Source organism: Spinacia oleracea, chromosome 6 (assembly GCF_020520425.1).
Source record: "Spinacia oleracea cultivar Varoflay chromosome 6, BTI_SOV_V1, whole genome shotgun sequence".
NCBI classification, from domain to species: Eukaryota; Viridiplantae; Streptophyta; class Magnoliopsida; order Caryophyllales; family Amaranthaceae; genus Spinacia; species Spinacia oleracea.
The window spans coordinates 57,229,492-57,301,580 of record NC_079492.1 but is presented as its reverse complement, the minus strand read 5'-3'; the positions used below and the strand labels follow the sequence as shown (position 1 = coordinate 57,301,580).

The 72,089-nt window shown below is 40.2% G+C and overlaps 1 long non-coding RNA gene across 1 annotated transcript in view; it reads left to right on the top strand.

Moving 5' to 3' along the window:
• The first annotated feature begins 71,549 nt into the window (after window positions 1-71,549).
• Window positions 71,550-72,089, top strand: part of LOC110781019 (uncharacterized) — a 660-nt gene continuing 120 nt past the window's right edge. Inside the window, exons 1-3 of the long non-coding RNA XR_008924637.1 lie at window positions 71,550-71,845; window positions 71,940-71,976; window positions 72,061-72,089. The exon at window positions 72,061-72,089 is cut by the window's right edge and continues 120 nt beyond it. This is a non-coding gene — a long non-coding RNA (uncharacterized lncRNA). The remainder of the gene's footprint in view (window positions 71,846-71,939; window positions 71,977-72,060) is intronic.

Here is a 72,089-nt window from a genome sequence, read left to right as displayed (position 1 = left end):
TTAGCTTGCTTGGTTTTGGTGCCGAGCATCGCCGTCATAGGAGGCCTAATGACGACATAAAGAGTTGTTTATTTTATAAGTCGTTCTTAGAATCGAGTGCTTTTTCATACGCCCTCGTAGCAAAATTGTTAAGAATTTTTTATTGCTACGTATATTTTGTGCGCGGGCACCGAGGCTGCGGTGCCTGGCCAAAAGGCCAAGCAGCAACTTCAGCTCCCAGCGCAGGGCGTGAAAATATTTGGCGCCCAGCCAGGGGCGCTGAAAATGCGTCCCTGACTGGTACTCGTATTCTGTTCGCGTATTATTTTTTGTACATGCGACTTAATTTTGCGTGCTTGCCTAATAACGTCCTTTACACGTTGTGCAGCGTTGTAGGATCCGTCACAGGCCATCCTAGGCTTCGCTTATTTTTGTGGCGATAGCCCGGGGTTGCGGAACACGTATCTTGGTATAACTCTTTGGCCAATCGGTGTTTTATGAATGTTTGGGCAATTTTTAGGGTCGTCGGTTTTCTAGCGTTATTTGTCACACAAAATCACAATATAATCATGTAATTCGCTACACATAACTAACATTACAACATGAAGCAGAAATAATATGTCACGTAGTTTATGATAGGCTTCTATGGGTAATATTTGCGCCTGGCTTGGTACCGCATCTATCGTAGATCCAACACATGCCCCGGTCGAGGTAGTGCATTCAACAGACGAATTTGGTCCCAAGAGGCCAATCACGATGTAAGCCAACGGGGCATGCACCAATGAGAGGGACCTTAGTGGGCGAGCGATTGGGTTTGGGACGGGTGTACTACTAGCGACAAGTGCCGAGTGGACAACATTCGAAGAGTATGCACCCCCCGGTAGGCGATGGGTATCCTTAGTCCCAACTCCCGAGATGAAACATGCCAAGGGAGCCGAGATTCGTTATGCGGTTCTGTCCGTTCACATTAATATGCTGATTTTCAGGTCGTCCGAACTTGATAAGGAAATAAACACGGAGTAGGATCGTTTCACCCTTCGGCTATTTTGATTACCTACGAGCACGAGTATTTCATTAACGTTCCCCAGTGGAGTCGCCACTGTGAGGGGGTCGAAAAAGCACGAGGCTAATGCATGACCTCGTCCCTCATGGGCTTGACGTCGTCAGATCAAGTGTAGTTAGATTTCCTGTGAGTTTACACCCAATCGACTAGTAATATAGGATTCGCCATTCAGTTTTAAACGACAATGAGAAAAACTGACAAAACCCGGTTATCGTGACATAAAGGGAGTGCAATTATGTTCGACCACGACGGCCATAGGTTCCCTTGGGATCCCTGGTGTGGAGATCGCTCAACGTACACCCGCAGGGCAGAGATTGAGAGTTCGGGGGACTGTAACTACCGAGAGGAGTGCTCATCGATAACTCCAGAGGCAGGTTATCCTTACTAGCTCAGCATAAATAATTGAAGGGACATGCGTTTAAATTCTTAAACTATTCTGAATTGATTTTAGCAATATGCAACACATAATAATAAATCGATCGTGATTATCTTATTTAGATTGATTTAAGGTACCTAGCATGATAGTTCAATTGTCCAAGATATTATCTTTATTAGGCGTGATAGATCAATCAAATTAATAGTTTAACAATTTTATAAAAGGGTGATGAAAGCGATTAAATCATGCGAAGGGACACATTAAGACGCACCCTTGAGAGGTGCGTCACGGTCTCAGAAAACTAACCACTTGGCTTTGCTATTTCTCCTTTTATTTAACGAATCTCGGGTTTCTGAGCAGTGTTCTAGTATTTAGGCTTAATTCTTCGGCTACAAGGGACAAGATACGTTCTGTTCGACTTTTGGATCGATTGCGACAGAACGCGGGATCAATTTCGCAGCGTGAGGCTTAGGCTTAGGCTTAGGGTTGGAGTCAATACTCAGATTATGAATTGGGTGTTCTGTTCACGTCGGTTTTGAGGCTGTATTTATAGGGAAAGAGTTCGTGGAAAGACAGATCTTTAGAATACGAACCCAAAGAGAATTCGGAGACAACACGTCCCAGGTATTTTCAGCGCCCAGGGCTGGGCGCCGAAGATTTCGACGCCCAGACCCAGGCGTTGAAAATAGGGTCTGAGCCGAGCCTTTTGTCAGTTTTGAACTCTTAATCACGGAGCTTTTGAGACTTATCCGAGTTTCTTAGTGCGTATCAACTTATGACGGAATGCGTCTGGGCCCGTTACGAACTCTAGGTTCGTTAGGAATTTAATCAATACGTAACTCTTATTTTCGAATTATAATAGGAATAGAATTACTTTTGCCAATTCTATCTCTTTTAGGACTTATGTTGGAGTGCAACACCTAATTTTGACAGATTTCTATCTTTTATACCTTGCCACTTTTAACAACTACTTCTTACGGCAGTTACCATGTTTAGCAGGTTTCTATAAATAGCAGGTTTGGCTGAAATGAAAAAGGGTGATCGAGATTCGTTATTTTATAGGAGATGCGTTGCCAAGTGGAGTTTTATGTTCTCATCATCGAACCTTCCCTTTCGGGAATGGGGACAAAAGTAGGTGTCTACAGCAAGGACGAGCTATAGGGCATCGTGTTTTGCAATGGCAACATGGATTAGAGACCATGAGTTGTTGCGTGGGAAATTAAACATTAATTTCTATGTTCTGAGATACAGATGGAAAGCCTTCCACATATCTATGAACTGCTTGGATAATTAAATCCAAACAAAGCAACACTAGCAACCTAAACAATTGAAGTAAAAGTAATTATTGCCTAAGAAGCAATGAAACAGAGTTGTTTACGTAAAGAGTTCTTCACTGAACTTGGCTAGATCACATGTTTGTTAACTTAATGGTTCTTCATTGCAAAATGCGTAGAACCACTATTTAAGTAAGAAAGACTAGATCACATAATAAACAAACTCAAAAGATCTTACCATCCTATCTCGAAACACATTCGATGAAAGGGATATTAAGATTGGCAAAGCATGATAACTAAACCTATGCAACAAGTGAGAAGCAACACTCACATTATAGCACTGGAAATCAAGCATAGCTTTGAAATCCATTAATTGTTTTAAAGATGGGTTTGAGGCCCATGGTTGTAAAACATTGGTGTTGAACATTTATCATATATGAAATGTATTTTCATATTCCATTTAATCTTGGTTTAGTATTATGTGATGAGTCCCTTCAATTTGGCGATATATTCAAGATGGACTGTTAGAACCAGTCCTGTGACTAAGAAATGTCTATCAAGTGAACTTGAATGTCAAAAGTTGAAAAAGGTCCCTGGTTGGAGTTTTCTATAAAGATGGACGCAGAGAAAACGCTATATGACTAGAATGCAAGATGACTAGTAGTTTTGTTTCTTGAACTATGTGGACATGGCAATGTTGCACTCATTTGCATAGATACTTACTTTGAGAAGAATAGTATCTGACGGACCTATGAAAGTTTACTGTAAGAGATGAAAATCTGTCATAAGTAAATTTCATTAAAATTATTAGACACTAATCCTCAATACCTGAGTGATTTGAGATTACTTGTTTGAGAACTGGTTACTTTGACGTTGTCAACCGACGCACCGTAAAAGGAGGACATAACGGCAACGCTCGGGTAATCACCTATCAAACGAAGTCTAATCTCAAGATCGCAAGATTGGGATTTTCCTCCCATAAATCGGGATGAGATGCTGAAAGTTGTACAAGGCCACTCGGAGAGCTAGAAACTGTAAAATGCATGGCCGTGCTCAGATGAATCATAGGCTATGATTATCTGTTTATTTGATTAGTTGAACTCTGAAACTGAGAAACACCTCTGAACATAATGATAAGGTGTTTTTCCGTCGTTGAAAGATCAACACCTCACCAAACAAAATTTATAAAACCGCTAGACTAACCGGCTATATGAACTATAGCGGCAAGTATAGGGATCGTCCCATAGAAACGGTGGTTATCGAGTTTAGATGTTAAGCTATTTCGAATAAGAATTTGGTTTGAATTATCACTAAGAAACTAAAACTAAAAATTATGCGAAGTTGAATCAAGAAAAGGAAACGTTAGGGAGTTGGGGATAGGCTAGGGAAACCGGGGGAAATGAACTAAACTATCTAGCAAGGACGATCATGCAACGACTCGGCAAATAGGCAAATAACATCAAATGACGAACCCTCCACCTCTCGGATGGGGTACGCTAAGCGTCTAGTCTACGGAAGAGCTTTCTCCTAATCCTAGACTAAACTAACTTGCATATAATAGGCACAACTATTTGCTAACACAAGATAGGCTCACAATCTCTTACCAAACCTAACCTATGCTTCCAATTGAATCTAATCGAATAGCATTTGCAACTACCACTCAATTAAGCATGGATATCCTATCACCAAATCATATTTAATCACATTAATCAATCAACAATCAATCATCAATTTCCCCTAATTAAGCCCCTAGATTCTCCCCTTTCCCTAACCTAATTCTACTCACTAATCATTCTAAAAATCAAGAAATCCATTAATTTTAGGCTAGCAAGCATGAAATTGAAAGATTAGAAAGAGAGAATCAAAGAGTAGAGCAACTAATTGAACAATCAACTAGAGAATTAAGAATCAAAGTAACTAAAGTCACGGCAAAGAAAAATTCAAGAATTTAAGGAATTAAAGAACAATCAACAATCATAAAAAGAGCAAGAAGTAAGAAGTTGAATTGAATTGCAAGAAATTAGAAGAAGAGTTAAGGAAATTACAACTTTGATGCTTCAATGGAGGAGAGTTTCTCTCTCTAGAAATGCTGAAAATCTACTTTGAGATTCTAAAAATGTAAACTAAAATTCTACACAAAATAAAATAAATGAAAATTCTATTTATAAGTTTCCCCAAATAGAAGCCGAAATTCGAAAATAAGCAGTCCGCGCAGCCATTCGGTCGCACATACCCTCTGTGCGACCGAACATAACAAACCCATTCCAGCAAACATTAAGCCCTGTGCGAGCAAACGCAGGGAAGAACAATTCCTTCGTCATGTGCGACCGACCGAGAAATCTTGTTCGGTCGAATGGTGTTTCTTTGGCTCATGACTCCTTTGCAGTTTGATTCGGTCGAATAAGAAGACCTGTGTGGGCGCAAAACTTTTGTGCGGTCGAACAGAAAAACCTGTGTGGGCGCACAACTCTTGTGAGGTCGAACACAATAACCTGTGCAGTCGTTTACCAATTTTGAGGCATTCTATCTCCAAAATCCAATCTGTGCGACCGAACAAAAAGAGACGTTCGGTCGCACAAAACTGGATATTCCTTGATGTCCATTTGCACTTCTCTGTTTGGGCGCACAAGTAACCACTCGATCGCACAAGCCCTGTTTTGGCTCAATTCTACTTGTTTTCCACTACTTTTCATCATAATCACCTATAAAGCACAAGATGGAACGAAACCTTATAAAAATCACACAAAAAGCTGTAAAAACTATAAAAAAGCATAACAAACTAACATAAAATCCTAAGCTAAGAGCGACATAAATGTCGCTCATCAAACTCCCCCAAGCTAAGCGTTTGCTAGTCTCTAGCAAACTAAACTCAATTAGGGAAGAATGAGCAACTATTCGAATTCTAAAAACCGATAAATACAAAAAAAAAATCTAACAAACCTAATCAAGGCAAGACCTAAAAAATGAAAAAAAAACCAAGAAAAGAATGAAAGAAAAGAAAAAGAAAAGAAAAGAAAAGAAAAGAAAGCAAAATTAAACTACAAAATCCAAGATAGGGCCTTTATTATGGAACGAGTATAAAAGAACACTAATATTACCAATCATATAAACGAGTACACGCTAACTAATGTCCTAAGTCGAGTGAAAGATTCAAGTGCCAAGCAAAGCGAACTAAGGGTGAATACTAATCAATTCCCCTTCAACCGAGCATACCACGTCAAATCTTTAGATCCTTTCAACCCTTGAGAGTAGCGTCTCGAGACACCGCAAAGGCGCCGGAGAAAACAAGATTAGGCTACCCGACATCTTAGCATGACAATCTGTAGACACCTACTTTTGTCCCCATTCCCGAAAGGGAAGGTTCGATGATGAGAACATAAATCTCCATTTGGCAACGCATCTCCTATAAAATAACGAATCTCAATCACCCTTTCATTTCAGCCAAAACTGCTATTTATAGAAACCTGCTAAGAATAGTATTTGTCGTAAGAAGTAATTGCTAAAAGTAGTAAGAATAAAAAGATAGAAACCTGTCAGAATTAGGTGTTGCACTCCAACATAAATCCTAAAAGAGATAGAAATTGTAAAAGGAATTCTATTCCTATCGCAATTCGATAAAAGAGTTACGTATTAATTAAACTCATAACGAACCTAGAGTTCGTAAAGGGCCCAGATGCATTCCGTCGAAAATTGATACGCACCAAATAACTCGGATTAAGTCTCTTAATGGACTCCGTACTCTAGAGTCCAATCTGACAAAGAATTCTGCCCAAATCCTATCTTCAACGCCCAGCCCTGGGCGCTGAAATCTTTGACGCCCAGTGCTGGGCGCCGAAAATACCTGGGACGGATTCTTTTCCTATTCCGTTTCGTATTCATATTCCTGAAAATCTATCTTTCTACGCCACTTTTTCCTATAAATATAGCCTAAAAATCGACGTGAACACAACACAACACGACACACAACAAAAAAACACAATTCATAATTTGAGTATGGACTCCAACCCTAAGCCTAAGCCTCACGCTGCGAAATTGATCCCGCGTTCTGTCGTAATCGACCCAAAAGTCGAACAGAACGTATCCTGTCCCTTGTAGCTGATGAATTAAGCATAAATACTGGAACACTGCTCAGAAACCCGAGATTCGTTAAATAAAAGGAGAAATAGCAAAGCCAAGTGGTTATTTTTCTGAGAACCGTGACGCACCTCTCAAGGGTGCGTCGTAATGTGTCCCTTCGTATGATTTAATCGCTTCCATCACCCTTTTATAAAATTGTTAAACTATTAATTTGATTGATCTATCACGCCTAATAAAGATAATATCTTGGACAATTGAAATATCATGCTAGGTACCTTAAATCAATCTAAACAAGATAATCACGATCGATCTAGTATTATGTGTTGCATATTGCTAAAATCTATTCAGAGTAGTTTAATAGTTAACGCATGTCCCTTCAATTATTTATGCTGAGCTAGTAAGGATAACCTGCCTCTTGAGTTATCGATGAGCACTCCTCTCGGTAGTTACAGTCCCCCGAACTCTCAATCTCTGCCCTCCGGGTGTACGTTGAGCGATCCCCACACCAGGGATCACAAGGGAACCTATATATGGCCGTCGTGGTCGAACATAATTGAACTCCCTTTATGTCACGATAATCGGGTTTTGTCAGTTTTTCTCATTGTCGTTAAAAACTGAATGTCGACTCCTATATTACTAGTCGATTGGGTGTAAACTCACAGGGAATCTAACTACACTTGATCTGACAACGTCATGCCCACGAGGGACGAGGTCATGCATTATCCTCGTGCTTTTTCGACCCCCTCACAGTGGCGACTCCACTGGGGACGTTAATGAAATACTCGTGCTCGTAGGTAATCAAAATAGCCGAAGGGTGAAACGATCCTACTCCGCGTTTATTTCCTTATCAAGTTGGGACGACCTGAAAATCAGCATATTAATGTGAACGGACAGAACCGCATAACGAATCTCGGCTCCCTTGGCATGTTTCATCTCGGGAGTTGGGACTAAGGATACCCATCGCCTACCGCGGGGTGCATACGCTTCGAATGTTGTCCACTCGGCACTTGTCGCTGTAGTACACCTGTCCCAAACCCAATCGCTCGCCCACTAAGGTCCCTCTCATTGGTGCATGCCCCCTTGGCTTACATCGTGATTGGCCTCTTGGGACGAACGTCTGTTGAATGCACTACCTCGACCGGGGCATGTGTTAGATCTATGATAGAGCGGTACCAAGCCAGGCGCAAATATTACCCATAGAAGCCTATCATAAACTACGTTGTGAGGGGGTCGAAAAAGCACGAGGCTAATGCGTGACCTTTTCCCTCGTGGGTGTGACGATTCTTTTTATTCAATCAAGTGTAATTGGATTTCCTGTGAGTATACACCCAATTGAATAGTAATATAGGAGTCGCCATTCAGTTTTTAACGACAATGAGAAAAACTGACAAAACCCGGTTATCGTGACATAAAGGGAGTGCAATTATGTTTGACCACGACGGCCGTAGGTTCCCTTGTGATCCCTGGTGTGGGGATCTCTCAATATACACCCGCAAGGTAGAGATTGAGGATTCGGGGGACTGTAACTACCGAGAGGAGTAATTCGCTCGTCGATAACTCCAGAGGTAGGATATCCTTACTAGCTCAGCATAAATAATTGAAGGGACATGCGTTAACTATTAAACTAATCTGAGTTGATTTTAGCAATATGCAACATATAATACTAATTCGATCGTGATTATCTGATTTAAATAACATTAAGGGACCTAGCATGATAATCCGATTTCCCAAAAATACTATATTTGTTAGGCGTGATAGAACAATCAAATTAGGTTAGTTTAACAGTTCATAAAAAGGGCGAGGAAAGAAGTTAAATCATCGAAAAGGGACACATTACGACGCACCCTTGAGAGGTGCGTCACGGTTCTTAGAAAACTAACCACTTTGACTTTGCTATTTCTCCTTTTTATTTAACGAATCTCGATTATGGGACAGGATACGTTCTGTTCGATTTATGGATCGATTGCGACAGAACGCGTGAACAGTTTCGCAGCGAGAGGCTTAGGCTAAGGGTTGGAGTCAATACTCAGAATATAATTATGTGTTGTTCTGTGTTGTTTCACGTCGAAACTAGGGGCCTATTTATAGGGAAGAGTTCGTGGAAAGATAGGATTGCAGAGTTCTAATCGACAAAGAATTAGGAAAAGAGACGTACCCAGGTATTTTCAGCGCCCAGGCCTGGGCGCCGAAGATTTCGGCGCCCAGAGCCAGGCGTTGAAAATAGGGTCTGGGCAGTTTTGTTTAGTCAGATTCGAATTCCTAAAATCCATAGAGTTTGAGATTAATTCGAGTCTTTTAGCGCGTATCAATTTTATGACGGAATGCGTCTGGGCCCGTTACGAACTCTAGGTTCGTTAGGATTTTAATTAATACGTGACTCCTATTTCCAAATCCTATTAGGAATAGGATTCTCGCGGGTTTCTATCTCATTTAGGATTTATGTTGGAGTGCAACACCTAATTCTGACAGGTTTCTATCTTTTATGATTTGCCACTTTTAGACGCTACCTTTTACGGCAGTTACTATTTTTAGCAGGTTTCCATAAATAGCAGGTTTCTGGTGAAATGAAATGGGGAATCGAGATTCGGTTATTTTGTAGAAGATGCGTTGTCAAGTGGAGTTTTTATGCTTTCATTATCGAACCTTTCCTTTGCGGGAACGGGGACAAAAGTAGGTGTCTACAATTAGCCCCCACTTTGACTGAGTCTTGGAGTAAGACGATGGTCAAAGTATTAGACGGAGTGCGTCACACAAGCCATGGTGTATGTGACCTGTTTTGCGAGGGTCTCACGAGCCCCCGAGTGATAACATTTGACTTAAGGGTCATCACTTGAAGTGTCGACATATCCCTCACGTGTCATTGGGATTTGTCAACTGATAATATAGAAACTTCCTCACTTTGTCATTGGAAGGATCTAAAGGTGCGTAGAAACTCCCTCACTTTGTCATTGGGAGTAGCTATAGATGTTTTTCGAAATTAAAGCTGTAAAGTGTAATTGGCCCTGGCCAAGCCCAATCACGAGGTAAAACGTTTTTAAAGATTCTCATTTTCAGGACTAGCTAAACGAGAAAACCCCCTTGTTTTTATAGGACGTAAAACGAAGGAAAATCCAGCACATCGTTCTTTTTTGGAAAAACGGAAAACCAATCCTTTAATTTTTGGAAAAAAGGGAAAACCAATCCTTTAATTTTTGGAAAAAGGGGAAACGAATCCTTTAATTTTTGGAAAAAGGGAAAACCAATCCTTTAATTTTTGGAAAAAGGGAAAACCGAAAAAAGTTATCGCTGCAGCGACTAAGGACCTGCGCGGTTAGTGACGCAGACCCTGCCCGCTGAAGGTGGGCGAGCCTGTCCGCTGAGGGTGGACGCCGCGTCCGATAGAAGTGGACGAATCTGTTTTAATGTTTTGGAAATAAGGACCTACGCGGTTTGTGACGTAGACCCCGCCGGCTGAAGATGGCGAACCTGTCCGCTGAGGGTGGACGCCCCGTCCGATAGAAGTGGACGAATCTGTTTTGAAATTTTATTTTGTTTTGGTTTTTTTTTTTTTTTTTTTTTGAAAATAAGGACCTACGTGGTTTGCGCCGTAGACCCCGCCGGCTGAAGATGGCGAGCCTATTTTAAATTTGCAGATTTTATTTCTTTCGAAAACTGAGGACCTGTGCGGCTAGTGATGCAGACCCCGCCCGCTTAGGGTGGGCGAGCCCATTTTGAATTTCTTATCTTGCCTATGTAGAAGGGCTTTTGTGATTACAACCTGTTGGTGGGTCGTAATATTTCCTGATTAGATGTGTTCTATAAGGGGGTCCACACGGTGTATATTTTTGTTTTAACAATTTTTTTTTTTTGAGATATCCAAACATGATATGGTGTGTGGCGCAGTCTGGGAATGTGATTTTTATTGCGCGCTCCTCGTTGGAGTTTATTTTTTCGCGAGCCCCCAAGCGTTGGGGCTCGTCGGTTGTTTTTTGCATCTTGTAATCATGTTTGGGGTCACGCTCGTATGTGCGAGCGACCTCCTATAGTAGTGTGCTATTTTAGCGAAGCCGTGGAGTGCGACTTCAGTTTTTAGGCGACATCCGGTTTTGGCTTGGCCCGGATTAATCCTTTGACAGACAAACATTTTTTATTTGGAAAACCAACGACTTAGGGATACATATTTTTGGTGTTTCGAAGAATGACCATGATATTTAACTTGTTTTTTGAAAAGTATACATGAGCTTGTTCTGAGACGAGTCTAAGTTTCGACTAAGTTTTTAATGTTTATTGCTTTTTTTTTTATTAGGGAGTTAAAGGTGCTTTGGGCTTGATCTTACTTGCAATAAGGCCTCGTGTTTTAGTAACACGGTCTTAAGTCCTTTCCTGTTCCGTGTTTTGTGAAATCTGGGCCTTGGGCTGCATTTTCAGCGCCCAAGCTCAGGCATTAAACATTTCGGCACCCAGGGGTGGGCGCTGAAAGTTCTTTCCTGGTAATATTTGATTTTCGGATTTCTAAACAAGTTTCCGAATGGGATCAGGATGTTATTGGGTGCGTTTAGCTATATATAGGGGCTAGGTACGTCCTTATTTTCCACCACTCTCAAATTCTTTCTCTCTTTTTGCTGTGCTCTAATTATTTACTGCTTTTGCCATGTCGATCCCTACTTTCTCACTCCAACGGACTGTTAGGCGTTGGTTACGAGCCCTTACTCCCACAGAAAAAGCTTTGTTAAAAGAATACCACTTAGAGGCACTTTTAGGTTTACAACAAATTAATATTGATTATAATTTTCTGCATGCTGCCCTAAACTTTTGGGACTCCGATCATCATGTTTTTTCCTTTCGGGGCAATGAAATATGTCCTTTGCCTGATGAATTTGCTGCGATCCTTGGTTATCCTACTAATGCTACTCCTGCTACCCCTAGCACTATTGAAGAGGGTAAAACAACCATAATGCCTTTCCTAGGTCTAGATGATAACATGTTTGCTGAAATTATTGTAGATGATAATGTTAACTTGGCGAAACTTGTAAAACATCACTTTAGGCCTAGTAAAAATATGACCGAACAAAAATTGAACATTCGAGCCCTTGTATTTTTCTTGTTGAATCATTACTTGCTGTCGAATAATAATGGTGAGTTCGGTGACATAAGCTTGATCCCCTTGATTAGCCAGATGGAAAGTTGCTATTCTATTATGCCGTTGGTTGTTGCTGAGACTTTGCTGAGTGCGGATGAACTGAAGAAAGGCGCCAAATCTGAATATTTTAAGGGGAGCCCCCTATTGCTGCAGGTAATCGATCTTTTCTTTGCGCACATGTATTTTTCTTGCACATATTTCTTTCTGCCTGGGGCTGAGTTTCAGCGCCCAGGGCTGGGCGCTGGAATATTCGGCGCCTGGTCCTGGGCGTTGAAACTGCGCCCCAGGAACCTTTTTTTCATTCTTTTGATTCGATCGTACCTGTTTTTGCAAATTTGGCTTGCGGAACGACTTAGACTTTTGGAAGCTCCTGTCGATCCTAAACATTATCGCCCTATAGCTTTGGGTAACCGAAAATACTTGCACCAAGGCCAGGACGAGGCCGAATGGACCTCCTTTTTTACTTAGGGCATTTGTTCTATTAAGTGGGTGGTACCATGGTGGGGTTTGACTACTATGACAGGGGGGGTCTGATGTATCGGTTTATGTTTCTTTGTTGGGGCTATCTCGTCCCATTTATATTTTCCCTTACCGAGTCATGCGTCAATATGGTTTAAGGCAGACTATCCCCTTTTCTGATACGGTGCCACCTAAGGTAGCGGCCTTTTCACAAACACGGGTCTTAGCGTGGGCTAGGTATTATGATGGTCTCCCGCGTTGGGCCGTAGCTACAAATGGGTTTGTGGGTCTTTCTGAAAACTTTAAGTTGTGGATGAGTTCCGATGACAAAGATGTGAGAACCGAGGCTCGTAATGGGGAGCCGGCTGAGTTTTTGATACCTCGTATTCGTGTTAAGTATGAGGGTCCTGATTCTGCCAGACCTCGTACCTATAGTTTTAAGACTGTGAAAGCTCGTCCTGATCGAAAGCGAAAGGAAGTTCTTCCCCGTTCCAGTGTCAGGCCTAAAAAGATGCCTAACATGAAGGGGCCTGCTTTTGTTAAAAGAAATGCAAGCTCTCACGGAGATCGTCGCCGGAACAATGTATGGGTTAGGAAGGCTCAGCCGCCTGTAGAAACAGTGGCTAGTCCAGTTGATAATAGTAATCCTTCTCCCACCATTGCCTGTGCCTTCGAGGCTGAGCGGGCAATAATTGAGAATGTTTCTGAAGCCTTGACATCTTTAGAAGTTAGTGTCCAGGAGCCGACTCTTATGGAGATTGATATTGGGGCAACGCAGAAGACTATGGGGGTGGATCCTGCGAACATTGCTCTCTACAAGACTTTATTTGACGATCCGGAAGAACTAGAGTAGTGTAGTTCTTTGCTGGGGTGTAGGTGCCCTTTATTTATTTCAGTTGTGTTTGTTTTTTATTCCTAGCACTTTGTTTTCCTTCTTATTATATTTTAATAAAGGCGTATTTTTAGTTTTCATTTCGTTTCTCCTCTTTTACATGTCTAACACTTTTTTACACAAAGAATATTTTTTTATTTGGACCGAATCCTTGGTAAGGATTGCCTACGTATCTTGTCAGAATCAGGTCGCGCGTAGTTCTTGTTTTAGAATAGGTTCTAGTATGCCGGATTTCAGTAGATATGTCCTGAAGTGGAAACATATTACTTAATTGGTCAAATGAAATGAGTGAAGTATTTGCCATTATTTTCATCTGCCGTTTTCCATAGGTTGCGTAAAATTCGACCAATTTGTATAGCTGTATTCTTGGTAAACCTATTTGGATACGTACTGTACCCCCCAAGTGTTCGTTATTTTTCCGTTGTGTGCGGATAAAATGACGAGCACTTTTCGAAAAAGAAAACTTTTGGCAGGCAGAGAGTTTCAACGCCCAGGCTGGGGCGTCAGAAATTTCGGCGCCCAGCCCTGGGCGCTGAAAATAACTTGGGCGGTCAATTTTGACGCTTTGCTTCACATGTTCTTGCGTTTATTTCTATTTCGTTTTTTTTTGTGCCTTGATTTTTTTGCTTTGCAGTTAAAGTTAATTTTGAGGCAATTTTGGAGGCTTTTTTGGCTGTTAGCGTGAAACGCATTTTTGTCCAGATTAATTTTTTCTATTGGTGACTCATAACAGTTTTGAAAATGGAGTTAGGGTGCGGAATTTATGAAGATCTTTGTGTAGGCTTCGGAGGTAGGTTGGTAGTGAAGGGTATGATGGAATCTATGTTTTATGAATCTGTTTTTTCGGTAACATTTGCATTGTTTTAAATTTTTGATTTCCTTTGATTTTAGGTTGCATGGATTGGTTCTGACACTGGTTGGCTTTTTAGGTTTTGGGGATATGAATGGGATAGTGTGGTTTATTTTGTGGGTTTCGGGAATTGATTCTCATGGCATTATTTCAAAACCGAGTGGGATTTGTTTGTTGGGCCTATAGTGGGCCGCCTCTTTATTTTTTTTTATTTTGCAAGTACATTTGGTGTTTATTTAGTGTTAGAATAAAATTTTCAGGAGAAATATTACGCCTTTATTGATTCGGAAAGTAAGGAAAACACACTGAAATAAAACTGACCCATATTCTAAAGGGCTTTAGGACCATCTAAAGTCTCTATTATTTTTTCTATCAATCTAAAGAACTACTAGGCGCTTTTTACTAATGGTGCTCTATGTGGCTCAAGACTGGGGTTTAGTCTCTTAAAACTTCGGTCCTTCACCGGTACTCATCTTGAATTCCATTCCTTTTGCGTTGACCCACTGATATGTCTTCACCCATCCGTTCTCGACCTCTTCTAGTGTTGATGCAGGAGAGATTAACCGGGTTGGATCGAAACCTTCATCTTGTAAAGCTAGGGTAGTCATCACAGTCTCGTCCTCCATAGGCCTCGATTCGTTAAACAATGTCCACAGAGCCTGGTTGTCCAATATTTCAGCTGTTTTAGTCTTGGTGAGGTGGGGTGCCTCATCCAAGGTGTGGCAGTCATGGAAAATTTCAAATCCGAGTTTTAGCAAGCCATCCTGAACGAAGGGTTCAGGGAAATCACAGCATGGGTGTTCTTCTCCTTCCCGAACGAACATCCCGTTAAGGGTCCTTTGATATGGGGGAAGGAGAGTGGTTTGTTTGGTTTTGTTAAGGCGTAGCCTAGATAGGCGGTCAGCAATATCTTCCTCCGTTGGTTCATAACCTGAGCCAAAGGGAGTAGATTTGTCGGGAAAAGGATGGAATGTGCATTCCTTCTTCCTTATGCCCAATGGGGTTCCTGGAAAATAGCCTTGAGCTAACAGCATTCTAGGGATGACTCGGGATGCATGCGGGTCTAGGAATGCTGGATCATAATCTTCGATGAACTGGATTGTTTCTTCCATTTGAAACCCATAAAGGTCGTCTGCAGTTTCGGCCGTTCCAACCATAGTACAACTGACGTCGAGAGGAGGGGCGCGGATTTCTAGTATTACCCCGTTATGGTTAAGTTTAACCATTTGGTGCAAGGTAGAAGCCACACCTCCTAAGTCATGGAGCCAAGGTCGCCCCAGGAGGAGATTGAAAGTGGGCTTGATGTCGATAATTTGAAACTCCGTGGTGCGTGCCACAGGCCCGGTTTGTATGGTAAGGTTGATTTTTCCCAATACAGGCCTTCGGGAGTTATCATAAGCTCGTACCCCTTGTGTGGAGGTTTGGAAATCATCGTTTCCTAGCCCCAAGCAATGGGCGGTTCGCAATGGGCAGACATTAACCGCCGAACCATTATCTACGAGCGCTAGGGGGATGTTTTGTCCTTTGCATCCAACCACTAGGTAAAGGGCTTTATTGTGAGCACCCCCCTCTTTGGGTAAGTCTTTATCAGTGAAAACTATGGCCTTTTCTCCGGCATCTCTCGTGACATGGCTAACCAATGAGTCAGGTGTGATATCTGTGGGTACTGAGATGAGGTCAAGTGAGCGAATACGCTTTTCGCGATGTTCCTTTGAAATACACATAAGATCCCAGATGGTAATCTCAGCCTTGGTTCTTTTCAGTTGTTTCAGGAGAGGATTTTCAATGACTTCCGCGACGGTGGCGTGCCGCCCGTTCTCAGGAGTTTGCCTAACCGGGATGTCGTCCATAGGAGGCGGGTGAATATCCGGTTGGTATATCCTTCCGGATCGGGTGAGGTTGCCGACCTCGGGCTCCTGATAGGTGGTATCAATGAGAGCATACCCGGGCCAAGTTTCAGTGAAGAGGTCCTGGCCCGAGACTTGAGATAGGTAAATATCTTCAGCATCATCATTCCACACACCGCACACTTCCCTCTCGATTCGATCCATAGGGACCACATCGAGTGGTGCACCTTGATGTGTAATATACACCGTGGGGTCGAAATTCTCTGGTTGGTCGAGAGAGATGTGACAAGAGCCGAGTGGGCTCTTGTTGTTGTTGGGTTTGCCAACGTTAGGGAGAGGTATTACTTCATCCTCTATCATGTCCTGAATTGTATGTTTTAGAGTCCAGCAGTTTTCAGTGTCATGCCCATTTCCTTGATGGAATTTGCAGTAAGTACCTTCGACCCAATATTTGTTTTTGAAAGGAGGGTCACGGGTGGGGCCAATAGGTCTCAACTTTCCTTGATTGGTTAGTCTTTCAAAGGCTTGTACCAAAGTTGACCCGAGTGGGGCAAACTTTCGGTCTCGGACCCATCTTACAGGGTATCTTCGGGCGGGAGCCTCTTCTACAGCATGGACTTCTTGGGCTTGGTATGTGTTACCCCGATTATAGGTGTTGGTCTTATATGTAGGTTTGCTCTGTATGGTTTTGGCAAGGTTGTCCTCGATTTTTATTCCCACATCATAAACCCTTTTGAAAGTGTCGAATCCCAGGTACCTAAGGTGTTGTCTGTAAGCCGGGTCCAAGTTGTCAATGAATTTTTGGACCAATTCTGTTTCGGGAGGCCTATTAATTAGTTGGGCCGCCTGGTCCCTCCATCTAGCAAAGTAGGTTGTGAAACCCTTATTTTTCTTTTGGAAGAGAACTTCCAGCTCGCGCATGGTGACTTGGAAATCCATGTTCGACGAGTATTGCTTGATGAAGACATTGACAAAGTCTTCCCAAGTGGGGAAGAGCTTAGGGTCCTGGTGATAGTACCATTTGAGCGGCACAGGTTCCAAGGACAAATGAAAGGCAGGTAAGTACATGGACTTGTCAACGCCTTTCAAGTTCATGGTATTCACAAAGCTTAGTAGATGATCACGGGGGTTGTCCGTGGCCTTGAACTTTGGTAAGTCAGATGAACTGAACTTTTCTGGTAATTTGCCAGAAAAAGGTTCAGCCTCGAGGGAGAAGTATTTGCTCCCCATGGTTTGCTGTAGGACCATTTTTTCAATCCTCTTCTCGTTTTCGAGGTCATTTTTGGCTTGCGCAGCCGCTAAGGCTTCGTTTTCCATTTTCAGTTGGCCCATAAGTTGGGTCATTTGGACCATCTGGTCTCGCAAATCTTCGATGGACATGTTTGGAGGTGCGAATCGAGGTTGGGGAAGCGGAGATCCTTGAAATGAGGGACGACGGACGGAGCTTGGAGTTACTAAACCTGGTGTTGGCGATATATCTTCGAGACGCACTAGCCGCTGATTCCTGATTGGCACCAAGTGGCAGGACCAGCCCTAGGCATAAGATAAGCTAAAGTTTAGGCTCCCAAAGTTTCGAGCATTACTTAGTCTAGACTTCGACTCTCTAAATTGGGTTTTTTTTTTGTTCTTTCTTCTGTCGGTACACTTTTTGGTTTTTTTTTTATTTTGGTCATTCTTTGGATTTTCGAAACACCTGCCCGTGTGACATTCATAGTTGTTAGCATGTTCGGTTTTGGTGCCGAGCATTGCCGTCGTAGGAGGCCTAACAACGACACAAAGAGTTATTAATCTTTCGCGAGTCGCTTTTGAAATCGAGTGCTTTTCTTACGCCCTCGTAGCAATTCTTTTTTATGAGCATTTTTTGCTACGCATTTTCCTTTCGTGCGGGCACCGAAGCTGCTGCGCCTGACCAGAAGGCCAAGCAGCTACTTCAGCGCCCAACGAGGGGCGTGAGAATTTCTGGCGCCCAGCCTGGGGCGTTGAAAATGCGTCCCTGGCTGGTTCTCGTTTTCTGTATTCTGTTTATGCGACTTCGACTTGCGTGCTTGCCTGATAACGTCCTTTACGCGTAACAGCGTTTGTGGGATTCGTTACAGGCCACCCCGAGCGTCGCTTATTTTGTGGCGATCATTCGGGTTTGCGGAACACGTGTTTCGGTATAACTCTTTGGCAAATTAGTCTATGAATGTTAGGGAAGTTTTTAAGGTCGTTGGTTTTCTAGGATAGTTTGTCACACACAATCACATATTTCGCTACACTTAACTACAATACAACCATGGATTTGAAAATTAAATATGCCACGTAGTTTGTGATAGGCTTCTATGGGTAGTTTATTTGCGCCTGGCTTGGTACCGCTTCTATCGTAGATCCAACACATGCCCCGGTCGAGGTAGTGTCTTCAACAGACGAATTTCGCTCAAGAGGCCAACCCGCAAGTGCAAGCCAAGGGGGCATGCAGGCGAGAGGGACCTAATGGGCGAGCGATTGGGTTCGGGATAGGTGTACTACCTGCACAAGTACCGAGTGGGAAACATGCGCGGCGTATGCACCCCCCTATTGGCGAAAAAAGGTATCCTTACTCCCAACTCCCGAGGGAGCCGAGATTCGTTATGATGTTCTGCCCGTTCACATTAATATGTTGATTTTCACGTCGTCCCAACTTGATGGGGAAATAAACGCGGGGTAGGATCGTATCACCCTTCAGCTATTTTGATTACCTACAAGCACGAGTATTTCCTTCACTATCCCCAGCGGAGTCGCCACCGTGAGGGGGTCGAAAAAGCACGAGGCTAATGCGTGACCTTGTCCCTCGTGGGTGTGACGATTCTTTTTATTCAATCAAGTGTAATTGGATTTCCTGTGAGTATACACCCAATTGACTAGTAATATAGGAGTCGCCATTCAATTTTTAACGACAATGAGAAAAACTGACAAAACCCGGTTATCGTGACATAAAGGGAGTGCAATTATGTTTGACCACGACGGCCGTAGGTTCCCTTGTGATCCCTGGTGTGGGGATCTCTCAATATACACCCGCAAGGTAGAGATTGAGGGTTCGGGGGACTGTAACTACCGAGAGGAGTAATTCGCTCGTCGATAACTCCAGAGGCAGGATATCCTTACTAGCTCAACATAAATAATTGAAGGGACATGCGTTAACTATTAAACTAATCTGAGTTGATTTTAGCAATATGCAACATATAATACTAATTCGATCGTGATTATCTGATTTAAATAACATTAAGAGACCTAGCATGATAATCCGATTTCCCAAAAATACTATATTTGTTAGGCGTGATAGAACAATCAAATTAGGTTAGTTTAACAGTTCATAAAAAGGGCGAGGAAAGCACTTAAATCATCGAAAAGGGACACATTACGACGCACCCTTGAGAGGTGCGTCACGGTTCTCAGAAAACTAACCACTTTGACTTTGCTATTTCTCCTTTTTATTTAACAAATCTCGATTATGGGACAGGATACGTTCTGTTCGATTTATGGATCGATTGCGACAGAACGCGTGAACAGTTTCGCAGCGAGAGGCTTAGGCTAAGGGTTGGAGTCAATACTCAGAATATAATTATGTGTTGTTGTGTGTTGTTTTACGTCGAAACTAGGGGCCTATTTATAGGGAAGAGTTCGTGGAAAGATAGGATTGCAGAGTTCTGATCCACAAAGAATTAGGAAAAGAGACGTACCAAGGTATTTTCAGCGCCCAGGCCTGGGCGCCGAAGATTTCGGCGCCCAGAGCCAGGCGTTGAAAATAGGGTATGGGCAGTTTTGTTTAGTCAGATTCGGATTCCTAAAATCCATAGAGTTTGAGATTAATTCGAGTCTTTTAGCGCGTATCAATTTTATGACGGAATGCGTCTGGGCCCGTTACGAACTCTAGGTTCGTTAGGATTTTAATTAATACGTGACTCCTATTTCCGAATCCTATTAAGAATAGGATTCTCGCGGTTTTCTATCTCATTTAGGATTTATGTTGGAGTGCAACACCTAATTCTGACAGGTTTCTATCTTTTATGATTTGCCACTTTTAGACGCTACCTTTTACGGCAGTTACTATTTTTAGCAGGTTTCCATAAATAGCAGGTTTCGGGTGAAATGAAATGGGGAATCGAGATTCGTTTATTTTGTAGGAGATGCGTTGTCAAGTGGTGTTTTTATGCTTTCATCATCGAACCTTTCCCTTGCGGGAACGGGGACAAAAGTAGGTGTCTACATACGTGACATATTATTTCTGCTTCATGTTGTAATGTTAGTTATGTGTAGCGAATTACATGATTATATTGTGATTGTGTGTGACAAATAAACGCTAGAAAACCAACGACCCTAAAAATTGCCCAAACATTCATAAAACACCAATTGGCCAAAGAGTTATACCAAAATACGTGTTCCGTAGCCCCGGGCGATCGCCACAAAAATAAGCGACGCCTAGGACAGCCTGTAACGGATCCCACAACGCTGCACAATGCGTAAAGGACGTTATTAGGCAAGCACGCAAAATTAAGTCGTATGTACAAAAAAGGATAGAAGAACAGAATACGAGTACCAGTCAATGATGCATTTTCAGCGCCCCTGGCTGGGCGCCAATCATTTCCACGCCCAGCCTGGGCGCCGAAGTTGCTGCCTGGCCCTTTTGGTCAGGCACAGCAGCCTTGGTGCCCGCGCACAAAATATACGTAGCAATAAAAAATTCGTAACAAATTTGCTACGAGGACGTATGGAAAAGGAACTCAATTCTAAGAACGACTTATAAAATAAATAACTCCTTGCGTCGTCATTAGGTCTCCTATGACGACAATGTTCGGCATCAAAACCGAGCATGCTAATTAGAATGACCTTGAATGTCACATGGGAAAAGTATTCAAAAAATGATGTTCGAATAAAGTTTTCAAGAAAAAAATAACGTTTGAATAAAAAATTAATAAATCCGAGTCTAGACTAGGCTATCCCAAAGTACAATCTAAATCCTAAGTCTTAGTTGTCTTATACATAGAATCGGTGCTAATGCTTGGTGTCGTTCTGCGAGTTAATAGGTTAAACCATATTGAGTCTCCCTTCCTAACATTTAAATCAATAAGCACCCATATGTAATTGTCATCCCTTGCTAAGAATCTACGGCCTCAATACTCTCCCTCACCAATAAAAGAATATATTATGTAATTCAAGTATTCCCAAAATGGAAACAGTCACATTCTGAAAATCATTCTAGTCTTGCAAAAATGAAAATTCGATCTCCCCAACTAACTACCTTGCCAACATTAAGCAAAATGGCGCATGACAAATGAACACCCAAGGGTTAAAATCTAAAGTGTCAACCAACGAAAGTTATGGTCCAATTAGCCTAAGTCTGAGAGTCGCTTGGTCAAGTATTATAGGCTTATGCCACGTCATTATTTTGAGTCTAGGCCACCTCCTTGTATTCGCACACGGGTTATAATCAGAAAAATTAATGAAAGTTCGAGTCTAAATCACAACTTCCAATTAAATCCCGGAAACTGGAATTTGAAAAGAAGCAAAAAATTATTTTTCGATGTAATTCTTTCGTTAAATTTCAATAAAGTAAAAACAACATTTTGAATCTACGCTATTTGCACATTTTAAGAAACGACTAAAAACGCTTGCAAAGTAAGACAATTTAAAAGTCCACCCTAGGCCTACTAAATTTAAAGGTCCACTATAGGCCTACCAAACGAGGCTCACTCAGTCTCGCCTCGTGACCCAAAGACCACAACCATCTACCTTTTAGCCCAAATAAAAAAAATTTGAAGGATTTATGTTGGGGAGAAATCCCAAGCAAAAAGAAGAAAATTAAAGAGAAAGAGAAAAGGGAGAGCGAAGAGAGCGAACCATGAAATACTTAAAGAGAAAGAGAAAAGGGAGAGCGAAAAGAGCGAGCCATGAAATACTTAGACCGTACCTCCCAAAGTGCGAAATTTACCCAAGTAAACGAAGGAAAAGAATTGAGTCAACCAATCCAAATCATACCACAAAAACTACATAAAGTTCTACGATCTTCTACCCTTTCCAACCCTCATGCTTGACTAATACCTATACAAATTATCCTATCTCATTCAACCCATCTTTCAAGCCGTCTTGAGTCACGAATAAAAAAAAAAGACAAATCAAAAGTACACTCTACGCTTAACGTAAAAAAAATATATATAAATAATAAAAAAGAAACTTTGCAAAGCGCCTTTAAAGTTCGTCTAAATAGAGAAAGAAGTATTTAGCGCACAAAAAAGATTCGCAAATATTTGGCGCAAAACGAAAAGAAGCAACGCGCCAAGAAGTCTCCCCATAAATCACTTTCAACGCCCAGAGCTGGGCGCCGGAATCTTTAACGCCCCAGCCTGGGCGCTGAATCTCTCTGCTTGCCAAATTTTATCCAGAAGTGCTCGTCATTTTATCCGCACATACACGGAAAAATAACGAACACTTGGGGGGTACAACACGTATTCAGATATACGTACCACGTATTCAGATATATGTACCAAAAAACACATGAAAAGATTTTTGTGCAAATACATGTACTCAAAAAAATAAAACAAATTTTTGGCTTACGGCAAAGCGGCAGATTAAAATAATAATAAACTGCACTTATTTCACCCTCTTTCAAACATTACGATTCCAATCAAACGTACTTGTTTAAAATCGGCATTCTAAGAAACCATTTTCTGGCTAAGAACTACGCAAGACCTGATTCCAAATTAAATCTATTTAAGGCGGATACGTAGGCAATCCATGATTCGGTCCAACCAATTTGCAAAAAATAGAGTCCCTTATTGAAATTTAATTACTTGCAATCCAAATCGAAAGAAAAATTAAGTCAAAAAAAAAAGAATCCAAGTCATCAAGATGCCAAAATGAGCACACATCGAAAAATAATAAGGGCACGTACCCTTACCAGAAGGAGCACTCACACTCCTAGGCACTTAGCCAATACTCAAAAGATCGCTTTGCCTCAATTGAATAGGGGCTAGCGCGAGCGTCCATGACCTCTAAAGTACTCGACTTGACCCTCCCTAAAGCAAAGTAACTCACTTAAAGACCTTCTTTCACCACTAGACACAGTCATAGTCGCCAACAAGTAGTAAAGGCAGTAAGCTTGCAATAAAGAGGATTGTTCTACGGCATCGCCCCATCGTTCCTTCGAACTCAGGGCACCCGCCCATGGAAATTCAAATTCTTGCGAATCCCCTTTGAAAAATCATTGTCCATAGGACTTGGCACTTAACCAAGGCTCACCCTACTCAGACATATGACACGGGCATCTAAAATCGAAATCTGAAAGCATTATTAATGAGAAGACATAATAGCAACTGGGGGCTAAAAAATTGAAATGAAAGAGCTAGGGAAAGAACTAAGTATACCTTAACCTTTTGTACAGACATACACCAAGTAAATATAAGTCAATTTGAAAGCGGTTTATATTCCCGCAATTCTGGAAATGATGACCCTAAAAAACTAAAGCATGTGCCACACGGGCACAAGTAATATCTTGACGCCTACACCCTGGCTTCCAGTAAACCCTTAGACAGCAATCGTAACAGTATTTTGATTCACTCATGTAATCCTGTATGAACCCTTCTATAAGTAAACTTACTTAGGACACCTCGGATTGTACACAGTAGGACTCGTATTTCAAATAATTTTCAAAGACTTCTTCGAACATAATAAAGTGCCGTTGGTTTAAGCTAAGTATGCGTTTATCTCGATGTTGCAAGTGGGTCAAAAAGATTTCTAAATATGATTATGGGTAAAGAAAGGAACCTAGCTTTTGGTCAAGGCACACTTCAACATGTGACTACCTTGACTATGGCAATGTCGCACAATACAACATTTACAGGAAAAGTAGCAAATTACTACTCGAACGTACCTCGCACTAAACGAGTCTGGTTCAAACTATTCATGATCCATGTCACCATGAATGCATAAAAACGTATGCCAAGCATTATAGCACCAGGCCAATCCCGTAGCTACAATTGGGGGCTTGAGAAAAACACTCTAAAAATGCTCGAAATGACGATTTTATCGCAAATCCTCGACGCTAATGCTATACACACGTCATAGGGGCAATCCTAAGGTTTGATCGTGTAAAACGAACCTTAGAATGGCTACAACCCCTCCCAAATTCTAAGCGCTACTTAGAATATATAAAGTCACCCCACTAACAAGGGTAACTGAAAATCGCGAGTCACCAAAACTCCGATCAAACTACTTCACATAATGCTCGCCCTACAAGCGCCCGTTACACAGTCTACGTCATTCCAAAGCAAAAGCAAAAGAAAAATCAAGGATAAAAAAAACGGATTTTTCATGAAATACCCCCGAATTTTGGCGTAATTCACCAAATGCCCCTCGACTTTCAGAAATTCACCAAATGCCCCTCACAAATGACTTAATACCCAAAATACCCTTACTAATAATGCGCCGTTAGTCCTCCGTTAACCTAATTTTCAAATTCACCAAATACCCCTATTTTAATACTTATTTCACCAAATACCCTTATTCAGAAACTTAATTCACCAAATACCAATAACTTAAAATTACTCATTTTGATGCTCAACGACTAGTTTTTGTGTTTGAAAATTAGCCGTTGCTTATTGTTTGCTTATAAATACTCTTTTTCTGACGGTTTATTGTAGTTTTCCTATTATTTTGTTAATTTCATATCATTTTTGTCATGAGTTTTCTTTCAAAATCATCATCCACACCCAATGAGTCCACATATGTAAGAGTCCCAAATAAATTTTGTTATCATGGGAGAAAATTTGACATCCGAATATCTGATACAACACTCAATCTGAAGCTCCGGTACAACACTAAAACAGAAAACACTCCTAAAAACACCTCAAAACGTCGCAACTCTTCAAGAAAATAGCTACTTCTTTTGTACCTTATTCTTTATGTGACCAATTAATTATATTTACCACGCAATCGGAAGGTATTCATTTTTCAATATGGGAAATATCTTTAACATATGCAAACTCAAGATTTTCACATCATGAATCCAAGTTGAAATCGAGGTTGTGATAAAAATGTATGTGTTATTGAACTTGATTTCTTAGTTTCTTTACCATTCGGACAATAAGAAAATTAAGGTGTTAGCTTTAGATTGATTACTTCAGCTTCACTTACATAAGATCCCTTTGAAAATGGGGTTTTTTGGCCTTTTGCTCAGCTAAAGTGCATTGTCTTTACTGGATGAGGCCTGAACTTATTGGATCATAATTGAAACTTACTGAGTGTTGTATCGGAGCCTCAGATGGAAATTTCCTCCCATAATATTAGAAATTGTTTGGGACTCTTACATATGTGGATTCATGGGTGTGGATGATGATTTTGAAAGAAAACTCATGACAAAAATGATATGAAATTAACAAAACAATAGAAAAACTACAATAAATAGTCAGAAAAGGGGTTTTTATAAGCAAACAATAAGCAACGGCTAATTTTCAAACATAAAAACTAGCCGCTGAGCATCAAAATGGGTAATTTTAAGTTATGTGTATTTGGTGAATTAAGTTTCAGAATAGGGGTATTATATGAAATAAGTAATAAAATAGGGGTATTTGGTGAATTTAAAAATTAGGCTAACGGAGGACTAACGGCGCGTCATTAGTAAGGGTATTTTGGGTATTAAGTCATTTGTGAGGGGCATTTGGTGAATTTCTGAAAGTCGAGGGGCATTTGGTGAATTACGCCATAATTCGGGGGTATTTCATGAAAAATCCGTAAAAAAAACAACAAGAAAGAAACATCTATGAATCCTCGCATCAAACGAAGTAATAAGCCGTGCACACCCAAGAAGAGGATGCTACACTTGTTCGAGCACCTGAACGAGGCGTGACGAAGTACCCCAAGGCAAAAAATAAAATAATGATGATATATCCCAACACCCGGAGGAATGTTCTAAGACACGCTGTTAGGCCACACAAGCCTACGTCGCACCATAAGTTCAACCATCCCACGGTACTGTAGGAAATAATGCCCTTGGTCCAAGTATGCATTCTATGTTAAGTCTAATAAATGCGGTTCAGTATTAATTAACAAGTTAATAATTCAGTGAGATCAAGTGAGCTGAATGCCTAGCTAGAGGCCGCTTCAGTTCAAGTGGAATTAATGATATTAATCCACAGCTTACTCTTGACTGAACCCGTAGGGTCACACAAATAGTACGTAAACGGATCAAGTATTTAATGGCATTAAATACTCCATCTATGAATATTCGGAACCGACGGATCTTGGTTTCAGTGGGAGCTAAGATCGTCACAGGCAAGAAATGAATACTCCGGAAACGATGATATTGCCGGAAACGGAAATATGGATCGTATCGGAAATATGAATATTATCCAAGTCGTAGATGTTGCCGGAAACGGAAACATGGTACGTATCGGAAAATATTATTGGAAATGGAAATATTACCAGAATCGGAAATATTGCCGGAAACGGAAATATTGTCAGAATCGGAAATATTACCGGAATCGGAAAATAATTCCGGAAACGGAAAAATTAAATATTTGTTCGAAACGGAAATTAATTCCGGAATCGGAAATATTAAATATTGTTCGTATCGGAAATAAATTCCGGAACTGGAAATTTAATCGGAAGCGTATCGTACGAATTAGCATCGGACGAGGCCTGCCGGACGAAGGCCCAGCACGAAGCCGGGCCATCGCCCAGCAAGCACGCGCGCCACAAGCCCAGCCAAGGCAGCGCCCAGGCCTACCGCAAGGCAGGCCCAGCGCGCGCCAAGGCCACGGATGCGTGGGCCGCGCTGCGTGGGCTGCTACTCGCACGCGCATGGGCAGCCCTTGTGGCTGCCGTGTGTGTGTGAGTTTGTGCTCATGCGTGATTCCTAAATCTACAAGAGTTAGTGTATGATTAAATTCCTATTCCTAATTGGATAAATTAATTAAATAGAATTCATGTAGGATTCTAATTTCAATTAATTCGTATCCTACTAGGATTACGATTCCTTTTCCATAACTCTATAAATAAAGGCCTAGGGGTCATTATTTATACACAAGTTTTAAGTATTCAAAACTAAGATTTTTAAGCAGAAAAATCAGCCAATATTCTTGCCTACCTAACCGAAAATATTAGAACCTTAAGGGCGATTCTAGTTGGTCAATCTTAAGGCGGATCCGGACGTGCTGTGGACTATCTACGGAGGGACGACACTTGGAGTCCTAAAGACTTGTTCTTGTTCGGTTCGGGCGCAGCTAGGGAAGGCACGCAACAAAGAGTATGCATCTAAACTATGCTAAATGATTATGTGTAAATAATATGTTTCCTGGCTTTATGGTTTTTTCCGCATGATTTATGAACTGTCATATGAATCATAACATTACAGTGGTATCACGAGCCCCTTATTATTTTCATAATCTAAATTGCATGAACATGGTTAAATATTACAAAGTTGCAAGAATTAAAAGGGGTGATTAATTTTCGTAATTGTTAATTAATTGCAAATTGCGTTTATTTAATTATACGTACGCAGTTTTTCGGCAGTTTCTTCGTTACTCATCCAAATCGAGTGATTTTTGTGTCAATTCCGCATGTAAAAGGCATTCTAAAATTTTGACAAAAATAATATTTTTCTGCCGAACCCAGAATTCTCAAATTCGAAGCCTAACTATGACTTTTCGAAGGTTTTAGTTTTTCGAATGCAAAATTTCGTAAATTTAAGATGTTAAATTAAATATTTGCGATTCTTGTTGATAAATCTTGAATTTTTGATTGACCTACTGCATATGTTTAACAAGTTTGAATGCCTAGTCTTGTTAATTATGCAATCTAATTTGTAATTATGATTAATTTGTTGAAAATTAGAATAATTTAGAATTAATTTGATTTTCATAATTAATTGTAATTTAATTAGAAACCTATGATTAAAAACCACCATAAAAATTGTAAATTTACGATAAATTTTAAATTTTTATGACCTAGACTTGAATCCATAACAATCGGAAATCAATTGGATAATAAATTTTCGATTTTTTCGCCCTAAAATTTTGAAATTAATATTATTTATTAATTTGTCATTAATTTTAAATATAAATTTTAAATTTTTATGCGATTCATTCATAAAACTTGCACGCACGAAGCAATGGACGCTTCGTGTTACCCTTAAGGGGTGTTGTATAATGCGGGCATGCGACGACGAGCAAGGGAGCTCGTCGCCCGTGCGGCACGAATGCAATGAGCAAGGGCGTAGTGCACGAGCACAAGGCAGCAGCCCTGCCTTGTGTCGTGTGCCACGAGCAATGAACGAATGGGCATGGGCGAAGGGCGAGCCAAGGCAGTCGCGTGTGGGCAGCAAGCGAGCTGCGCCACAACGCGCGCTGCCTCGCACAAGAGCGCGCAGCCTCGCGCGCAGCGAGCGCAAGCTCGCGTGCCACGAGCGCTGCGCCCAGCATTACTCGCGCGCACAGCGAGCGATGTCGCGCCCCAGCGAGCGATGGCTCGCGCGCACAGCGAGCGATGTCGCGCGCCCAGCGAGCGATGTCGCGCGCCCAGCGAGCGATGGCTCGCGCGCCCAGCGAGCGATGTCGCGCGCCCAGCGAGCGATGTCGCGCGCCCAGCGAGCGATGTCGCGCGCGCGCACTGCGAGCGATAGCTCGCGTGCGATGAGCGCTGGCGCGCGCAGCGAGCACCAATGCGTGCGGAGGCTTGCGATAGGGAAGCAGCAGCTATGCGACGAGCGCATGGGCTGCGCGCACATGGCCAGCAATGGCTGTGTGCGTACGGCCCATGGGCGTGCAACGCGTAGGGTGTTTGCGTTACGATTAGATCGTTTTGAATGTTTAATTTGAAAATTTCAGTTCACGTAATTTTAATTAATTTTAAAATTAATAATTTGAATTATTTTCTTGGATTTTAATTTTGAATATTATAATTATAATAAATGTTATTTATTCTAATTATTTTACTAAAATTAAAATCATGAATTAATTTAAATACGACTGAAATTAAATTAAATTTTTGGATTCAATTATAAATTGATATGAGCTTTAAATTTTAATTAAATTTGTATGTTTCCGGTTAGACTAGAAATACATTTTTATGTTTAAAATTGGTAAAGCATATGAATTTATTGGTTTAAGTGGGAGCGCTTTTTAGTCATAAACTCTTGATTAGGTCTACAAATCCTTAAGGTTAAAACAACTTGATTAGAATTAATAAGGACTGAATAATTGGTAGATTATTGGTGCCCTTGATTAATTGCTGCAAATGTTTACGTGATGCATAATGTGTTTTACTAACCAGCTATGTGGGCCATTCATGATAATGAATGGGTGAATGGTATATATTGTATATGTACTGTTTTGCAGGTTATGAAGTGACTAGTATGGCCCAAATAGGATAGAAAATATGGTCTGCGTACCATTAATTTGAATGTAATTGGTCTAAAGTACCAAAGTTATTTTTCAATTCAAATATGGTCTGCGAACCATCAAATAGTTGTAATTAGTTATAGCTTATCCTATTTGAAGAAAATGGTGCCTCCCACGGAGATTTTCAAGACGGACTTTGAAGTCAAAGCTTCAAGATGAAGTCGGGCCATACTAGATCACAAATATCTTATGCATGTTTTAAGTTATTTATTGTTTTAAATATGTCTTAAAATGCATGAGATCAAAAGCTTGATTATGTTGCATGATTAAGGATTTTAGTTCACTTAAAATCTAACCAACATAGTAAGAGCCTTAAGTTCCAAACTTAAAAATTGAGTTAAAAGGTGCCATGCCAAAATATACACTTGCTTGGATATCCTTTACATCAATCTAGTAATAGTTTTCGCTCAGCGAGGTGTTACTTATTGGTCCTAAAGGGGCAAGGTACACAAATAATTGTGAGTACATGTTAGTTTTGGTGAAACTCAACGATATAAGTAAGGAGTCCTTTTATGTCGTGGCAAAATCGATAGGTTTACCTAATAAGTTCTTAGACGTACCTATCAACCAAGAGTAGTTTCTAGACTATTAGCAAAAGGCTTTTGCTTACCTAAAATGTTTTAGGATTAAGTCGACAAACTGTGCTTAGTTCTTCAATGATTTTAGGGTCTTGGAATCATTTTATTCACACCTGCCGGAACACATAATTCGAATAAAATGCTAATAACTTGTTTGAATTGCATGGTTGCTTTAATTTCAAGTTATTATTCATGATAAATGTTTAGACTTTGCATGCTTCAATGTATGTTTTAATTATTGTTTATAATTAAATATCTTGCACTGCAGTAAATCCTTTTAGAAAGGTAACAGTAAATTTCCTCGATTGGTAGTGAATCCAAGAACGATTCACGGAAATGAGAGAAAGTGAGCAATTTAAAATGTACGTTTCTTATAGCGACTTTTATGGTTGTTTTCGAACATCAAAGTCGAATGGCAAACCAATTGGTGCTTGTGAATTCAAAATACACTGTAGTTTTGAGATCATAAAGCATTGAGTTTAATACGCTCAGCTTTACCAATGGTTAACAACCTAATATCTTTGTCCATTTAATTCTCGAATGAGTCTAGTCCCTAGACATTCGAATAGGTCGATGCTTAGAGAACTTTAGAAGCTTCTGGTAAGATCATCTAGTTGAAACAGAATATTCAACATAAATTAAATGGAAAGAACCTTGTTGGGGTGACATTGGACATGTCTAACAAAGTATAAAAGTCAACACTAAAGAATTCAATTCTTAAGACTATAAGAAAGGGTACAAGAAATAGGAAAACGAGGAACAAATGAAAGGAATTTACGATTCCGTTTCTACCTATAAGTTTATGTTTAAAGAGAAGTGACCTAGCAATCAAACTTCCTTGGTATCATATACCGCTTGAGGTTCTTACTTCGGTAATAACTCAAAAAAAAATGGAAGCTAGGCTACACTAATGGCCTACAAGTGGGAAATGAAGCATGGTAATGATACATTAGTTGTAGGGTCATCTAGTTTGTTTTAAAGGCTGGAACTAAATGGCTATTTTGTTCCATAACCAGCATACCTAAATTTCTGCTTCAAACACAGAAAGACTCACATTCAGAAGAACAAAAACAATGCTTGTTTGTTTGTTTATTTAAATGAAATGGTCATTTACGGGATGAGTCAATATGCTTGATTAAAACAAACAACTCTTTAACAATAAAAATTTTACTAGGTTCAAATCAAACCCTTGATTTGAGTTCCACTAATCTTTGGCATTGTTGCTTAGACCATATCAACAAGTTAACATTCACAAGCTCTATTTTAAATGGACTTTTGAAAGTTGGTTGATTTCTAGATCAACTTAAGACAAGCTAGTCTTACTTGTTGAAAGTAACAAAGAATATGAACTATTGTTAGAACGCCTAGACGATAGAGTTCAAAGCTAAAGAAAGGTTTTATGACTTTATTATTTCACATGGATTTGAGTGAATATAGGTTTATTTACTCAAATGTGATATAAGTTGAATCTGTTTGGCTAGTTCAAAGATTCAGAAGTATAAAATCCACTTGGCAAGAAATCATAAAGATCTAGGTTAGATCATGTTGATGATTACTTGAGACCAAATATGATCATCAATGGTTGTGTGGTGTAATTTCACAATCTAGGTCCATAAGATATGGCATATCTTAGTTGGAATAATCGAAGTCAATTAGTACTTGATTCGATTAATGATGAATCATAAAGACTTTTCCTATAATTTCTAAAACAAAATGCTCAACTACCACCAAACTAAACCAAAATTCGTCAAAGCTATTGAAAAGTAAATTCAGAATAACTTTTCATAAAATATATATCTAGAGAGTTGCTAAACTCAGTGGGAGCTTAGTGTTTGTTATTCAACAAACTAAGGCCCAAGTATAGATATATGTTTCATTGTGATTTATTCAAATGAGACACAAGGGTATTGTTTCTACCACGAATTTTTGAGAACATAATGTTTGTTTGCTCGAAATAATGTCCTTTTGGAGATTCGTTTCCAAAATGACAAGTGGGAGAAAATAGACCTCGAAAGTCTTCGAGACGAACAACAAACATAAACGGACATTCCGGAGGCTTTTCGAAGTACTTCAGAAAATCCGAACTTATTCTTTAAGGACTTTAGAAGTGGCTTTAAAGAATAGACATCTCTTAGAAGACTTTACAAGTGCTTCAAGGAGAACAGAATATTCAAAGGACTTTCAAGTGGCTATTTGATATTCTATTGTTTGATGTTCTATACCCTAGTAGGCATAGAGTTCAAGTCACTGGAACTATGAGATTCTTCTATTAGATAGTGAAGAAACATGGAGTTCAGGTCATTGAAGCTATGCGATTCTTCCATTAGATAGTGAAGAAACCTACAACTTGCAGTCAAACTATTATCATGTAGATTAATGAGTTTGTGACTTGTAAGAAAGCTATGACGAAACCCAGATTCCCTAAAAAGGTTAGAGGCCATATATAGACTCAAATGTTTTAAATGGTTAGAGGCCATAAAACATACTCAATGTTTTGATGACAAAATTGAAATTTTGTTGATTTGCAAGAATAGTTTCACACCTATTGGTTGCAAGTTTGTTTTAAGGATAAAAACCATCAAACATGAATTGTGTTCACACACAAAGCTAGATTAGTTGCTAAAAGTTACAAGCAAATTCACGATGTGGATTGTGTTGAAACCTCATGCAAAATCGTAATGCTTCAAGTCTATAATTCAAGCAATGATTGCATATTGGTAAATATGGCAATTGGATGACAAAAGTATTCCTCAATCAAATGTTGGAATAAACTATGTACATGGCATGTCATAGGATTTGTGGATCCAAATAAATGCTTGAAAAGGAAAGCTAGCTTATAAAATCTAAGTACAGATTTAAGCAAGCAATTGGGAATTGGAACTGTATTTTAAGTGAAGCTAATAAGCATTTTAGTTTCATAAAATATACATGATTCTTATAGATGTATAAGAAGTTTAGTGGGAGTACATAAAAACTTATTTGGTCCTATGTGTATCACACACATATCTCTCTATTGTGAAATAACATTCAAATGCTAATGACTTAGATTTGAAATTATTCATCAATGATGGACCATGGCGAAACTTAGTACATATTGGGTATTAAGATCTATTTACAAAGATCTTATAATATTGTTTTAGATTAAGTAATGGCATTTACTAAATCAAACACGAAAGTCTCCATTGGAGATATTCGACCCATGTGAATAAATCTAAGTAAAGAATGTTTGAACTATGTATAAGCATTTACTAAGTTAAACATCAAAGAGTCTAAATGAGATTCTTAACCTATATTATATGTCAAAGAATTTAGCTGGATTCAGTATCTACTAAAATTGAATGAGCTAAAGTTACATGAATAGAATTCAATTGGGAATTATTCTGCAAAAGAATTTATCATGTATGATATAATATGAGGATCGCCAAAAACGTATCGTATGACTTTAGGCATGACGAACATATACCAATCTCTATTGATCTAAGTGAAGATCAACTAGATTGAGATCAAGAATACTTATGGTACTTGAAAAGGTACATAGGAATAGTTCTTGATTCAAGGAAATAAAGATACGCTAAATATTGATGCTACACGCATAAACACTGGCAAAGGATCAAGCAAGACCCTTTGGAGTTAACCATTGATAAGGACGAGCTATAGAGCATCGTGTTTTGAAATGGCAACATGGATTGGAGACCATGAGTTGTTGCGTGGGAAATTAAAATATTAATTTCTATGTTCTAAGATATAGTTGGAGAGTCTTCCACATATCTATGAACTGCTTGGATAGGTAAATCCAAACAAAGCATCACTAGCAACCTATACAGTTGAAGTAAAAGTAATTATTGCCTAAGAAGCAATAAAACAGGGTTGTTTAAAGTTCTTCACTGAACTTGGGTAGATCACCTCTCTGCTGGCTTGATGGTTCTTCATTGAAAAATGCGTGGAACCACTCTTGAAGCAAGAAAAACGTCTGCTAACTTGATGGTTCTTCATTGAAAAATGAGTAAAACCACCATCGAAGTAAGAAAGACTAGATCACATAATAAACAAACTCGAAAAGATCTTATCATCATATCTCGAAGAACATTCGATGAAAAGGATATTAAGATTGGCAAAGCATGATAACTAAACCTATGCAACAAGTGAGAAGCAACACTCACGTTGTAGCACTGGAAATCAAGCATAGCTTTGAATTCCATGAATTGTTTTAGAAGATGGGTTTGAGGCCCATGGTTATAAAACATTGGGGTTGAACATTTATCATATATGAAATGTATTTTCATATTCCATTTAATCTTGGTTTAGTATTAAATGATGAGTCCCTTCAAATTTGACTATATATTCAAGATAGACTGTCAGGACCAGTCCTGTGACTAAGAAATGTCTATCAAGTGAACTTGAATGTCAAAGATTGAAAATGGTCCCTAATCGGAGTTTTCTATAAAATTGGACGCATAGAAAACGTTAGACGATTAGAATGCAAGATGACTAGTAGTTCTGTTTCTTGAACTATGTGGACATGGCAATGTCATAATCATTTGCATAGATACTTACTTTGGGAAGACTAGTATCGGACAAGACCTATGAAACTTTACTGTAAGAGATGAAAGTCTGTCATAAGTAAATTTCATTAAATTATTAGACACTAAATCCTCAATACCTGAGTGATTTGAGATTACTTGTTTGAGAACTGGTTGCTTTGACGTTGACCAACCGTCGCACCGTAAAAGGAGGCTATAAAGGCAACGCTCAGGTAATCACCTATCAAACGAAGTCTAATCTCAAGATCGCAAGATTGGGATTGTCCTCCCATAAATCGGGATGAGATGCTTAAAAGTTGTACAAGGCCACTCGGAGAGCTAGAAACTGTGAAATGCATGGCCGTGCTCGGATGAATCATAGGCTATGATTATCTGTTTATTTGATCAGTTGAACTCTGAAACCGAGGAACGCCTCTGGACATAATAAGGATGACAACTCTTACCTTATGTTCAAGAGCAAGCATCGAGCGACAAAGGAATTAGGAAATGCACACTTGTCCCTAAGGACAAGTGGGAGACTGTAGGAAATAATGCCCTTGGTCCAAGTATGCATTCTATGTTAAGTCTAATAAATGCGGTTCAGTATTAATTAACAAGTTAATAATTCAGTGAGATCAAGTGAGCTGAATGCCTAGCTAGAGGCCGCTTCAGTTCAAGTGGAATTAATGATATTAATCCACAGCTTACTCTTGACTGAACCCGTAGGGTCACACAAATAGTACGTAAACGGATCAAGTATTTAATGGCATTAAATACTCCATCTATGAATATTCGGAACCGACGGATCTTGGTTTCAGTGGGAGCTAAGATCGTCACAGGCAAGAAATGAATACTCCGGAAACGATGATATTGCCGGAAACGGAAATATGGATCGTATCGGAAATATGAATATTATCCAAGTCGTAGATGTTGCCGGAAACGGAAACATGGTACGTATCGGAAAATATTATTGGAAATGGAAATATTACCAGAATCGGAAATATTGCCGGAAACGGAAATATTGTCAGAATCGGAAATATTACCGGAATCGGAAAATAATTCCGGAAACGGAAATATTAAATATTTGTTCGAAACGGAAATTAATTCCGGAATCGGAAATATTAAATATTGTTCGTATCGGAAATAAATTCCGGAACTGGAAATTTAATCGGAAGCGTATCGTACGAATTAGCATCGGACGAGGCCTGCCGGACGAAGGCCCAGCACGAAGCCGGGCCATCGCCCAGCAAGCACGCGCGCCACAAGCCCAGCCAAGGCAGCGCCCAGGCCTACCGCAAGGCAGGCCCAGCGCGCGCCAAGGCCACGGATGCGTGGGCCGCGCTGCGTGGGCTGCTACTCGCACGCGCATGGGCAGCCCTTGTGGCTGCCGTGTGTGTGTGAGTTTGTGCTCATGCGTGATTCCTAAATCTACAAGAGTTAGTGTATGATTAAATTCCTATTCCTAATTGGATAAATTAATTAAATAGAATTCATGTAGGATTCTAATTTCAATTAATTCGTATCCTACTAGGATTACGATTCCTTTTCCATAACTCTATAAATAAAGGCCTAGGGGTCATTATTTATACACAAGTTTTAAGTATTCAAAACTAAGATTTTTAAGCAGAAAAATCAGCCAATATTCTTGCCTACCTAACCGAAAATATTAGAACCTTAAGGGCGATTCTAGTTGGTCAATCTTAAGGCGGATCCGGACGTGCTGTGGACTATCTACGGAGGGACGACACTTGGAGTCCTAAAGACTTGTTCTTGTTCGGTTCGGGCGCAGCTAGGGAAGGCACGCAACAAAGAGTATGCATCTAAACTATGCTAAATGATTATGTGTAAATAATATGTTTCCTAGCTTTATGGTTTTTTCCGCATGATTTATGAACTGTCATATGAATCATAACATTACAGGTACAAGTCTAAAAAAGGAGGGTAAGGCATGTTGCACTAATGCGGGCACTACCAAGAGCATGTGTAAAAGAGGCAAAGACTACTTATCGCCCAAATTCAAAATGCAAGCCACACGACTTCTACATTAAGGATTAAACGTAGCAAAACATCACCTACCACGGAAGGGATAGCTCGCACCTACACGAGCGGAACCCCAAGGCACCTTTCTCGAAAGAACCTACAAAAATCGTACGCCAAAAGGAAGCATCCCAACATGCATACTTGGGGGCTCCAAGCTACGAAACGACCATAGCAAAATAAAAAAAATATCAAAGCAAATGTTTAAACGATCAAAAGGGCACGATGCTTAATCCCACTTCATGAATGGGCCTGAACCCTATCAAGCTTCTAAGCAAACTATTCAACATCAGTCATTGCTAAAAAAAAATGATTCAAGCGAACTGATTAATGGACCGCACGCAACGGCCATTCTATGAACGCTCGTTCGCACATACATTCTAAGTATCGAACATTCACGAACACGTTCAAAAGAAAAAACTATAAGAGCGATCAAAGTCTTACACCTCAAGGTATGTTCCTCGGGCCATATAGACTCGCCCGACTATTGCAATAACTGTACACCTTAAGAGCAACAGTTCCTTTAAATAATCGCCCCAAAGAGACAAACACCGTAGTCCACCAATCGGCTACGGCTTCTCGAGAAATCATCACGAGAAAGTCCTGCCTGCGACGCACTTTCAACGCCCAGGACCAGGCGCCAGAAATTCCGACGCCCAGCCCTGGGCGCTGAAAATCAGCTCAACTCATTGTTATCTCTAATAAAATTCTACGTTCCAAAAATGAAGAAAAACAAAAGAAAAGAGAATACGTAGAATTTCCAAGTGAAATAAACGAACGAACAAGAGGCCAACTGTGTCATCAAAAGACCAGCCCAAACAACATTTTCAACGCCCAACCTAGGGCGTGAATTATTTCAACGCCTAGGCTTGGGCGCCAAAAATGAACCCAGGCCCAAAAGAAGCCCGAATTTCTATAGGGTCCTTCCGTATCCATTCGACTTGAAAATTGCCAATTCCTTTACTGAAAGTCGCACCTCACGGCTTTGTTAAGAGTAGCACACCACTACAAAGATCGCTCGCACTTACGAGCACGATCCCAAACACGATCAAGAACATTACAAATTGCGTATCCCCAAGGAACCTCTTTGACAAGAAATGACTGTCAAGCACGAGTGCTTGGGGGTTCGAAAGAAAATATATATATTTCAAAAGAGAGTATGCAAAGTTAAAATAATATTCCCAGACTGCGCTGTACGAAGTCCCGTGTTTGGATAATCTCAAAAAAAAAAAAAAACCGGATTACGACCTCAAGACAAAGGTCGCCGTTGATACTTATACATAGTCCCCTAATCAAGGACCCAGGTAATGGAAAAATTGAGCCGTAAAGACTAGCTCAAAACCATGAAAGATGATGACCACGAGACAATGGTCCGTCTAAGCACGTTGTCAACCCACATTCAGGTTGCTACTAAATCCGAGCATCCCTCGAAAGAAAATAAAATTCTTCAAAACAAAACAAAAACAGGGTCGCCATCTTCAGCCGGCGGGGTCTGCGTCACTAAACCGCGCAGGTCCTTAGTTTTCGTAAATGAAAAGAAAATAAATTCTTCAAAAACAAAACAGGCTCGCCATCTTCAGCCGGCGGGGTCTACGTCACAAACCACGTAGGTCCTTATTTTCAAAACATCAAAACAGATTCGTCCACTTCTATCGGACGGGGCGTCCACCTTTAGCGGACAAGCTCGCCTGCCTTCAGCAGGCGGGGTCTGCGTCACTAACCACGCAGGTCCTCAGTTTTCAAAAATAGAATATTCAAAAGAAAAACAAAAAGAGGCTCGCCCACCTTCAGCGGGCGGGGTCTGCGCCACTAACCGCGCAGGTCCTTACTTGTCGCAGCAATAACTTTTCTCGGTTTATCCTTTTCCAAAAATCAAAGGATGGTTTATCTTTTTCCAAAAATCAAAAGGTGGTTTATCTTTTTCCAAAAATCAAAAGATGGTTTATCTTTTTCCAAAAATCAAAAGATGGTTTATCTTTTTCCAAAAATCAAAAGATGGTTTCCCTTTTCCAAAAATCAAAGGATTGGTTTTTCGCTTTTCCAAAACAGAGCGATGTGCTGGATTTTCCTTCGTTTTACGTCTTATAAAAACAAAGGGGGTTTTCTCGTTTAGCTAACCCTGAAAATGAGAATCTTTAAAAACATTTTTACCTCGTGATCGGGCTTGGCCAGGCCTCGTTACACTTTATAGCTTTGATTTCGAAAACTTCCATAGATACTTCCAATGACAAAGTGAGGGAGTTCCTATACTTACCAAATTCCAATGACACGTGAGGAATATGTTAACACTTCAAATGATGACCCTTAAGTAAAATGTTATCACTCGAGGGCTCGTGAGACCCTCGCAAAACAGGTCACATACACTATGGCTTGTATGACGCACTCCGTCTAATACTTTGACCATCGTCTTACTCCAAGACTCAGTCAAAGTGGGGGCTAACTGTAGACACCTACTTTTGTCCCTATTCCCGAAAGGGAAGGTTCGATGATGAGAACATAAATCTCCATTTGGCAACGCATCTCCTATAAAATAACGAATCTCAATCACCCTTTCATTTCAGCCAAAACTGCTATTTATAGAAACCTGCTAAGAATAGTAATTGCCGTAAGAAGTAATTGCTAAAAGTAGTAAGAATAAAAAGATAGAAACCTGTCAGAATTAGGTGTTGGACTCCAACATAAATCCTAAAAGAGATAGAAATTGTAAAAGGAATTCTATTCCTATCGCAATTCGATAAAAGAGTTACGTATTAATTAAACTCACAACGAACCTAGAGTTCGTAAAGGGCCCAGACGCATTCCGTCGTAAATTGATACGCACCAAATAACTCGGATTAAGTCTCTTAATGGACTCCGTACTCTAGAGTCCAATCTGACAAAGAATTCTGCCCAGATCCTATCTTCAACGCCCAGCCTTGGGCGCCGAAATCTTTGATGCCCAGTGCTGGGCGTCGAAAATACCTGGGACGGATTCTTTTCCTATTCCGTTTCGTATTCATATTCCTGAAAATCTATCTTTCTACGCCACTTTTTCCTATAAATATAGCCTAAAACCCGACGTGAACACAACATAACACGACACACAACAAAAACACACAATTCATAATTTGAGTATGGACTCCAACCTTAAGCCTAAGCCTCACGCTGCGAAATTGATCCCGCGTTCTGTCGCAATCGACCCAAAAGTCGAACAGAACGTATCCTGTCCCTTGTAGCTCATGAATTAAGCCTAAATACTAGAACACTGCTCAGAAACTCGAGATTCGTTAAATAAAAGGAGAAATAGCAAAGCCAAGTGGTTAGTTTTCTGAGAACCGCGACGCACCTCTCAAGGGTGCGTCGTAATGTGTCCCTTCGTATGATTTAATCGCTTTCATCACCCTTTTATAAAATTGTTAAACTATTAATTTGATTGATCTATCACGCCTAATAAAGATAATATCTTGGACAATTGAACTATCATGCTAGGTACCTTAAATCAATCTAAACAAGATAATCACGATCGATCTAGTATTATGTGTTGCATATTGCTAAAATCAATTCAGAGTAGTTTAATAGTTAACGCATGTCCCTTCAATTATTTATGCTGAGCTAGTAAGGATAACCTGCCTCTGGAGTTATCGATGAGCACTCCTCTCGGTAGTTACAGTCCCTCGAACTCTCAATCTCTGCCCTGCGGGTGTACGTTGAGCGATCCCCACACCAGGGATCACAAGGGAACCTATGGCCATCGTGGTCGAACATAATTGCACTCCCTTTATGTCACGATAACCGGGTTTTGTCAGTTTTTTTCATTGTCGTTAAAAACTGAATGGCGACTCCTATATTACTAGTCGATTGGGTGTAAACTCACAGGAAATCTAACTACACTTGATCTGACAACGTCATGCCCACGAGGGACGAGGTCATGCATTAGCCTCGTGCTTTTTCGACCCCCTCACACAATCCCATTCCAAAAACTTGACCAAATCCTCCCTCCACCGACAATGACTCAACTCAAAAGGGTCAAGAGAACTTTTTAGGGTGTAACGTAGGCTAGGGGTAAGGTGTGGAACAAATTTGGTAATTTGCTGCTCATACCTAAAGTGAAGCGCAATGATAGAACTCAACTCAAGAAAATCGACCCAAAAACAAACTCATACCACTTATTTGGGGTACCCCCAAGCTTATTCAACAACTACTCTAAACTACAACTCTTTTTGCACTTTTCTTGATTTGATTTTCTCTTTTTTTTTTTGTGTTTCAATTGAAACTTTTCTCATGCCTTGTTTTTCTCTATTTTTTGCTTTTTTCAAAACTTTACTTTCTCATTTTGCTTATGCATCATTTATTCACTATATACAACATATTTCCCAAACATTGCAATTAATACCAATAACAATCATTCCTCAACTTTGCATATTCATTCAAAACCTCAAACATCATAACACAAAGCTTCACTATCACTTCTAAGGGTAAAAATAAAACAAAGCTATTAGGCTTGTAATGTGCTCATAAGAAATGAAGGGGAAAGACTCAAATGGCTAGCAAGGGGGCTAATGCAAACAAAAACATATGAGATAAATAGAAAATAAAGTCCTAAACTAAAAAGAAAAATAGTCACCGAAAGAAATGCCTCTATCGTCCCCTAAAGTAGTTCGGTCGCTGTCTCGGGAAGGAATAGTCAAATTCGGGAGATAAGAAAGTCAATGCCAAGGATCCATGCCACTCAATATATGTATATGTGTTTGGGCTATTTTGAACATGAACCTCACATGGGAGCAAATACCACTCTCTCCGGTTTCAAATCACTAGAGAGATCGACACCATATTACCACAAACCAAGGGTTCAAGACTCATGCTACCCAAAGTTCAACCAACTTTCTTAACACCAAATCCTAGATTCGACCGAAGACATTAAAAACCGTGTAAACATCTACCAATTAGGAATAAAAGCATTCTAGTCTACAAGTTCCAATTTTATTTGCCCAAATCAAGAGTATTGCCTAAGAAAACCTAGAAAAACTTGCCTTGACAAAAGGAAAGGAAAAAGAAAGAAAAAGAAAGAAAATAAGAAAACACACCAAAAAGGAAAACAAAAAGAAACAAACAAAACAAACGAAAAGTGTAGGGGAATACAGTTAAACATAATAACATGTGCGGAACAATCCCCAAAGCCAGGAAACATGTATAAAGCACAGATTAAGCATACTTACATTCGAAACGTGTTTTCCACAATAATCCGTCAACGAACACGAACAAAGAACTCCAATTGTCGTTCCTCCACTTGGTTCACCGACACGATCAGATCCGTCTTGATAATCGTAGCTTAGACAATTAATCAAGATACTTTGCTTTTGGGAAGAACTCACTTTGGAGGCACAGAGAGAATTAGGGTTCTCTGTGTCTCTAGGGTTTTGAGTAATCTGAATTGTGATTGCAATAAGTTGGAAATTAGGTCATAAGGTTATTTACATAACCTTACTAACCGACCAAGCCCGGAGACAAGGCCGGCTAGCAAGCCACGCGTGAGACAAGCACAGCGCGCTGGGCCATGGGCCTCGCTGCTGTGGTTGTGTCGCTGCATAGGCCCGCGCGCACACGCGCAGCTCCGCTCGGCCATGGGCCAGCGCTGCCGTGTTGCCTTGGCCCTTGCTTGCTCGCCTAGCGCGCGCCCATGGGCCTCGAGTGCTTCGTGCACTCGGCTCGTGGGCCGCTCTTCGTATTCGCGTTTAATATATTTCCGATATATTATTTATCGTTTCGTATACGATGAATCACCGTCGTACGATACGATTTATTCGTTTCTCCTAGCTTACGAATATTCGCGATACGATATACGATTCCGATGCAAGGTCGTATCGTATAATACGTTTCCAGCTTAAATCCCGAAAAGCTATTAAATGAATTTCCGATTCATTTAATCCGTTAATCTGTTACGTGTCATTGGTGTGACCTTGTAGGTTCAGTCAAGAGTAAGTTGTGAGTTCAATATCCATTAGAACTCACTGATCGGAAGCATTTCTCCAGCTAGCTGTTCCGATCACTTGATCTCACTGAATTAATTGTTCGCAATTAATCTGAACCTTGGTATTAGACTTAATGCACCTTGGGTGAAGGACATATTTCCTTCAATCTCCCACTTATCATTCAGACAAGTGTGCATCCACATTCCTTTGTCGCTTAGTGTTACTTACTGAACATAAGGTAAGATCCAAGCCATCCTTATTAGGTCCAGAAGTGTTTCTCGGATTACAGAGTTCAACTGTCAAACTTTTGCAGAAGGTTAAGCCTAACCATTCTGAGCACGGCCATGCATTTTACAGTATCTAACTCTCCGAGAGGCCTTGTTACTCAACAACACCATATCCTATCAAAGATAGGAGGACAATCCATTCTTGCAATCTATGAACACTCACTTTGATTCATAGTACGCCCAATAACTGCTTTTATAGCTTCCTTTTACGGTGCGACGTTTAGCTAGTATCAAAGCGAACTAATTCTCAAACGAGCAGACATAATCGCTCATGTTCTGAGGAACGGTTTCTAATCACCATTAATGAGAACTACCTATGACATTACTTTAATGTCTTAAAGCGTTCTCATGGTCAATCCGATACAAGATCCAATAAGTATCTATGCAAAAGATTCTGACATCTAGTCACTCTAGTTCAAGAAACAGAACTAAGTAATCTACTTGCAATCTAATCTTCATTAGTCATTGGTCGTCCACCTTTCAATGACCTGGATTAGGGATCCTTTGTGACTTCAATATTCAAGTTCACTTATGGGTGTTTCTTCGTCAAAGAATCCATCTTGACATCCCATTTGAATGATTTGAATCACATGGACTTATCATTTAATTCTAAACCACAATTAAATGAATATGAAATAATAAATTTCATAAATATGAAATGGTTAAACCAATTGTTTTAAACATAGATCTAACAGATGTTCTAAAACAATACTTAGAAAATCAAAGCCATTCTCCAACATGCTTAATTCCCATGGTTGCTACATGTGCGTTGTGTTTCACTTGTGGCAACGGTTTAGTCAATGGATCCGCGACGTTGTCGTCAGTTCCAACCTTGCAAATCTCGATTTCCTTTCTTTCAACGATCTCTCGAAGTATATGAAATCGCCGCAGTACGTGCTTGGACTTCTGGTGGCTCCTAGGCTCCTTTGCCTGGGCAATGGCTCCGCTATTGTCACAATACAAAGCCACTGGTCCTTTAATGGAGGGGACAACACCAAGTTCTTCGATGAACTTCCGAATCCAAACAGCTTCCTTTGCTGCTTCTGAGGCAGCAATGTACTCGGCTTCAGTTGTAGAATCCGCAATAGTGCTTTGCTTAGCACTTTTCCAGCTTACTGCTCCGCCGTTGAGGTAGAACACAAACCCAGACTGTGATTTGAAATCATCTCTTTCGGTTTGAAAGCTTGCGTCCGTATAGCCCTTAACAATCAACTCATCTGTACCACCATAACCCAAAAACTGATCCTTGGTCCTTTTCAGGTACTTTAGGATATTCTTGGCAGCAGTCCAATGCGCCTCACCTGGTTCTGACTGGTACCTGCTCGTTGCACTGAGTGCGAACGAAACATCCGGCCTTGTACAAATCATAGCATACATGATGGATCCAATAGCCGAAGCGTATGGAATTCCACTCATCTTTCTACGCTCATTAGATGTTTTTGGGAAGACACTGACTCTTGCTTAGATATACGCCATGTGACATGGGTAGATGGCCTCTCTTGGCTTCCATCATATTGAACCTAGCTAGCACTTTGTCAATGTAAGTGCTTTGGATTAGTCCAATCATCCTTTTAGATCTATCCCTATAGATCTTGATGCCCAATATGTACTGTGCGTCTCTTAAGTCCTTCATTGAGAAACACTTCCCGAGCCAAGTCTTTACAGACTCCAACATAGGAATGTCGTTTCCAATAAGCAGTATGTCGTCAACATACAAGACTAGGAATGCAATTTTACTCCCACTGACCTTCTTGTATACACAAGATTCGTCCTGATTCTTGATGAAGCCAAACTTATTGACTGCTTCCTCAAATAGTTTATTCCAACTCCTTGATGCCTGCTTTAGTCCGTAGATGGACTTCTTAAGCTTGCATACCTTTCCTTGGTTCTTTTGATCGACAAAACCCTCTGGCTGTGTCATGAACACAGTCTCTTCAAGAACACCATTCAAGAAGGCAGTTTTGACATCCATTTGCCATATTTCATAGTCATGAAAAGCGGCAATCGCAAGGATTATCCGAATAGACTTAAGCATCGCGACTGGAGAAAAGGTTTCATCGTAGTCAACGCCGTGAACTTGCCTGTAACCTTTTGCTACCAATCTATCCTTGTATATGTATACAATTCCATCTTTGTCTTTCTTCAATTCGAAGACCCATTTGCATCCGATAGGTGTGAACCCATCCGGCATATCAACCAAATCCCAGACTTGATTTTCAGACATGGAGTCTATTTCAGATTGCATGGCCTCTAACCATTTTGGGGAGCTTGGGCTCGTCATAGCTTGCTTGTAAGTCAAAGGTTCATCACTATCCAATATGAGAACGTCTAAGTTTTCAGTCAAGAGGACGCCTGTCCATCTGTCCGGCTGAAAAATAGTTCTATTTGACCTACGAGGGGCAACAACGTTTTGAGGAACTACTCCCACTGGCTCTTCTAAAGACCTTGGAGGTTCATCAACTTGAACTGCTTCTAAAGAGTTCTGAGTTCGTTGTTCGTCTCGAATCTCTTCGAGGTCTATTATTCTCCCACTTGTCAATTTGGAAATATGATTTCTTTCCAAAAAGACACCGTCACGAGCAACGAATACCTTGTTGTCTGACTTGTTGTAGAAGTAATACCCCATAGTTTCCTTTGGATACCCAACGAAGAAACATTTGTCAAATTTAGGTTGTAGCTTGTCCGAAAATAATCGCTTGACATATGCTTCGCAACCCCAAATCTTCAGAAAAGACAACTTTGGAAGGTTCCCAGTCCATAATTCGTATGGGGTCTTTTAAACAGCTTTTGACGGAGCACGATTCAGTGTGAGTGCTGCAGTTTGCAACGCATGTCCCCAGAACCGTAAAGCAAGTTCGGCCTGACCCATCATTGACCTGACCATATTGAGTAAGGTCCTGTTTCTCCGTTCCGACACTCCATTCCATTGAGGTGTCCCCGGAGCAGTCAATTCAGAAAGAATACCGCATTCTTTTAGATGGTCATCAAACTCGTGGCTAAGATATTCACCTCCTCGATCCGATCTTAGAGCTTTAATTTTCTTGCCATGTTGATTCTCTACTTCATTTTGAAATTCTCGGAATTTTTCAAACGATTCAGACTTGTGCTTCATTAAGTAAATATAGCCATATCTACTGAAGTCGTCCGTAAACGTTATGAAATAGCTGAACTCACCTCTAGCCTTCATACTCATAGGCCCACATACGTCCGTATATATTAGCCCTAGTAGTTCTCTTGCTCTTTCTCCCACCTTTGAGAAAGGTTGCTTTGTCATTTTGCCAAGTAAACAAGATTCGCATTGATCAATCTTCTCTAAGTCGAATGATTCTAGAATTCCTTTCCGTTGAAGTAATTCCATGCGCTTTATGTTTATATGGCCTAATCGACAATGCCACAAAAATGTGAGATTCGAATCACCAGTTTTAGCCTTTTTGGTATTTATGTAATAAATGTGTTTGCTCGTATCTAGCACGTAAATACCGTTTTCTTGTTGTGCTGAACCATAAAACATTCCATTCAAAGCAAAAGAACAACTATTGTCTTTAAATTGAAAACTAAAACCTTTAGAATCCAAACTTGAAACGGAAATGGTGTTTTTTGTGATACTAGGAACATAGTAACAGTTTTCTAGTTCCAAAACAAACCCACTAGGCAAAGAAATAAAATAAGATCCTACGGCTAATGCAGCAATCCGTGCTACATTTCCCACGCGTAGATCCATCTCGCCTTTATCAAGATTTCTACTTCTCCTTAGTCCCTGTGGATTGGAACATAAGTGTGAGCCACAACCAGTATCTAATACCCAAGGAGTAGAATTAGCAAGATTACAATGTATAACATACATACTTGAAGTAGAAGCAACGTTTCCGTTCTTCTCATCTTCCTTCTTCTTCAAGCATTCCCTCTTCCAATGCCCCTTCTTCTTGCAGTAGAAGCATTCAGAGTCGGCAGGAGAACGAGTCGCCCTTTTCTGTTTACCAGAACCGGCGCCATTGGACTTGGATGAGGGCGAAGCCTTGACCTTACCCTTCTTGCCCTTGTTCTTGCCTGATTTCTTGAAGTTCTTGCCCTTACGCACCATAAGCATATCATTCTTATTCTCTTGCTTGAGCGTCTTTTCAGCGGTTTTCAGCATACCGTGAAGCTCAGTAAGAGATTTCTCCATGCTGTTCATGTTGTAATTAACCTTGAACTGATCATAGCCATTATGAAGCGAATAGAAAATGATGTCAATAGCCATTTCATTTGAGACGTCAAAATCTAGAGCTCTCATGTTCTCAAAGAGTCCAATCATTTTAAGAACATGTGGGCTCACTGGTTCTCCTTTCTTGAGCTTAGTCTCAAGGATCAACCTCTGAGTCTCGAATCTTTCGATTCTGGCTTGGTCCTGAAACATGTTCTTCAACTCCGAGATGATTTGGTAAGCATCCGAGTTAATGAATGTTTTCTGAAGTTCAGGACTCATGGATGCAAGCATCACACATTTGACATCCCTGTTGGCTTGAATCCAACGATTAAGGGCAGCTTGAGTTACCTCCGGCCCAGCGTCTTCCGGTAACTCTTCCTCAAGGACATATTATTTTTCCTCATGCATAAGAACTATTTGTAAGTTCCTTTGCCAGTCGAGGAAATTGTTTCCATTCAACTTCTCTTTGTCGAGAATTGGACGCAGGTTTAAAGTGTTATTGTTTGCGGCCATTTTTTATTACTACAATCGAAAAGAATTTGCAATAAATAACCATTCATACAATTCAATAACTTTGAAATAAAAGAAAACATGCAATCATTAAAGCTATTAAAAACATTTCATTCATGCAAAAAGCAAAAACATGGTCCTAAATGAATGAAACGATTCCAAGACCCCAAAAGTCCTAAATCCTTAAGCAGCTTTAGCATGTCTTAAGTAGTTTAAGATTTTAGGTAAGCAAAACCTATTGCTAGTAATCTCCAAATTACTCTTGGTTAATAAATTAATGCCATAATTTATCTCATTGCCACAACTTAATGCCATTGTTGTTTGAGTTGTAACCACAATCAACGTGCTCCTTTAGGATGCCTTACCACCTAAGTCAACTAAAATAGCACCTCGCTTTAGCGTAAACCTACTATCCTAGATCCCTAGATTTTTGTAAGTGTTGATTTGGAAGGCAATTTTTAAAATTCAATATTACTTGGACCTAGTTGTTTCTATGTTGGTTCGATTATGTAGTGAACTTAAAACTAATCGATTCATAGGAAACAACCTGTTCATGCAAAGCATACATACATTCATACATTCACGCATAATATATATATATTAAATTGCATAAATAATTGGTGATCTAGTATGGCCCAAAACTTCTTGTCTTAAAGCATCCAATCTTCATCACCTCCTTGTTAGCTTGGCATGGTCTTGAATCTTCGTTCAAATGCTAACTTAAAGTTCTAAACTAGAAATACTTGAAAATAATAAATTACGTCAAAATTTCCATGGTACGCAGACCATATTTAAAACTTTACATTCAAAGATAGAACGGTGCGCAGACCGTATTTAACTATCCTAAATTTGGCCATACTAGTCACTTGGAGTACTTGCATTGCATTGAATATATATTCTACGCATTCACCCATTCGTATGCTAAAACGAATGGCCCATGTAAATATGCAAGTATTAATTAAAATTCACGTTCACATAAACGCGTCCTAAAAGATTAATCAATTTCCAAAATATTTATCCTTAGACTTTTTTTTTTTTTGGCAAGTAATAAGATTTTATTAATTACCAAGAGGGCAAAATACCCTAACACCAGTACAACCAATCCACAGCCACAACAGGCCAAGCAACAACTAGTTACTACAAGCTATCCTAAACAGAATTCTGTTTACAATACTTAAGCTACTGTCTAACTGGTTAGAAAAAACTTTAGAGTTCCTAGCTAGCCAGATAGAGTACACACTTTCACAGAACAAACTATTACACATTCTAGCTTTGCTTCTAGTACTCCTGCTTGCTTTCTGCACCCACTGCACCTCTTCATTCCAAGTGTTAGGTTATGATACATATGACAAAACATAAATCATGCGGAAAAACCTTATTACCAGGAAACATATTATTTACACATAATCATTTAGCATAATTTAGGAGCATACACTTTGTAGCGTGCCCTCCCTAGCTGCGCCCGAACCGAACAAGAACAAGTCTTTAGGACTCCAAATGTCGTCCCTCCGTAGATAGTCCACAGTACGCCGGATCCGCCTCAAGTTAGACCAACTAGAATCGCCCTTAAGGTTACTAGGAATTTCGGCTATTGTGTTTGCAAGTGTATGGCTGATTTTTCTTTCAAAAACTTACCCTTTGAATACTTCAATTGTATCTATAAATTATGACCCTAGGCTCTTATTTATAGAGGTATGGAAAGGGAATTGGAATCCTAGTAAGATACGAACTAATTAAACTTAGAATCCTATAAGAACTCTAATTAATTAATTTATCCTTTTAGGAATAGGAATTTAATTATATACCAAATCCTAATAGCTTTAGGAATCGTGCATGAACACAAACACACACACGCACAGCAGCCAAGAGGGCCGCCCATGCGCATGCGTGCGAGCAGCAGCCCACGCCACGAGGCCCACACAGCCGTGGCCTTGGCGCGCGCTGGGCCTGCCTTGCGGTGGGCCTGGGCGCTGCCTTGGCTGGGCGTGTGGCGCTTTTGGCTTGCTGGGCGATGGCCCGGCTTCGTGCTGGGCCTTCGTCCGGCAGGCCTCGTCCGATGCTAATTCGTACGATACACTTCCGATTAAATTCCCGGTTCCGGAATTCATTTCAGATACGAACAATATTTAATATTTCCGATTCCGGAATTAATTTCCGTTTCGAACAAATATTTAATATTTCCGTTTCCGGAATTATTTTCCGATTCCGATAATATTTCCAATTCTGACAATATTTCCGTTTCCGGCAATATTTCCGATTCCGGCAATATTTCCATTTCCGATAATATTTTCCGATACGTACCATGTTTCCGTTTCCGGCAACATCTACGACTTGGATAATATTTATATTTCCGATACGATCCATATTTCCGTTTCCGGCAATATCATCGTTTCCGGAGTATTCATTTCTTGCTTATGACGATCTCAGCTCCCACTGAAACCAAGATCCGTCGATTCCGAATATCCATAGATGGAGTATTTAATGCCATTAAATACTTGATCCGTTTACGTACTATTTGTGTAACCCTACGGGTTCAGTTAAGAGTAAGCTGTGGATTAATATCATTAATTCCACTTGAACTGAAGCGGCCTCTAGCTAGGCATTCAGCTCACTTGATCTCACTGAATTACTAACTTGTTAATTAATACTGAACCGCATTTATTAGTGCATACTTGGACCAAGGGCACTATTTCCTTTTGTCTCCCACTTGTCCTTAGGGACAAGTGTGCATTTACCTAATTCCTTTGCCGCTCGATGCTTGCTCTTGAACATAAGGTAAGAGTTGTCATCCTTATTATGTCTAGAGGTGTTTCTCGATTTCAGAGTTCAACTGATCAAATAAACAGATAATCATAGCCTATGATTCATCCGAGCACGGCCATGCATTTCACAGTTTCTAGCTCTCTGAGTGGCCTTGTACAACTTTTAAGCATCTCATCCCGATTCATGGGAGGACAATCCCAATCTTGCGATCTTGAGATTAGACTTCGTTTGATAGGTGATTACCTGAGCGTTGCCTTTATAGCCTCCTTTTACGGTGCGACGGTTGGTCAACGTCAAAGTAACCAGTTCTCAAACAAGTAATCTCAAATCACTCAGGTATTGAGGATTTAGTGTCTAATAATTTTAATGAAATTTACTTATGACAGATTTTCATCTCTTACAGTAAAGTGTCATAGGTCTGTCCGATACTAGTCTTCCCAAAGTAAGTATCTATGCAAATGATTATGACATTGTCATGTCCACATAGTTCAAGAAACAGAACTACTAGTCATCTTGCATTCTAGTCGTCTAATGTTTTCTATGCGTCCAATTTTATAGAAAACTCCGACCAGGGACCATTTTCAACCTTTGACATTCAAGTTCACTTGATAGACATTTCTTAGTCACAGGACTGGTCCTGACAGTCTATCTTGAATATATCGTCAAATTGAAGGGACTCATCATTTAATAAACCACAAATTAAATGGAAAAATGAATTCTATTCATTTATTGTGAATGATTAACCAATAATGTTTTACAAAGATTTAAACTCTAAAACTTTAAAACATTAAATAAGGACATCAAAGCCATTCTCCAATATGCTTGATTCCCATAGCTGCAGTGTGCGAGTTGTGCTTCGCCTGCGGCAGAGGTTTAGTCAATGGATCTGATATGTTGTCATCAGTTCCAATCTTGCTTATCTCGACTTCTTTTCTTTCAACGAACTCTCGTAGAAGGTGAAATCTACAAAGTACATGCTTGACTCTTTGGTGGTGTCTAGGCTCCTTTGCCTGTGCAATAGCTCCGTTATTATCACAATACAGGGCTATTGGTCCTTTAATGGAGGGGACTACACCAAGTTCACCTATGAACTTCCTTAGCCATATAGCTTCCTTTGCTGCTTCATGTGCAGCAATGTACTCCGCTTCAGTTGTAGAATCCGCAATGGTGCTTTGCTTAGCACTTTTCCAGCTTACTGCACCTCCGTTGAGGCAGAAGACAATCCCAGACTGTGATCTGAAATCATCTTTGTCGGTTTGGAAACTTGCGTCCGTATAGCCTTTAACAATTAATTCATCATCTCCACCATAGACCAGGAAGTCATCTTTGTGCCTTTTCAGGTACTTCAGAATGTTCTTGGCAGCAGTCCAATGTGCCTCTCCTGGGTCTAACTGGTATCTGCTCATAGCACTAAGTGCGTACGCAACATCTGGGCGTGTACATATCATAGCATACATGATTGAACCAATCAATGATGCATACGGAATCCCATTCATTCGTCTACGCTCATCAAGTGTTTTTGGGCACTGAGTCTTGCTTAGAGTTATTCCATGAGACATGGGTAGGTAGCCTCGCTTGGAGTCTGCCATCTTGAACCTATCAAGCACTTTATTGATATAAGTGCTTTGACTAAGTCCAATCATCTTTTTAGATCTATCTCTATAAATCCTGATGCCCAATATGTACTGTGCTTCTCCTAGATCCTTCATCGAAAAACATTCCCCAAGCCAAATCTTGACAGAGTTCAATATAGGAATGTTATTTCCGATAAGTAATATGTCTTCGATATATAATACTAGGAAAGCAATATTTCTCCCACTAACCTTCTTGTATACACAAGATTCGTCTGCGTTCTTGATGAAACCAAAGTCACTGACTGCTTCATCAAAACGTATATTCCAGCTCCTGGATGCCTGCTTCAATCCGTAGATTGATTTCTTTAGCTTGCATACCTTTTTAGCATTCTTTGGATCCTCAAAACCTTCAGGCTGTGTCATAAACACAGTTTCTGTTAAAACGCCGTTTAAGAAAGCGGTTTTGACATCCATCTGCCATATTTCGTAATCGTAATATGCAGCGATTGCTAACATTATCCAAAAAGACTTTAGCATTGCAACTGGTGAAAAGGTTTCATCGTAATCCACACCGTGGACTTGCCTGTAACCTTTTGCAACCAATCTAGCTTTGGAAACTTCAAGTTTCCCATCCTTGTCCTTTTTCAGTTTGAAAACCCATTTGCTTCCAATGGCTTGGTAGCCATCTGGCAAATCGACCAAATCCCATACTTGGTTTTCAGACATGGAGTCTAATTCAGATTGCATGGCTTCTTGCCATTGCTTGGAGCTAGGGCTCGTCATAGCTTGTTTGTAAGTCGCAGGTTCATCACTTTCAAGTAATAGAACGTCATAGCTCTCGTTCGTCAAAATACCTAAGTACCTTTCCGGTTGAGATCTATATCTCTGCGATCTACGCGGGGTTACATCTCTAGATTGACCATGATCCTCACTAGATACTTCTAAAGATCTCTGAATTTCATCCTGAATGTCATCTTGAGCATTCTCTAGAGTTTGTTGTTCGACTCGAATTTCTTCGAGGTCTACTTTTCTCCCACTTGTCATTTTGGAAATGTGATCTTTCTCCAAAAAGACACCATCTCGAGCAACAAACACCTTGTTCTCAGATGTATTGTAGAAGTAATACCCCTTTGTTTCCTTTGGATAGCCCACAAGGATACATTTGTCAGATTTTAGATGAAGTTTGTTTGAAATTAATCGTTTGACGTATACTTCACATCCCCAAATCTTAAGAAAAGACACTTTTGGAGGTTTTCCAAACCATAACTCATATGGAGTCTTTTCGACATCTTTAGACGGAGCTCTATTTATAGTGAGTGCAGCTGTATTTAGTGCATGTCCCCAAAATTCTATTGGAAGTTCGGCCTGACCCATCATTGACCTAACCATGTCTAGCAAGGTCTGTTCCTCCGTTCCGACACACCGTTCCATTGTGGTGTTCCAGGAGGAGTCAATTCTGATAGAATTCCACATTCTTTCAAATGGTCATCAAATTCATAGCTCAGATATTCACCGCCTCTATCAGACCGCAGTGCCTTAATCTTCTTGCCTAATTGATTCTCTACTTCACTCTGAAATTCCTTGAACTCATCAAAGGATTCAGACTTATGCTTCATTAGGTAGACATAACCATATCTACTGAAGTCATCAGTGAAAGTGATAAAGTAGCTGAAACCACCTCTAGCATTTGTACTCATTGGTCCACATACATCTATATGGATTAAACCCAATATTTCAATTGCTCTTTCTCCAACTTTAGAGAAAGGTTGCTTTGTCATTTTGCCAAGTAAACATGATTCGTACTTACCATAATCCTCTAAGTCAAATGGTTCTAGAATTCCTTCCTTTTGAAGTCTTTCCATGCGTTTCAAGTTAATATGGCCTAATCGACAATGCCACAGATAGGTGAGATCTGAATCATCCTTTTTGGCCTTTTTGGTATATATGTTATAAACTTGTTTTTCGTGATCTAATAAATAAAGTCCATTGACTAATCTAGAAGATCCATAAAACATCTCTTTAAAATAAAACGAACAACTATTGTCTTTTATTAAAAAGGAAAATCCCTTAGCATCTAAGCAAGAAACTGAAATGATGTTTTTAGTAAGGCTTGGAACATGGAAACACTCTTCCAGTTCGTGAGATCTGAATCATCCTTTTTGGCCTTTTTGGTATATATGTTATAAACTTATTTTTCGTGATCTAATAAATAAAGTCCATTGACTAATCTAGAAGATCCATAAAACATCTCTTTAAAATAAAACGAACAACTATTGTCTTTTATTAAAAAGGAAAATCCCTTAGCATCTAAGCAAGAAACTGAAATGATGTTTTTAGTAAGGCTTGGAACATGGAAACACTCTTCCAGTTCCAAAACTAGCCCAGAGGGCAACGACAAATAATAAGTTCCTACAGCTAATGCAGCAATCCTTGCTCCATTTCCCACTCGTAGGTCGACTTCACCCTTGCTTAACTTTCTACTTCTTCTTAGTCCCTGAGAATTGGAACATAAGTGTGAGCCACAACCTGTATCTAATACCCAAGAAGTTGAATTAACAAGTGTACAGTCTATAACAAAAATACCTGAAGATGGAACAACTGTTCCGTTCTTTTGATCTTCCTTTAGCTTTGGGCATTCTCTTTTGTAATGGCCTATTCCATTACAATAAAGACATCTTGATGTGGACTTGTCCTTGGACTTTCCACTTTTCTTGAACGGTCTCCCTTTAGCCTTGAGTAAATCTTTGGCTTCGCAGTCCAGTATTGTCTCAGCCTTTCTGACAAGGTGAACAAATTCTGCAACTGTTTCTTCTCTTGGTTCACTTAGGTATAGTTGCTTGAAGCGACCAAACCCACTGTGCAGTGAATTGAGCAAGATAGAGACTGCCATCCTTTCGCTTATTGGTGTTCCTAGCAGACTTAGGCGATCAAAATATGAAAGCATAAGATCCACATGGAACCTTAGTGGGACGCCTACCCTTTGTTTAGTGCTAAGGAGTTGAACATGTGTTTCTTGGACTTCCATCCTATAACACCTGTTGGGAGAACTAACCTTTAGACCAGACATTGATTCAATCAACTCATGGACGTTTAGGTCCCTATCCTCCGTGCTTCCACGACAGATATCCCTCAGATTCTTGATGAGCGTAAAAGGTTCATAAGCTACAAACCTTCTAGCCCATTCATCAGGGATATTGTTCAGCATGAGACTCATAACCTTTTTGAGATCCGCATCCCAAGCGGAAAATCTTTCAGGGGTCATGTCTCTGACATAGTAGCTTGGCATGGGATGTAATAGTACATACTCAAGTCCATTGAGTCTGACTATTTCAACTAGCTTAGCTTCCCATTCAAGAAAATTCGTTAGGTTCAGCTTGACCATAAGCTCAGAACCCATGATGATGTTTTGATTGTTGTTTGCCATAATTAAAACTACAATTGAAAAGAATAAGCAAATAAATAATCATTCACAGTTTCTCTTAATAAACTTAAATTCTATCATACATGCATAATTCAATTTCATTAAGCATTTTATTCAAGTTATGTGTTCCGGCAGGTGTGAATAAAATGATTCCAAGATCCTAAAATCCATTGAAGAATTAAGCACATTATGTATTTAGACTTAATTCTAAAATCTTTTAGGTAAGCAAAAGCCTTTTGCTAATAGTCTAGAAACTATTCTTGGTTGATAGGCACGTCTAAGAACTTATTAGGTAAACCTATCGATTTTGCCACGACATAAAAGGAATCCTTACTTATATCGTTGAGTTTCACCAATACTAACATGTACTCACAATTATTTGTGTACCTTACCCCTTTAGTATCGATAAGTAACACCTCGCTATGGCGGAAAACTATTACTAAGATCGATGAAGAAAGGATATCCAAGTAAGTGTTATTTTGGCATGGCACCTTTTAACTCAATTTTTAAGTTTTGAACTTAAGGCTCTTACTATGTTGGTTAGATTTTAAGTGAACTAAAATCCTTAATCATGCAACATAATCAAGCTTTGATCTAATGCATATTTAAGACATAGTTAAAAGCAATAAATAACTTAAAACATGCATAAGATAAATGTGATCTAGTATGGCCCGACTTCATCTTGAAGCTTCAACTTCAAAGTCCGTCTTGAAGATCTCCGTGGGAGGCGCCATTTTCTTCAAATAGGATAAGCTATAATTAAACTAATTACAACTATTTGATGGTACGCAGACCATATTTTGAATTGAAAAACAATTTTGGTACTTTAGACCAATTACATTAAAATTAATGGTGCGCATACCATATTTTCTATCCTATTTGGGCCATACTAGTCACTTCATAACCTGCAAAACAGTACATATACAATATATACCATTCACCCATTTATTATCATGAATGGTCCACATAACTGGTTAGTAAAACACGTTATGCATCACATAAATATTTGCAGCAATTAATCAAGGGCACCAATAATCTACCAATTATTCAGTCCTTATTAATTCTAATCAAGTTGTTTAACCTTAAGGGATTTGTAGACCTAATCAAGAGTTTATGACTAGAAAATGCTCCCACTAAAACCAATAAATTCATATGCTTTACTAATTTTAAACATAAAAATGTATTTCTAGTCTAACCGGACACATACAAATTTAATTAAAATTTAAAGCTCATATAAATTCATAATTGAATCCGCTTATTTAATTTATTTTCAGTCGAATTTAAATTAATTCAAGATTTTTAATTTTAGTAAAATAATTTGAATAAATAAAATTTATCATAATTATAATATTCAAAATTAAAATTCAAGAAAACAATTTAAATTATTAATTTTAAAATTAATTAAAATTACATGAACTGAAAATTTCAAATTAAAATTTTAAAACGATTTAATCGTAACACAAGGTACGCACATCACCACGCAACGCATAGCCATAGGCCACACGCACGCATCCATCGCTGGCCACGTGCGCGCAGCCTCTATGCTGCGTCGCATCTGCTGCTGCTCACCATCGCAAGGCATCATCGAAGATGAGCGCGCCAGCGCTCGTGCAGGCGTAGCGCTCGTCGCACGCGAGCCAGCGCTCGCTCCGCGCAAGGCTTCGATCGCTGCGCGAGGCAGTGCGCGTTGCACGCGACTGCTCGCTGCCTTGCTCCTCGCCCTCCCCCATTCGCCCATCGCACATAGCACACGACACAAGGCAGGGCTACTGCCTTGTTCTCGTGCACCATTGCCTTGCTCGCTGCATTCGTACCGCATGGTCAACGAGCTCCCTTGCTCGTCGTCGCATGCCCGCACTATACAATTAACACCCCTTAAGGGTAACACGTAGCGTCCATTGCTTTGTGCGTGCAAGTTTTATGAGCGAATTGCATAAAAATTAAAACTTTTATTTCCAAAATTAATGACAAATTAATAAATTATATTAATTTCATAATTTTAGGGCGAAAAATCGAAAATTTATTAATTAATTAATTTCCGATTAACATGGATTCAAGTCTAGGTCATAAAAATTTTAAATTTAACACAAATTAACAATTTTTATGGTGGTTTTTAATCATAGGTATCTAATTAAATTATTAATTAATTATGAAAATCAAATCAATTCAAAATTATTCGATTTTTCAACAAATTAATCATAATTACAAATTAGATTGCATAATTAACAAGGCTAGGCATTCAAACTTGTTAAACATATACAGTAGGTCAATCTAAAATTCAAGATTTATCAACAAGAATCGCAAATATTTAATTTAACATCTTAAATTTACAAACTTTTGCGTTCGAAAAACTAAAACCTCCGAAAAGTCATAGTTAGGCTTCGAATTTGGGAATTCTGGGTTTCGGCGAAAAAAATTAATTTTGCCAAAATTTTAGAATGCCTTTTTCATGCCGAATTGACACAAAAATCACTCGATTTGGTTGAGTAACGAACATTCTGCCGAAAAACTGCGTACATATAATTAAATAAACGCAATTTGCAATTAATTAACAATTACGAAAATTCATCACCCCTTTTAATTCGTTGCAAATTTGTATAATTTAACCATGTTCATGCAATTTAGATTATGAAAATAATAAGAGGCTCTTGATACCACTGTTAGGTTATGATACATATGACAAAACATAAATCATGCGGAAAAACCTTAATGCCAGGAAACATATTATTTACACATAATCATTTAGCATAATTTAGGAGCATACACTTTGTAGCGTGCCCTCCCTAGCTGCGCCCGAACCGAACAAGAACAAGTCTTTAGGACTCCAAATGTCGTCCCTCCGTAGATAGTCCACAGTACGCCGGATCCGCCTCAAGTTAGACCAACTAGAATCGCCCTTAAGGTTACTAGGAATTTCGGCTATTGTGTTTGCAAGTGTATGGCTGATTTTTCTTTCAAAAACTTACCCTTTGAATACTTCAATTGTATCTATAAATTATGACCCTAGGCTCTTATTTATAGAGGTATGGAAAGGGAATTGGAATCCTAGTAGGATACGAACTAATTAAACTTAGAATCCTATAAGAACTCTAATTAATTAATTTATCCTTTTAGGAATAGGAATTTAATTATATACCAAATCCTAATAGCTTTAGGAATCGTGCATGAACACAAACACACACACGCACAGCAGCCAAGAGGGCCGCCCATGCGCATGCGTGCGAGCAGCAGCCCACGCCACGAGGCCCACACAGCCGTGGCCTTGGCGCGCGCTGGGCCTGCCTTGCGGTGGGCCTAGGCGCTGCCTTGGCTGGGCGTGTGGCGCGCGTTTGGCTTGCTGGGCGATGGCCCGGCTTCGTGTTGGGCCTTCGTCCGGCAGGCCTCGTCCGATGCTAATTCGTACGATACGCTTCCGATTAAATTCCCGGTTCCGGAATTCATTTCCGATACGAACAAAATTTAATATTTCCGATTCCGGAATTAATTTCCGTTTCGAACAAATATTTAATATTTCCGTTTCCGGAATTATTTTCCGATTCCGATAATATTTCCGATTCTGACAATATTTCCGATTCCGGCAATATTTCCGTTTCCGATAATATTTTCCGATACGTACCATGTTTTCGTTTCCGGCAACATCTACGACTTGGATAATATTTATATTTCCGATACGATCCATATTTCCGTTTCCGGCAATATCATCGTTTCCGGAGTATTCATTTCTTGCTTGTGACGATCTCAGCTCCCACTGAAACCAAGATCCGTCGATTCCGAATATCCATAGATGGAGTATTTAATGCCATTAAATACTTGATCCGTTTACGTACTATTTGTGTGACCCTACGGGTTCACTCAAGAGTAAGCTGTGGATTAATATCATTAATTCCACTTGAACTGAAGCGGCCACTAGCTAGGCATTCAGCTCACTTGATCTCACTGAATTATTAACTTGTTAATTAATACTGAACCGCATTTATTAGACTTAACATTAAATGCATACTTGGACCAAGGGCACTATTTCCTTCACCATTGACACTCTGCATAATTTCAGTCATTTTAGAGCTCAACAAGCCCTCATTTTGGATCACAAACTCCCCTTTTTCTGCAAGGGTTTCCGTACCATTTGTCAAACCCAGCACAGGATTCACATTCTCTACCATCTCTCTCCCTTCTTCCAGAACAGAACCACCAATCCTCCCACTCTCCTGAACTCCCTCCATACCTCCCACAATCTCGGAGATACTGCCCCTGTTTTCCGATTGGAAAGGGGAGTAGTTAATAGCAGCATGATATGCCGCAATAGCTTCCTGAGTGTGCGGCGACGGTGGTCCAGCAGTTGGGTGCGACGGAAATGTGGTTCGAATTACCGGCGTCACTCGAACTCCATCACCATTGCTGGGTATGGTGTTTCTCAACTGGTGTTGGTTCATCGGGCGCAAAGAGGCAATGTGAAGAAGCGTCGAAGCCTCCTCATTGATCTCACGAACTTCTTGTTTCTGAGTCTTCTTCTTCCTCGCCATTTCAATGGTGGGTGAACGATAGCAGCAACCTTATCGTGCGCTACACCATGGAAAGAGAGAATTCCCTATTGAACCTTTTTTTTTCTTTTTTTTTTAAAAATTAAATATCCCGTTAGCCCAAGTTAATGCAAATATACGAAGCCCAACTAATTAAACGATTCAAAAAAAAAGTTCAATTAAACGGCCTAGGCTTGCGCCGAGCCCGTCGTGCGAGAAACCCAAGAGCACAAGAGCACTGCCCGCGCGCCCCAGCCCATCGTGCGAGAGGCCCAGGAGCACACGAGCACTTCTCGCGCACCCCGCCCCATCGCTCGCGCGCACGCATCGCGTACCCGCAGCCTAGCTGCCCCTGCGCTGCGTGTGTGTTGTGCGTCGAGTGTGCTGGACGTCGCAAGCCTTGTGCTTGCTTCGTCGCAGCTTCGCAAGCAACATGCCTGCCCCTTCCTTGCCTAGCGCGCACGAGGCACGCAGCCTTGTGCTGCTGCCCGTGTCGCATGGCGCGGCGAGCACAATGGCCTCGTATGGCTCGACGAGCCATACTTCCATCATGCCCATGTTCGTGTTTTTGGTTCGTAAAACGGACCAACTTAATTAAAATTAAATTTAATTCACGAACTTGCATTAATTTTGTTTTTCCAAAAAGGTTACGATTTAATTTTTTTTGAAAATCAACGATTTTCAACGATTTAATAAACTTTAACGACAATCCAATTTCGTAAAATTAATAAATCAAGGGCTAACAATATTCAAACTTTCAAGAACGATCGAATCAACTTTAAAGTTTGAACTTTTAATTAATAAAATCCGAAACTTTATATCGTTCATAAACAATTAATTTCAGATTATTAATAATTTGGTTTAAGTGCGATTAAAATTAACGAAACCATTCAAAATTTAATCCAATAATTTTTAAAATTAGCCACTGACCCATGAAATTATACCCCCTTCCCCAATTAACCGAATTATTAAACCAAAATTAATAAAAATTCAATTAGGGTTGTGAATTTTACGAATTGGGGAAAGGCAAAATTAGGGTTTATACTTATCGGTAAAATCTGAAATTTTTACCATAGATCAAGAATGTACCCAGAAACATTGTGTCAAAATTTCAAGCAATTCCGAGTAGTTGAATTACTGTCCGACACATTTAATTTTTAATGAAAAATTAACAAAAACGCCCAAAAACTGATGCTTCGAGGCCTGTTTTCGCAATTCTATTCCCATGATTTGATCTTAGAAAATCGTTTTCCATCAGATTAGGGTTTTAAAAATCGAAAAAGCGAATATTTTTGATTTCGGAACTGCCAATTTCGCAATTAATCCAATAATTCGAAAAAATTCCGCAAAATCAACAAAAATTCCAAAAATTTCGACAATGCAAAAACAATAATAATCATGCTAATTCATGCTTTGAATACATAAGGCTCATGATACCACTGCAGGGAAATACAGTTAAACATAATAACATGTGCGGAACAATCCCCAAAGCCAGGAAACATGTATAAAGCACAGATTAAGCATACTTTCATTCGAAGCGTGTTTTCCACAATAATCCGTCAACGAACACGAACAAAGAACTCCAATTGTCGTTCCTCTACTTGGTTCACCGACACGATCAGATCCGTCTTGATAATCGTAGCTTAGACCAATAATTAAGATACTTTGCTTTTGGGAAGAACTCACTTTGGAGGCACAGAGAGAATTAGGGTTCTCTATGTCTCTAGGGTTTTGAGTAATCTGAATTGTGATTGCAGTAAGTTGGAAATTAGGTCATAAGGTTATTTACATAACCTTACTAACCGACCAAGCCCGGAGGCAAGGCCGGCTAGCAAGCCACGCGTGAGACAAGCACAACGCGCTGGGCCATGGGCCTCGCTGTTGTGGCTGTGTCGCTGCATAGGCCCGCGCGCACACGCGCAGCTCCGCTCGGCCATGGGCCAGCGCTGTCGTGTTGCCTTGGCCCTTGCTTGCTCGCCTAGCGCGCACCCATGGGCCTCGAGTGCTTCGTGCACTCGGCTCGTGGGCCGCTCTTCGTATTCGCATTTAATATATTTCCGATATATTATTTATCGTTTCGTATACGGCGAATCACCGTCGTACGATACGATTTATTCGTTTCGCCTAGCTTACGAATATTCGCGATACGATATACGATTCCGATGCAAGGTCGTATCGTATAATACGTTTCCAGCTTAAATCCCGAAAAGCTATTAAATGAATTTCCGATTCATTTAATCCGGTGATCTGTTACGTGTCATTGGTGTGACCTTGTAGGTTCAGTCAAGAGTAAGTTGTGAGTTCAATATCCATTAGAACTCACTGATCGGAAGCATTGCTCCAGCTAGCTGTTCCGATCACTTGATCTCACTGAATTAATTGTTCGCAATTAATCTGAACCTTGGTATTAGACTTAATGCATCTTGGGTGAAGGACATATTTCCTTCAAAAAGAAAAGAAACTAGAATCAAACTAAATCAAACTAAAAACAAAGAAACTAACATATACAAGTGCACATAATGGTATGGTTTCCAAAACATGAGCATCACAAATAGGCAACTATACAACAAAACTCCCCCCAAGCTAGAATTAGGCCATGTCCTCAAGGCTTAAAACTAAACAAGGAGGGGCACAGCTACCCATCCAACCAATGCCCCATATGCAAGATGCCCATCCCAAAGAATGCAAGGGAGATAGAAGGATGTTACCGGAAATGCCGTGGGAGAAAGTCCCGCAAAGAACCGGTAAAAACCGAACCAAACTCACCAAAATATCGACGAACAAGGAATTGGTTGAAAGCATGAACTCGCATCAATAAAATCCATACCAAAATCATGCATAGAAGCTGCGGGGTGCCTTCCGGAAGCGCTCGTTTAACGTTAATAGCTTGACGAATCCCCCCAAACTCATGGGGGGTGTGAGGGGGTCGAAAAAGCACGAGGCTAATGCGTGACCTCGTCCCTCGTGGGTGTGACGCTTCTTTTTGTCAAATCAAGTGTAATTGGATTTCCTGTGAGTTTACACCCAATTAACTAGTAATATAGGAGTCGCCATTCAGTTTTTAACGACAATGAGAAAAACTGACAAAACCCGGTTATCGTGACATAAAGGGAGTGCAATTATGTTTGACCATGACGGTCGTAGGTTCCCTTGTGATCCCTAGTGTGGGGATCTCTCAACATACACCCGCAAGGTAGAGATTGAGGGTTCGGGGGACTGTAACTACCGAGAGGAGTACTCGCTCTTCGATAACTCCAGAGGCAGGATATCCTTACTAGCTCAGCATAAATAATTGAAGGGACATGTGTTAACTATTAAACTAATCTGAGTTGATTTTAACAATATGCAACATATAGTACTAGATCGAGCGCGATTATCTTATTTAGATTGTATTAAGGGACCTAGCATGATAATCCAATATCCCAAAAATATCATATTTATTAGGCGTGATAGAACAATCAGATTTAGTTAGTTTAACAGTTCATAAAAAGGGCGAGGAAAGCAATTAAATCATAGAAAAGGGACACATTACGACGCACCCTTGAGAGGTGCGTCACGGTTCTCAGAAAACTAACCACTTTGACTTTGCTATTTCTCCTTTTATTTAACGAATCTCAAGTTATGGGATAGGATACGTTCTGTTCGATTTATGGATCGATTGCGACAGAACGCGTGATCAGTTTTTGCAGCGTGAGGCTTAGGCTTAGGGGTTTAGAGTCAATACTCAGAATAATAATTGTGTGTCCTTTTTTTCACGTTGAACTTGGGCTATATTTATAGAAAAGAGTTCGTGGAAAGATAGAATTGTAGAGCTCTAATCCACGGGGAATTAGGAAAGAACACGTCCCAGGTAATTTCAGCGCCCAGGCCTGGGCGCCGAAGATTTCGGCGCCCAGAGCCAGGCGTTGAAAATAGGATATGGGCTGTTTTCTTAGTCAGATTCGGATTCCTAAAATCCGGAGTGTTTGAGACTTAATCGAGTCTTTTAATGCGTATTAACTTTGTGACGGAATGCGTCTGGGCCCGTTACGAACTCTAGGCTCGTTAGGATTTTAATTAATACCTGACTCTTATTTTCAAATCATATTAGGAATAGGATTCTCTCGTAATCTCTATCTCATTCAGGATTTATGTTGGAGTGCAACACCAAATTCTGACAGGTTTCTATCTTTTATGACCTTCCACTTATAACAACTACCCATTACGGCAGTTACTATTTTTAGCAGGTTTCCATAAATAGCAGGTTTCTATAAATAGCAGGTTTCGGGTGAAATGAAAAGGGGTGATCGAGATTCGTTATTTTATAGGAGATGCGTTGTCAAGTGGAGATTTATGCTTTCATCATCGAACCTTTCCTTTCGGGAATGGGGACAAAAGTAGGTGTCTACAGTTAGCCCCCACTTTGACTGAGTCTTGGAGTAAGACGATGGTCAAAGTATTAGACGGAGTGCGTCACACAAGCCATGGTGACCTGTTTTTTGCGAGGGTCTCACGAGCCCCCGAGTGATAACATTTGACTTAAGGGTCATAACTTGAAGTGTCGACATATCCCTCACGTGTCATTGGGATTTGTCAACGGATAGTATAGAAACTCCCTCACTTTGTCATTGGGAGTAGCTACTTGATGTTTTCGAAATCAAAGCTATAAAGTGTAATTGGGCCTGGCCAAGCCCAATCATGAGGTAAAAATGTTTTTAAAGATTCTCATTTTCAGGGTTAGCTAAACGAGAAAACCCCCTTGTTTTTATGGGACGTAAAACGAAGGAAAATCAAGCACATCGTTCGTTTTTGAAAGAACGGAAAACCAATCCTTTAATTTTTGGAAAAAAGGAAAACTACTCACATCGCTTTTTTTTTGGAAAAAAGGAAAACCAATCTTTTAAAGGGAAAGCTACTCACATCGCTTTTTTGGAAAAACGGAAAACCAATCCTTTAAAAAAAGGAAAGCTACTCACATCGCTTTTTTTGGAAAAACGGAAAACCAATCCTTTAAAAAAGGAAAGCTACTCACATCGCTTTTTTGGAAAAACGGAAAACCAATCCTAAAAAAAGAAAGCTACTCACATCGCTTTTTTTGGAAAAACGGAAAACCAATCCTTTAAAAAAAAGGAAAGCTACTCACATCGCTTTTTTTGGAAAAACGGAAAACCAGAAAAAGTTATCTCTCCAACGACTAAGGACCTGCGCGGCTAGTGACGCAGACCCCGCCGGCTGAAGATGGCGAGCCTATTTTTTTTTTGAAGATTTTATGTTTCGAAAACTGAGGACTTGCGCGGCTAGTGACGCAGACCCCGCCCGCTGAAGGTGGGCGAGCCCTGTCCGCTAAGGGTGGACGCCCCGCTCGCTGGAGGTGAGCGAACTTGAATTCGTCTTTTTGATTTGGGATTTGCGTGTTGTGGTCTTGCCTGATTGAGGTGGACAAGTCCCTATTTCATTTTTTCTTGTGATTTCTCTTGAGAATTTCTTTTTAATCATTCTTGTAGGAGCGAATTTTTTCGAGGGATGCTCGGATTCAGTTACAACCTGAACGTGGGTTGACAACATGCTTAGACGGACCATTGTCTCGTGGTCATCATCTTTCATGGTCTTGAGCTAGTCTTTACGGCTCATTTTTGCCACTACCTGGGTCCTTGATTAGGGGACTATGTATAAGTATCAACGGCGACCTTTGTCTTGAGGTCGTAAACTGGTTTTATTTTTTTGAGACATCCAAACACGGGACTTCGTACAACGTAGTCTGGGAATATTGTTTTAACTTTGCATACTCTCTTTTAAAATATATATTTTCTCTCGAGCCCCCAAGCATTCGTGCTTGACGGTCATTTCTTGTCAAAGGGGTTCCTTGGGGATACGCAATTTGTCATGTCCTTGATCATGTTTGGGATTGTACTCGTAAGTGCGAGCGATCTTTGTAGTGGTGTGCTACTCTTGACAAAGTCGTGAGGTGCGACTTTCAGTATGGAAATCGGCAATTTTCGAGTCGAATGGATGCGGCAGGGCCCAATAGAAGTTAGGGCCTTTTTTGAGCCTGGGTTCATTTTTGGCGCCCAGGCCTGGGCGTTAAAGATTTCGGCGCCCAGCGCTGGGCGCTGAAAATAATTTCTGGCGAGGTTTCTTGATGACACAGTTGTCCTCTTGTTCGTTCGTTTTCTTTTTTTTTTCTTTTGAACGCGTTCGTAAATGTTCGATACTTAGAAAAGATGATATGTATGTGCGAACGAGCGTTCATAGAATGGCCGTTGTGTGCGGTCCATTAATCAGTTTGCTTGAATCATTAGTTTTTTTAGCAATGACTGATTTTGAATAGTTTGCTTAGAAGCTTCATAGGGTTCAGGCCCATTCATGAAGTGGGATCAAACATCATACCCTTTCGATTGTTCAAACATTTGCTTCGAGATTTTTTTTTATTTTGCTATGGTTGTTTCGTAGCTTGGAGCCCCCAAGTATGCATGTTGGGATGCTTCCTTTTGGCGTACGATTTTTGTAGGTTCTTTCGAGAAATATGCCTTGGGGTTCCGCTCGTGTAGGTGCGAGCTATCCCTTCCGTGGTAATATTTCGCTACCTTTAATCCTTAATGTAGGAGTCGTGGGGCTTGCATTTTGAATTTGGGCGATAAGCAGTCTTTGCCTCTTTTACACATGCTCTTGGTCGTGCCCGCATTAGTGCGATATGCCTTACACTTTTTTTTAGACTTTGTACTGTGGGATGGTTGAACTTATGGTGCGACGTAGGCTTGTGTGGCCTAACAACATGTATTAGAACATTTCTCCAGGTGTTTGGGATATCATTATTATTTTTTGCATTGGAGTACTTCATCACGCCTCGTTCAGGTGCTTGAACAAGTGTAGCACCTTCTGCGTGGGTTTGCACGGCTTATTACTGAAGGAAATAATGCCCTTGGTCCAAGTATGCATTCAATGTTAAGTCTAATAAATGCGGTTCAGTATTAATTAACAAGTTAATAATTCAGTGAGATCAAGTGAGCTGAATGCCTAGCTAGAGGCCGCTTCAGTTCAAGTGGAATTAATGATATTAAACCACAGCTTACTCTTGACTGAACCCGTAGGGTCACACAAATAGTACGTAAACGGATCAAGTATTTAATGGCATTAAATACTCCATCTATGGATATTCGGAATCGACGGATCTTGGTTTCAGTGGGAGCTGAGATCGTCACAGGCAAGAAATGAATACTCCGGAAACGATGATATTGCCGGAAACGGAAATATGGATCGTATCGGAAATATAAATATTATCCAAGTCGTAGATGTTGCCGGAAACGGAAACATGGTACGTATCGGAAAATATTATCGGAAATGGAAATATTGCCAGAATCGGAAATATTGCCGGAAACGGAAATATTGTCAGAATCGGAAATATTATCGGAATCGGAAAATAATTCCGGAAACGGAAATATTAAATATTTGTTCGAAACGGAAATTGATTCCGGAATCGGAAATATTAAATATTGTTCGTATCGGAAATGAATTCTGGAATCGGGAATTTAATCGGAAGCGTATCGTACGAATTAGCATCGGACGAGGCCCGCTAGACGAAGGCCCAGCACGAAGCCAGGCCGTCGCCCAGCGAGCCAACGCGCACCAGCGCACGCCAAGCCTCGACCAGGCCCAGCGCAAGGCCAGGCCCAGCCAAGGCCTAGGGCGCGCGCGCGGAGCACAGCAGTGGGCCGAGCGCTGTGCGCCTAGCATGGGCCGCAAGGCTTGCGCGGGTGTAAGGTGCTCGTGCAATGCTTGTACGAGAATCCTGAAGCAATCAGGATTCGAAGTGTGATTAAATCCTAAAACTATTAGATAATGATTATTTAATTAGAGTCCTAGTAGGGTTATAATTAAATAAATTAGTATCCTAATAGGATTCCAAAACCCTTTCCATAACTCTATAAATAAGTGCCTAGGGTACGAATGCAATGAGCAGGGGCATGGTGCACGAGCACAAGGCAGCAGCCCTGCCTTGTGTCGTGGGCCACGAGCTATGGATGAATGGGCATGGGCGAAGGCAAGGCATGGCAGTCGCGTGTGGGCAGCAAGCGAGCTGCGCCACAACGCGCACTGCCTCGTGCAAGCGCGCGCAGCCTCGCGTGCAGCGAGCGCAAGCTCGCGTGCAGCAAGCGCAAGCTCGCGTGCCACGAGCGCTGCGCCCAGCGTTGATCGCGCGCAATTGCCCGCGCACAGCGAGCGATGGCTCGCGTGCATCAAGCGCTGGAGCGCGCGCAGCAAGCGCTGGCGAGCGCGCACAGCGAGCGATGGCTCGCGTGCATCGAGCGCTGGCGCGCGCGCAACGAGCACCACTTGTGCGATGGCTTGCGATGGGAAGATGCAGCAGCTATGCGACGAGCGCATGGGCTGCGCGCACATGGCCAGCAATGGCTGTGTGCGTGTGGCCCATGGGCGTGCGATGCGTAGGATGTTTGCATTACGATTAGATCGTTTTGAATGTTTAATTTGAAATTTTCAGTTTACGTAATTTTAATTAATTTTAAAATTAATAATTTAAATTATTTTCTTGGATTTTAATTTTGAATATTGAAATTATAATAAATTTTATTTATTCTAATTATTTTACTAAAATTAAAATCATGAATTAATTTAAATACGACTGAAATTAAATTAAACTTTTTGGATTCAATTATAAATTTATATGAGCTTTAAATTTTAATTAAATTTGTATGTTTCCGGTTAGACTAGAAATACATTTTTATGTTTAAAATTAGTAAAGCATATGAATTTATTGGTTTAAGTGGGAGCCCTTTTAGTCATAAACTCTTGATTAGGTCTACAAATCCTTAAGGTTAAAACAACTTGATTAGAATTAATAAGGACTGAATAATTGGTAGATTATTGGTGCCCTTGATTAATTGCTGCAAATGTTTACGTGATGCATAATGTGTTTTACTAACCAGCTATGTGGGCCATTCATGATAATGAATGGGTGAATGGTATATATTGTATATGTACTGTTTTGCAGGTTATGAAGTGACTAGTATGGCCCAAATAGGATAGAAAATATGGTCTGCGCACCATTAATTTGAATGTAATTGGTCTAAAGTACCAAAGTTATTTTTCAATTCAAATATGGTCTGCGTACCATCAAATTGTTGTAATTAGTTTTAATTATAGCTTATCCTATTTGAAGAAAATGGTGCCTCCCACGGAGATTTTCAAGACGGACTTTGAAGTCAAAGCTTCAAGATGAAGTCGGGCCATACTAGATCACATTTATCTTATGCATGCTTTAAGTTATTTATTGCTTTAAATATGTCTTAATTATGCATGAGATTGTGGCTTGATTATGTTGCATGATTAAGGATTTTAGTTCACTTAAAATCTAACCAACATAGTAAGAGCCTTAAGTTCCAAACTTAAAAAAAATTGAGTTAAAAGGTGCCATGCCAAAATATACACTTGCTTGGATATCCTTTACATCAATCTAGTAATAGTTTTCGCTCAGCGAGGTGTTACGTATTGTTCCTAAAGGGGCAAGGTACACAAATAATTGTGAGTACATGTTAGTTTTGGTGAAACTCAACGATATAAGTAAGGAGTCCTTTTATGTCGTGGCAAAATCGATAGGTTTACCTAATAAGTTCTTAGACGTACCTATCAACCAAGAATAGTTTCTAGACTATTAGCAAAAGGCTTTTGCTTACCTAAGATGTTTTAGGATTAAGTCGACAAACTGTGCTTAGTTCTTCAATGATTTTAGGATCTTGGAATCATTTTATTCACACCTGCCAGAACACATAACTTGAATAAAATGCTTAATAAACATTGAATTATGCATGCATGCTAGAATTTAAGTTTATTAAGAGAAACTGTGAATGGTTATTTATTTGTTTATTCTTTTCAATTGTAGTTTTTAAAATGGAAAACAACAATCAAAACATCATCATAGGTTCTGAGCTTATGGTCAAGCTGAACCTGGCAAATTTTCTTGAATGGGAAGCTAAGCTAGTTGAAATAGTCAAACTCAATGGACTTGAGTATGTACTGTCACATCCCATGCCAAGCTACTATGCCAGAGACATGACCCCTGAGAGATTTTACGCCTGGGATGCGGATCTCAAAAAGGTTATGAGTCTCATGCTGAACAATATCCCTGATGATTGGGCTAAAAGGTTTGTAGCCTATGAACCTTTTACGCTCATCAAAAATCTGAGGGATATCTGTCGTGGAAGCACGGAGGACAGGGACCTGAACGTCCATGAGTTGATTGAATCAATGTCTGGTCTAAAGGTTAGTTCTCCCAACAGGTGTTATAGGATGGAGGTCCAAGAAACACATGTTCAGCTCCTTCGCACTAAACAGAGGGTAGGCGTCCCACTGAGGTTCCATGTGGATCTTATGCGTTCATACTTTGATCGCCTAAGTCTACTAGGAACACCAATAAGCGAAAGGATGGCAGTCTCTATCTTGCTCAATTCACTACACAGTGGGTTTGGTCGCTTCAAGCAACTATACCTAAGTGAACCAAGAGAAGAAACAGTTGCAGAATTTGTTCACCTTGTCAAAAAGGCTGAAATAATACTGGACTGTGAAGCCAAAGATTTACTCAAGGCTAGAAGGATACCGTTCAAGAAAAGTGGAAAGTCCAAGGGCAATGCTAAATCAAAGCAGGACAAGTCCACATCAAGCTGTCTTTATTGTGATGGAATAGGCCATTACAAAAGAGAATGTCCAAAGCTAAAGGAAGATCAGAAGAACGGAACAGTCGTTCCATCTTCAGGTATTTTCGTTATAGACTGTATACTTGCTAATTCAACTTCTTGGGTATTAGATACAGGTTGTGGCTCACACTTATGTTCCAATCCACAGGGACTAAGAAGAAGTAGAAAGTTAAGCAAGGGTGAAGTCGACCTACGAGTGGGAAATGGAGCACGGATTGCTGCATTAGCTCACTAGTAGAAAAAACCCCTGTTGCAACCCCCTTGTTGCAGCGTACATGTAATAATACGCTTCAACAACCAGTAGGTCAACGCGGGTCAAACTTTATAAAGGGTTGTTGCAGCGTACAAATTAATTGCCCGCAGCAAGAGAGTTTTTTGCAGCGTACAAAGTAAAAGCCCCTTGCAATAGCCCATTTATTTTGCAGCGTACAGATAAAAGCCCCCTGCAATAAAAAAAATTCGCTGCAAAGCTAATTAAGAAAAACATTTCATCTCAAACCTAAGGACCATTTCCACGCTCAGTACTCCCTCTTCTTCCCTCAGCTTTCCCTGCGTACTCTCTCACCTCCTCATTCTTCTTCTTCTTCTTCATCTGCTCTCTTTCTCTCTCTAATTCGTGGTTTTTTTGGGTTTTTTGCAAGTAATTGTTGAAATTGGGTGACAATTCGTCTTGGTTTTTGTGAAAATTTGCTCGACTCCTTCTCTCCAAGCATCTGGCCTTCGACCTCAGCCTTCGAACTCAGCCGCCGTCGAACTCAGCCGTCGAACTCAGCAACTCAGGCGTTGCTCGGCCCTGCGTCGCTGTCTTCGCCGATGGGTCTGTGTTCTCGCCTCATCTCCCCCTAATTTCGTATTTTTAGGGTTTGCTTTCAGTCAATTCTTGATTTTTCCCCTAATTTCGTATTTTTAGGGTTTGATTATATAAATTATTCTTATTTTTTGTGTTAATTGATACATTTTTTCCGATTTTGATTGTTAGGGTTTTATTTTTTTCCGATTTTTTTTCCGATTTTGAATGTCAACCCTAAAGTGGATAATATTTGGTACCCTATGAATTACTATATCACTTTGATGATTTTCTATTTAGTATATGCTTTTACTATGGTTCTGCTTTATTTGTGTTTTGTTTATATATCTATTTCTATTCTTACTGGCACGATATATAGCTGGTTAGTTTCCTGTTAGTGTGTAAGAATTAATTGAGTTATTAGACCGTCTTGAGTTCGAACTGTTTGGATAGGAACTGAGACACCGGCCAATAGTGTGCTCTAAGTAGTGAAATATCTGTTAGATGTTGGTGTGTATTTTTCTAGTGAATTTTGTTGACTTTGATTTTCTTGATTTGGTAAATACTATCAGTCAAGTGCTAGGACGGTGAGGAAAGATAAGCCACGTGGGCGTCATCATGGTCTCACTCAACAGAAGAGGCAAGAGATAAAGGAAGCTTTTGAACTGTTTGACACTGATGGCTCAGGTTTTGAATCTGTTTAGTGTTTCGAATTTTATATGTCAAACCATTTAGTTTGTTCTCGCAATCTCGCCTGTTTGATTCAAATTGTTATTTTCAGGAACTATTGATGCTAAGGAGTTGAATGTTGCTATGAGGTATTATTCTTTGTAAATCCTAAGGTTTTGATATACCACTACACACTTAACACAGTTACCTGACCTAAAACTGCATCGTTGCAGGGCTCTGGGTTTTGAGATGACCGAAGAGG